This window comes from Equus przewalskii, chromosome 27, assembly GCF_037783145.1.
Source record: "Equus przewalskii isolate Varuska chromosome 27, EquPr2, whole genome shotgun sequence".
NCBI lineage: Eukaryota > Metazoa > Chordata > Mammalia > Perissodactyla > Equidae > Equus > Equus przewalskii.
The window spans coordinates 37,846,512-37,905,655 of NC_091857.1; the positions used below are offsets into that span (position 1 = coordinate 37,846,512).

Here is a 59,144-nt window from a genome sequence, read left to right on the forward strand (position 1 = left end):
ATACCTCACACTCCATTCTGCAGGGGCCTCTGCGTCCCAAGAGGTTTCCGCACACAATGCGGCTGAAAGATGTTTTATCGGGAGAGAAGATCTCTGCCGCTGTGGGCACAGGTACTGGGAGCCCCCTTGGAAGGCCGGGGGAGCAGAGCTCAATGTGAATCCTGCATTCATTTCTTCAGCAAATATTTATGGGCCATCTGCCATGATGCTCAGGCACCCAGACTCAGAGCAGATGGCAGAGGGGACAAAGCACTCAGCTGTTGTCTCAGGTGATGACAAACGCCAGGAAGAGATGAGGCTGGGGGAGGCCTGGAGAATGAAGGGACAGGGCGGTGGAGGAGGAAGACCTCCAGGAAGAAGTGACACTTTAGTCAAGACCATGATGATGGGATAAAGTGGGTCTTGTGAGCTAAGAGTGGAGGTTGTTCCAAAGGCCTGGAAAAGAAGATGAGCTGAAGGTGTTTGAGGACCCCAAGAAAGCCTATGTCCCTGGGGAGGCCGATGGGCAGATCACAGAGGGCCCAGGCCATTGGAAGGACTCTGGGTGGGTTTCCGCATGATAGAAAGCCACGGGGCAGCTGTGCAGGGCAAAGTTGGGATCTATGTGTGCGTACAGAGCATAGGGGCAGGATGGATGCACAGAGAGCTGAGAGGAGGCTACTGAAAACCTGCGCCACCACGGCCGCAACTTGTACCAGGGCGCTAGCGGCGCAGATGGAGATCGAGGCTGGATTTGGAGTTGATTTTGGAGACGAAGTTGGCAGGATTTGCCAATGGCAACAACAACTAAAGAGAGATATTGGGCCAATCGTGGTTTAATTCAGCCTTGTTTTCCTGCCTCCCACACCTGCCCTCGCACCTGTCAATGTCTCTTGGATGTGACACCAGCTATTCTTCAGACTCACACATGCCTGCTGCACGTCTCCCTAACCACTCCCTCCTGCCCCGGAACCAAGATTTGCCCTCAAAGACGGTGACAGCAAACTCAGAATCTGATTCTTTCTTTGCTCTTTTGAATTCCTCCAAGGAAAAAGATATTATTTAAAAATAAAATTAACTTACATTAAAAGGTGAAATATTGAAACCTTTTCCTCTGAGATGCAGAACAATCAAGGAGATGCACCGGGTAGATATAGACCACATCGAGTCAACGTTTGGAGCCCAAGCCAGCACAATAAACTGCTCCCCCCAAAAAAAGAGAAAGAGAGAAAAGAAAAAAGGAAGAAGGAGAAAAAGAAAGAGAAATAAATTTTGAAAGAAAAGAGTATGTACTGCTAAGAAAGAAATACAACTATCATTATTCACAGACAAAATTATTTTTGTTCACAGAATATCTTTAAAATTCTCAAGATAAGTTATTGGAACTAATAAGTAAGTCAAGATTTTTGGATGTAAGTTTAATGTAAAATAATATGAAATCAATAGTATTTTGATTTACCAATAACAAAAAGTACGAACATGAAATTTCAAAAAGATCTCATTTACAGTGGCATCAAAAGTGATCAAAAACCTCAGAACGACCTAATAAATACTGCAAGACCTCTACACAGAAAATTATGTAACAGAAGCGAAGGAAAATAAAGACCTGGCAACTCTAGGCCAGGAAATTTGACAACTTAGATAAAATGGTCAAATTCCTTGAAAAACAATTTAATAAAACAGATACAAGGAGAATACTCCTGTATCTGTTAAATAAATTAAATCTATAATTAAAAACTTCCCAACAAAGAAAATTCTAGATCCAGGTGACTTCATTGATAAATCTTTTCAAACGTTTAGGAAAGAAATTATACCAATCTTACAAAAACTCAGAGAATTGGGAGGCAAAGAATACTTCCCAACCCATTTATGAGGCCAGCATAGCGCTGACACTTAGGGTGACCAGCTGTCCTTGTTCGCCTGGGACTGGGGGATTCCTGGGGGGTTCCTGGGATGGGAACTTTCAGCACTAAGACCAGGAAAGTCAGAGGAAAGTCAGAATGAGTTAGTCACTCTGCTGACACCAAAAATCTGAAAAAGAAAATGAGAAGAAAGAGAAACAATCAGCCAAGCTCATTCACAAACAGGAATGCAAAAATTCTAAACAAAGTATTAACAAATTGAATCCAGCAATAGATAGAAAGGATAACATACTATGACCAGGGAGGTTTTACCTTAGAAAAACAAGGTTGATTTAACATTCAAAAGGCAATTGATGTGAGTTACCTCATTCACGAAGAAGGAAAACAATATGATCATCTCAATAGACGCAGAAAAAGATTCGATAAAGTTCAACATCCGTTAAACTAAGCGGAGTGAAGAGGAATTTCTTTAACCCGATGAAGGATATCTACCGAAAAGTCACTTTTATTCAACACGGCACTGGAAGTCTTTGCCAGAACAATATGGCAAAGAAGAGGAAATAAAATTTATAAATATTAGAAAGGGAGAAGAAAACGGTCATTATTTGAAGCTTGCATAACTATGTATATAGAAAATCCAAAAGAGTTTACAAAATATTAGAATTAATAAGTGATCTCAGCCAGATTATTGGATATGATGGCAATAGAGAAAAATCAATTGTATTTCTATACACTGGCAACAAACGAATGGAAATAGAAATTATTTTTAAACAACAGCATCAAAAACATACAACACGCCACAACTAGAAGGACCCACAATGAAGAATATAATACAACTATGTACCGGGGGGGCTTTGGGGAGAAAAAGGAAAAAAAAAAATCTAAAAAACAAAACAAAACAAAACAAAAAAAACATACAATACATAGGAATAAACTTAATGACAGTAGTACAAGAGCCTGGAAACTATGAAATGTCACTAAGAGAAATTAAATAAATAGGGAGATACACCGTATTCACGGAATGGAAGACTCAGTATTGTTGGAATTGCTCTGCAGAGTCAACATCATAATTCCAAAGTCACAGCAGGCCTTTCTTTGGTGGAAATTAGCATACCACTTTTTTATTGTTCTTGGTATTCCTTCCCTTTCCTTTTTTAAAGTCAATTTTATTGAGGTTTAATTTACACACTATCAAATGCACCCTTTCTAAGTGTTCAACTCGGTCAGTCTTGAAGATCTATACACCCATGTAGTCACCACCAAATCAGAGTGTAGGACATTTCCATCATGCCAGAAAGCTCCCTCCAACCCCAGCCTTGGGCAACTACTCATCTGCTTTCTGTCTTTATAGATCAATTTTACCTTTTTTAGAGTTTCATTTAAATAAAATCATACAGTATCTATGGTCTTGTGTCCGGCTTCTTTCAGTCAACAATGTTCTTTTAAATTCGTCCACGTTGTTTCATGAATCAGTGCTGTGTTCTTTTTTATTGATGAATGGTATCCCATTGATTGAATATACAGTCATGTGCTGCATAACGATGCTGCAGTCCACGATGGACCACATATACGATGGTGGTCCCATAAGATTAGTACCATATAGCCTAGGTATGTAGTAGGCTATACCATTTAGATTTGTATAAGTACAATTTACGATGTTTTCACAATGGCAAAATTGCCAAACGACACATTTCTCGGAAGATATCCCCATCATTTAGTGACACATGTCTGCACCATAATTTTTGCATCCATTCACCAGTCGATGGACATCTGGATTCTTTTCAGTTTGAGTCCACTCTGAATGAAGCCACCATGGACATTCGTACACAAGTCTTTGTGTGGTCATACATTTTCATTTCTCCCTGGTAGATAGCTAAGAATGGATTTATCATATAGTCAATGTGTCTAACTTAATAAGAAACTGTCAAAATGTTTTCCAAAGTGGTTGGACCATGTATGAGAGTTCCAATTATCCCACAGTCTGGTCAAAATTTGGTATTGTCAGTCTTTTCAATTTTAGCTCTTCTGGTAAGTGTATTGTGGTATCACATTGCGGTTTAATTTACATTCCCCTGATGACTAATGATGTTGAATATCTTTTCACGTCCTCAATTAGCCTTTCACCTATCTTGAACCATTTAACCCATTTTTTAACCAGATTGTTTGGTTTCTTATTATTGATTATAAGACTATACATACACAATAGATACACGTGTATTATATTATATTCTGTACATTCTGGATACAAGTCCTTTGTCAGGTATATATGGTGACATTTTCTCCCAGTCTGTGGCTTGCATTTTTATTTTCTTTATAGTGTTTTTCAAAGAGCAGAAGTTTTCAATTTTGATCAAGTCCAATTTATCAATTTTCTTCTTTCATGATTCATAATTTTTATGTCCTAATAAAGTTTTGCAAACTCCAGCATATCAAAGAGTTTTCTCCTAGGTTTTGTATTAGAGGTTTTATAGTTTTTGCTTTTACATTTAGGCCCATCATATATTTGAGTTAATCTTTGCACATAATGTGAAGGTGGAGACATATATTTTTCCCATATCCCTATGCAGTTTTCCAGTAGCATTTCTTGAAAATACTATCCTTTCCTCTAGTGAATGACATTGGTCCCTTTGTTGAGAATCAAATGACTACATATGTGGGTCTTTCTGCACTCTCCAGTGGCACGCTATGGCAACCTGATTTTTAAATGTATATGAAAAAGCTAAGGCATCGAGGAACCAAGGCAATCTTGAAGAGGAAGACAAAAATCATAGGACTTAACACAATAGTAATTTAAACCATGTAGTATGGGCACAAAAACGGACAAACCCAACAAGAGAACATAATAGAGTCAGAAACAGACTAATACATATGCAGTCACCTGATATATAACAAATGTTCTGCCGTATTCACCGGGCAAAGGACAGTCTTTTCATTGAATACACATATGGGGAAAGAAATGAATTTTTACCCCTAGCTCACACCATACACAGAGTTAATCCAAATGGATCGTAGAGCTAAGTGTGAACAGGAAAAGTAGTAAAGCTTCAAGAAGAAAACATAGGAGACTATCTCCATCCACGTTAGATTAAGTATTTCTTGAATGAGATGCAGAAAGTTCTAATTGTAAAAGAAAAGATTGATAGATTAATTTTCATTCAAATTAAGAAATTTGCTTTCACTCGAAGACATTATTAAGAGGTTAAAAGGCAAACCTGGGCAGCCTGGACGAAGTCATCATCATCAAATGCCTCCAACAAAAGACTTATCTCCAGAGTTCCCACAAATTGATAAGAAAAGGCAAATGACCCAATTTTTAAAAAGGCAGAAGCTTTGAATGGGCCCCTCCCCAAGAGGTTCTTCAAATGGCCAAGAGCCTGTCTCACGGTGCCCAGTGTCATTGCCATTCAGGGAAATGCAAATTAGAACACAGTGTGATGTCACTACACACGCCCAGATGGGCTAAACCTAAAAAGATAGGAGATATCAAGTGTGGACAAGGACGTAGAGCCGCCGAAACTCTCATCTACTGCCAGCGGGAGGGCAAATTGGAACAAATTCTTTGTAAGACTGCTTGGCAGTTTCTGACGAAGTATGCACGTATCCTATGACCCCCAAATCCCGCTCCTGGATGTGTACCTAACAGAAACGCATACATCGGGCACTGAAAGACACATCCGAGAACGTCCCCAGGAGGAGAACAACTGCAAGCCACCCAAATGTACACCATCAGAGAAATGAAGAAATAAATTATGGTGCATTTATCTGACAGACACCTACACAGCGATACAGTGAACGAACCGCGGCTACAAGCGATAATGCGGACAAATTTCACACGCATGACTTTGGACAAAAGAAACCAGACATGAAAGAGTACGTGTTATGTGGCTCTATTTATATAAGGTTCCAAAACAGGCAAAATTAACGTACAAGTGAGGACAGCGTTACCTTTTGCGGGAAGAGAGGAGATAACTGGGAAGCTGGGCAGGTGCTGGCGGCAAGCGTGCTTCCGGGGTTCTGGGGATGTTCTGGAGAAGAGCCTCTCACCCCTGACGCTGTCGACATTTGGGGCTGGATCTTTCTTTGCTCTCATGTGCACTGCAGTGTTCCTGGCCTCGACCCCCTGGATGCCAGTAGCAAACACCCCCTCCAGTGGTCACTAGGGATGGAGGCCAACATTCCCCTGGCTGAGGGCCACTGTTTAATTGTCAGTCCTGGGAGAGTGAGGCGTGTGTGCTCACTTTATGAAGATGCATTGAGCTGTACACATATGATTTGTCAACTTTTCTGCATGCACATTAAACTTAAAAGTTTTTAAAATCGAAAAAAAGTTAATGAATAACTAAAGGAACCAAAAATTTCAGAGCTAGCAGGGAAAATAGATACAGTGTCGTTTAATGTCTTGTTTGCAGGTAAGGAGACTGAGATCCCGGGTCACTTGGGGTTCTGTGGCCAGTGGGACCCAGTAGGGAACGCTCGCCCTCTGTTCCACTCTCCCCCGTCCTGCCCCCTCACTCTCCCTCTCACTTGCTCCCAAATGCAGCCCAAGTCAGCGCAACGGCAGATGCCACGCAGGGACGTGGCTGGACTCCGGAACCCAAACCCCGCTGTGGAAGCAGGGTTGGTGGATATTGCACCCCGGCACCCCACAGAGAAAATTTTGAAAACCAGTATCTCTGCAAACAGGATATTAGCTTTTGTTAGAAAGATCAAAAACGGCTTGAGGTTTCTCTTCACAGCCTCAGCCTCTCTTGCCTCCCCTCTGGCTTTATCTGCTCATTTCAGTCTGCAGGCAGGAAGAGATGGCAGCCGGGGAGACTCAGCTCTACGCTAAGGTCTCCAACAAGCTCAAGGGCCGCAGCACCCCCTCCCTCCTGGACTCCCTTCTGGGGATGGGCTTCCCCGCACATACCGTGTGAGTACTGCCCCGGCTGCGCGCGCCCCGAGACCCCAGACCTGGCTGGCCCTTCGGAGGGTGCGCTGTAAAGCTGCGAGCGGCTCAGAGCTCTCGCTTCCTGTCAAAGGGGTCCACCAGGACTAGATACTGTCTCAGAATAAGGCCCTTCTCTGCTTTTTATAAGTGGCAGGATCTTTGCCTTTCAAGGACAGAACTCGGCTGGCTGGCTGATGTGGGGGGACACTGAAATTGGTGAAAATTAAAGCCATGTGTTACCGCGGCAGCCCCATTTTTCAGGGTTTGGAGGAGCTGGAGGCCTGTAGTGACGCTGAGACGACCATTTCAAACTCTAATTTGAAAAGGTCCCAAAGCCCAGTGAATCTCTCCTGCTGGGACCTGTTGAAATGAAGCTGTGTTTCTGAACAGGGCAGGAAGCCCATGCGTCCTTAGGGAAAAAGCTCTTGAACGTCTGAAAATGAAACAAAATGATAAACTACCGGAAGAGTGTCAGCATGATCTCACTTACCCAAGGAAAGGGTCCACATGTAGAAAATTATGATCTTAGGCCTTACCCCTCCCAGGGAGGGAAGAAATCCCCCCAAAGCAGTGAGCTGTGATGCTGACCTCGGGTCCCAGCTTCCCTGGGAAACTGGTTCCCTAGTTCTGGTCCTTTTCACATGCTTATTCATATGGGAAAATACAGCAGAAGTCCCCTGAGGTGACCTTGGATTTGAGAGGGGGCAAACTGTCCTTAAACATTGTAACAAAATCCTGACCAAATTGGGTGAAATAACTTTGAAGCTAGACCCCTTCCTCCTCCAACCCAAATCAGGATTTTTGTCGTCACCACTGTGCTCATAACAATCCGGAGTCTGTGGAATGGGGAACAGAGCCAAGCCTGAGCAGAGGGCCTGTCGTGTGCTGGACCAGCCCTGGGCACCTTCCATCAGGTGCAGACGGGGACACTGAGGCCAGAGAGGGCACATAGTGGTCGGGCAGGACTGGAACCCCCTTCTCGGCGCCTCTGGAGCCCACGCTTTATTACACTAGTGAAGCTGCAGCGTGGACCCATCCTCAAAATTCCCTCTAGCTGAAACCTGGGCCATCTGTTGGGGGTGGAGAAGCCTGTTGAAACGTCTGCTCAGGCTGGAGCGCCCCAGGTGCCAAGGCCTCCCTGTTGAACCCCTCCAGGCGCCCGCATCCCATCAGGTCCCTCCCCAGCTCCAGCTGTTTCTGGGCTGACTTCCTGAAGGCAGCTCCTCAGCTACGCTCCATTCTGCTCAGTTTGGAGGCTCAGCTCAGTTCCATTCAATGTATCTACGTCCGGTTACAAGGATGAGTAAGATGCATTCAGGCCTCAGGGACCTCACGGTCTGGGAGAGGAAGCAAAAGGACTCAAGTTCGTCAAGACGAGAAGCGCGGTGACCACGAGTGTAGCCGGGAACACAGGAGCCCAGCACGTCCACCCTGCCTGGGCGGCGTGGGGAGGGCTTCCCGGAGGAGGGCGGTGTGAGCATCAGGGAAGAACCAGGACCACATCTCTAAGGGCAAGTCGGCACAGGGCCGAATTTTGGCGGGGGTGTGGGGCAGGGCGCCTCTGCAAGCTGGGATCTGACTCATCAGGGCCGACTTGAGGATCCATGAGCGGGCCTGCTTGGCTGTGGTGCAGGGCGAGTGGGGGAAGATGGAGGGGATAGGGTTCCAGGTTGGGAGCACCTCAGGGCACAAGCCCTTGGACTCGGTGCCAAGGACTGCAGGTGGGGAGCCCCAGAAGGAAAATGAGCAAGGGGCAGGGGGGATGTGAACAGGTCTGCATTTTCAAAACCGCAGCGATGCCCCTTGGAGGATGGAGGCCTGGACACTCAAGCTGCCGGCCGGGAAGTCTAGCAGCCCAGCCCCTTGTGGCGGGATCCCTGAAGGTCCGACAGGCTGTTAGGCCCCCCGCTTCTCTCAACCTCTCCCGGAGAATGGAAGGCAGGTTCTAAATACTCCTTGCATTCTGCTCTCCTACAGGCTAAAGGCATTGGCAGCTACTGGAAGAAAGACAGTGGAAGAGGCATCGGACTGGTGAGTGGGCTGGCTTTGCGGGCGTGGAGAGCATCTGGATGGAAACACCCCTGCTTTGAGGGCGTGCAGGGTGGACACTGGGAAGTGCCCAGTACACTCTGGGCGGGGTGGGGCGGCCACCTCCATGCCTCCCCATCTAGCACCAAGGGAAAGGAATAAAGAGCCTGCATTTAAAATGCAAAACAAAAGAGAAGGAACTATGAACCAGCTGTTCCTCACTTAAAAATCTGATTTAATCCAAACGTGACTGTCAAAGAAGGACAAAATTCGTGTGATTTGCTGTGTAAAGAGGGCAGAGCCATTCTTGCTGATGTAAGATAGAGATCGCCACTCTCTGGGGCTACATCTGATGGGGAGAGAATTTACTGGAGGTTGTGAATGTCCCCTAAGCCACGGTGCACAGTAACGGGGGTGGGGGTAGGGCTGCCGGGTGGCTGGGGGGGACCGGCTGAGGAGCTCAGGGTTCAGGGAGGCGCCGCCATCCGCCAGCAACGCGACTCTGCAAGCCACCCGCTGCTATGGGTTGCGGTTTTCTGCTTCAGGAATCAAAGAGAGGGCACCCCCGTTTCTAAACGTGGTCCCGCCTGAATGTGCCATGATGCCATGGTTCTGCTCACAGCTGGGAAGTTCCCCCACGCTCTGCCCCGGAAAAACCACAGTGAAAATCAAACAATAAAACCAGGTCCTGCCAGGCTGGGATGTCCTCCCCAGGGCACGGTGGCAAACAGTGATAGTGGGTCTCCGAGCGTCCCGTGTGTCCTCCTCCAGAAGCTCTAGGCGGAGGGTAAACTATGTGCCCTATCTACGGGACAGGGGGAGACGCCCAGGACCCTCTGGGCTAAGGAACTCTAAAGCCAGTTACCAAATTTGAATTAAAACCCGAACACACTGCTGTGAGGGCTGCAGTCGGTCCCTGCTGGTTACCCCTCAGCCAATAAGACTAGCAGACCAGCCAAGGAACAGGGAGACCTGGGGGTCCCCCAGACTCAGCCAAGAGTGGGCCGACCTCTCTGCCCACCAGGGAGGTGCAAGTTAACAAGTTAACGTGCTATTGAAAACAAAGGGCAGCTTCAAGTACCACAGAGGGGGAGGGGAGGGTGCATTCTCACTTTTGTGGTTACAATCTAGAGTGACGATCAACATTGAAACTGTGTGGAGCCACCTGCCCGGCAGTTCCAGGTCTAAGCACATTCTCTGCAGGAATACAAAGGGCCTAAAAAAATGTGCAAAGTTCTTGCTTACCGTGTTACAAAGTTTACAAGAAAGAAAACAGTTGAAATGTCCATCGATGGAGTGGATGAATGAAATATTGCATAGGTAGATGATGGAAGGTTACACAGCCCTTAGAATGTTCACTCTGGCAGACTTCACTACACGTATATGTGTGAACACAGGTCAATCGCAGAAACACATTGTGGAGTGAAAAATGCAAGTTGCAGAATAACGTAACAATAGCTTATGATTTATATAAAACGCGCACAAGGGCTATGTACAGATTTGTTACTTAAACGTCTAGAAGAAAATAAATCAGATCAACAACTGAGGTTGCCTCTAGAAAGGGCAAGAGAGCCAGGATGAAGAGCGGAGATCTTCCTCCATTGGGATTTTTTCATTACGAAGGAGAATGTGTTTGCGAACACCTAATGTTTTCCCAAGTGGTTGCATGGTGTTTTTCAAACTTAACATTACATCATACGCACTTCCCTGAGGCACTAAAATCATTCAAACCCCAAATTCCTAATGAATAGATGATAAATAAATTTACTAGCATTTATCTACTTTTTCCTTCTTTCCGATTATAAATAACTGCAATAAATATTCTATACGCACAGTTTTATCTATACTTTTTGCTTTTCCCTTCAGATAAATTTCTGGGAGCAGAATTATTAGTTCTGGCGGGATGGGCACTTCAGGGGTCCTCATGCACATTGGCAAATTGCTTTATCCAAAGGTTGCACAAATTCGTCCTTAAGTCTCACTGCACCTATGACACAATTGAGCACAACATTTGTCTTTTGAAAAGTGTTTCGTTAATTTGACAATGACAAAAATGGTGTCTCATGGTTGTCTTGATTTTCATTTTTATTATTAGTGAGAATGAACTTGTATTTTGGATTCGTATATCCTTTCTGCCTGTATTTAAAATAACTTTCTGAAACGAAAGAAAATAGAATGGCCACCTAAATTTTGTCTAGCTTTTTTGTGGTTTTGATTTTTACATTTAATTCGAAGTTGGAGATAAAATTAAAATGTGAATTTTTTCGACAAAATTTTCAACACTAAGGAGACGGCTGGACCACAGAGGTCATTTGAAGACCAGATTTTGAGTTTTACTGTCACTTTTCTCGGCCTTTGGCTTGGGAATCACACTGACCCGGGTCTGAGAGCTGGGCGGACACTGCCTTCTCCACAGCCCCTTGCTCCGTGTCTCACGCAGTTATTTTGGCCTGTTATTCTGAGTTGCTGTTGTTGCTGTCGTCTGTCCTCTGGGGAAAGAATCTTCGTCATGACACCGGGTGAAAGTGGCCCGTTTTCCGTTGCAGGCTGCACTGTCATTGCAATGACCCCTCTCTAGACGACCCCATCCCCCAGGAGTACGCTCTTTTCCTCTGTCCCACCGGGTCCCTGCTGGAAAAACTTCAGGAGTTCTGGAGAGAAAGCAAGCGTCAATGCACAAAGAACAGAGCTCACGAGGTCTTCCCTCACATAACGCTCTGTGACTTCTTCACGGTGAGTCAGCCCCTAAGTGCCTTTAATGCTCATGAACACAGCAGCTGACGTCACAGTCTGTGATAGCTAGCCACATGATTTATTTCCATGGGGTGGTCCACAACCATAGTATTGGCAGGCCTCTTTGTGTGAAATATCCTTTACTTTCCTCCTCACCTTCATCTGGTCAACTCCTATTCATACTTCAGAACCCAATTCATTTATCCTCTCCCTTTTTAAATTCTTCCTCAGCTCCCCGGGGAGAAGAGGCTGCTGCCCTCTGTGCTCCCACCAGCTTTTTATTTATATTTCTAGCAGTACTTTACGTGTTGGGTGACAATGACAATATGTCTGGTGCAGCTCTGCATCCTCACTGGACTGACCCCCTCAAGGGAAGGTAGATACTCTGCTCATCCTTGTAACCCCAGAGCTACCACAGCGCCCAAGACAGAGAAGGTGCTTTAGAAAGAAATGTGTAATGGACCAACTGAAGAACGGGAGATTGTTGACCTGTCACAAGGGCAGGCCTTTTCCCTGCCTTGGGGACCAACCCTCTGACTTAGAAACTGGTCGAATAGGCAGCTCCCTGGGGCCTGGGAAGGTGAGAGGGACCGGGGCTGCTCAAAAGACAAGGAGACGTGGGAATGAGGGAGGCAGGAGCAGACACGCCTTCCTCTGAGCTCCCCACCAGAGAAATGTGGGAGGGCACCCGGCCTGGCCTGCCTCTGCTGTCAGCGAACTCTAAGGGTTCCCCCTGTTTCAAGGGTCCCACCAGGGCCCAAGCAATCCCCCTATTCCAGTCTCCACAGCACGCAGGGGAAGGGGACGCAAACCCCCACAGGGAAGGTTTCCAGAAGATACGCCAGGGGAAGCAGCGCCTTCTGGAAGCTTTGATGAGCATGGCTGTCTGCTTCCGGCTGAGGCGCGGCATTGCGGGGGATGATTCCCAGGACACAGGACTTTGGTGCTAAAACCAGGAAAGTCCTGGGCAAACCAGGGTGAACTGGTCGCCCTCCTTTACAGGTGATGGCATTTCTCACAATCAGCCTTTCTGGCTTGTCCTCGGGGCTCGTCAGGGAAAGGAAAGGAGCCACACCCAGCAATGAACGTGACCTTAGAAATGACACGCTCGGTGACGGCAGAGAGAGCAGAACTGGGCCTCCACTCCTTCCCCCAACCCAGCACTCACCTCACAAATGGAAACACACACAGAGACATACCCACACAGAGACACAGATATGTACACACACAGAGACACACAGACATGTACCCACACAGAGACACAGATATGTACACACACAGAGATATACAGAAACACACACAGCACGCAGTTACACGCACAGTTAAAGAAGCAGATACACACACAGACACACACACCCCCCCACACACACAACCCCACAGATACACAGACACACACAGAGACACGCCCACACAGAGAGACACAGATATAAACACATATGGAGATACATATAAACACACACAGCATGCAGATACACACACAGTTAAAGAAACAGATGCACACCGACACATACACACACAACCCCACAGATACACAGACACACACAGATACATACACACACAACACACACAGATACATAAGATATATATACGCACACTGAGATACACAGAAACAGAAACATCCCAGAGACAGATGTGTACACATACACACATGCCACATCACACACACATCAAACAGATACACACACGTAGATACACTCACAAACACACATCACGCAGACACACACACAGATATATACACACCATATCACACCCACCACACACACACGCGCCACAGAGACACACACACACACACGCCACAGAGACACACACACACACCCTTCTCTCTCGTTGGCCGCCCGCTCACCCACACCCTCCCTCCGAGCCTGCCTTGTTGGCTGAAGGCCCCTTTCAGGCAGAAGAGCGTCCGAGGGGTTCACACTGCCTTGCATACTGTTGCATGAAAACGTTCACCCACCAAATGTGAGGTCAGTTCCCGCTGTTTATAGTACGACTCTGCTTCCAGATCACACAGCTGAGACGGAGAGTACCCTGTGGCAGACACTCACCCATCCAGCCTTCTGGTGTTGGGGGCCTTGCACACATCACAGGCTTCCGAGGCCCATGAGGGCTGCGAAGGGATGAACTTGGTGGGCTCCCAGACTAGAAGGGGGGCTGAAATGCACAATGAACACAACAGCACGGGTCATACTTCAGAGTGTAAAGAATACCGTGGGAAGTTCAGAGGGAGCCGCGGGCCGGAAGAGAAGGGAGTGGGTCAGTTTCCTGCTTGGGGACGTGTGTCTGGGTTCCACTGTGGTCCCACATGGCCACATGGAGTCTCCCACGTGGAGAAATGTCTTCAAGCCCAGGACATGGCTTGGGCAGTGTGAGCCCGGGAGCCGCGATGCGCTTGGCCGGGCGCCCGGAGTGGGGTGTGGGAGTGGGGAAGTGGAGCAGGGACAACGGCCGGCCCCATGGGCCTTGGCAGTCAGGCTGAGCATTAGACGGAACTCTCCAGGGGAAAGGGGAGCGCCTGCCATTTCGGGGTAGGGAGGGGCATGGCCAGGGTGTGGCTTTAGGAAGATGGTCAGAATTGTGTGTGGCAAACTGGGGGGCCCTGAGGGAACGAGTCAGAGTCTGTGTTGGTTCAGGGTCCTCCCAGAAGCAGAGCCCAAGGTGGAGTTATACGTGCAGGTGATTTATTCGGGAGAAACGCCTAGAAGGATAGAGAAGGAGAAAAGCTTGGGCAGGGGAGCCTTCAGACAGCGTGTGGGTCTGACTCCCGTGAAGGAGACGGGGAGGAGGACCAGAGGCAGAGCCTCGGCCCCAGAGTGGCCCAAGAAGGACGGCGGGGCTGACAGGGACCCTGAGTGCCAGGGCTGCCCCAGAGGAGCCCCATGGGGACAACGGCTGGCTCGGTCATTGTGAGAGCATGGCCCGCTCCTGGGTCTGAAGGGCAGCAGCCCCAGGCGTGGGCCACTACCCTCCTTGCTGCAGGTTCTGAGCAGTGCCCCACCCCCTCCCCCACACTGTGGTTGCCTCAGAGCCTAAAGGAAACTTCCAGAAGCCGACTAATGCTCTGTGAGCACAGATATGGAGGCGGAGACTGGCTCAGGATGCATGGCAGTCGTTGAGTCAACATGAGCCGGAGGGATGGGGCGTTGTTGAAGTGACAAAGCATTTCCAACCTGGGCATTTAAAGGGTATTCCATTCCAAAAAGAATTTTACCCAAAATCTCTAAGAAACTGAGGACCGAGTATAGAACAAATCCATAGCCCCAAGCACACAGACTAGATGAACTATGTTACAGGGTCGTAACCTGAAAAGAGGCTCGCTTGGCTGCATAATCTTTATTAATTAAATTAACGGATGACCTTCCAACAAAAGGGGAGAAGGCACATCCTCTGTCTCTCTTCCCTTAGTGTGAAGACCAGAAGGTGGAATGTCTGTACGAGGCTCTAAAGAGAGCTGGGGACAGGATCCTGGGCTCCTTCCCCTCCGTCGTCCCTCTGGTTCTCCACTCTTCCGTCAGCTACCTGGGCTTCTTCGTGAACGACAGCCCTGCAGACGTCATCCGGGAATTCGCCGCGACGTTCGCCACGGAAGCATCCGTCTTAGCAGGTAGGCAGCCGGCGAGTGGCACACATAGGGCCAGGTTAATGGGAAGGGATCCCGTTGTGTCTGGGGCTGTGCTTGCCACACGGGATGCAAGGGGTGGATCCCAGGGGAGCAGAGTGCGGGCTGTTCCCTGATGCAGCGGTGGTCAGACGGCTGGCTGGACTGGGCTCGGGGATGCAGGCGCCCCTGCCTGGGCCATGTCCACTCCCATCTCTCCCTTTTCAGTCAGCTACTCTGACACGGCCTTAACCCAAGGCTGAACGATTTAACTAGAGCCTCCCTAATGAGCCAGCATGTGCTTCAAAGGTAAGCAGAGAGATTCTGAGAACGGGCAGTCTTTTCTCTAAGGGAGAATAGCCTTGTTTGCATTGATGTGGTTTTTCAAACACCTGCCATATTCCAGCTGCCTGGGAAACTGTCCCGGGAGGAGACGTTGTGTGGCTCTGTGTTGACAGTGGATTGTAGGCTGGTGTGCATGCCGTGGGATCCGGGCCTCCCGCAGCCCCGTGCCCACCTGGGGCATCTCTCCTCCCTGGGTCAGTGCTGTGTGTAAAACACAAGTCCTAGTTGATTTATTTTAATTCTTTAGGTGTGAGCCTAGCCTTCTCACCTTGGCCTCTTGGGGGAAAAGATTATCTAGACTCACTCCGAGGATCAGGGAAATTCCCTTTTCTCCCCACACCAGCCCTGGTCTGGAGACTGAGGCTCCAGCTGGGGCTAGCAGGAGGAATTCCGGACTTGACCTCGGAAGATGTGAATTCTTCCGGTGCCCCTGGTTAGTGGGCTGACCTTGATCAAGTCATCTCAGCTCCCCGAGTCATGCTTCTTTCTCTGCAAAACGGCGAGGGCAAGGGCTCTGCGAACAACGCAGCCCGTTTTTGTGGAACTTCTGCCGTAGTTCCTGGCGCACGGAAGCTGCTCGATATTGTTGGATGTGCTGAGTCTGAAACTGGAAGAGGCAGCAGCGCTTGGTGGGAGGACCTTCCCTGCCCCTCCGCATGCATCCCATTTGCCCGCCCCATCCTTGGACCTGTGTGAACGCAGACCCCAGCCGCAGAAGTAAGTCCAGGAGTCCAAGATTTCCATTTGGAGGCTGGCTTGGCTAGGGACCATATTTGCCAAATAATTATAAACTTACCCTGTATCTTTGTGGATTAGTCTCCTTGATGTAAACGTGAGGTCAAAGGGACAGCTCTTCCTTGCCTCTCAAAGGACAACGAATGTGGTTCTTGTTGTACTGATGCGTCAGCCACTGGCCTCAGAGCAGGCACGCCACCCACTTACTCTTCACGTCCCCCCTAAAAGTGGATCTAATTGCCCAGTTTCAAAAACAGAGTGACGGAGGCCTGTGAAGCGTAAAGTCCTTGCCCAAGGTCACTCTCATGGGTTCAATGGAGTCCCCTAAAATTCAAGTCCACTCAGGACGTCGGAAAAGGACCGTCTTTGAAAATAGGGTCTTTGCAGATGTAATTAGTTAAGAGGAGGTCAGACTGGAGTTGGGTGGGTCCCTAAATCCAGGAACTGGTGTCATTGTAAGAAGAGGAGAGGACACACAGAGACACAGGGAGAAGCCACGTGAAGACAGAGGCAGAGACGGAAGCCAAGCGGCCACAAGCCGAGGAGCCCCAGGGGCCACAGATGCTGGAAGAGACAAGGATGGACCTTTCCCCGAGCCTTCATAGAGAGCATGGCCCTGCTCACACCTTGATTTTGACCCCCTATTCTCCAGAACTGAGAACAAATTTCTGTTGTTTTAACCCAATTTGCAGCAATTCATGACAACAGCCGCAGGCAACCAGCCACGTCCCCTAACCAGTGGGAGGTGGAACCGGAACTTGAGTCCAGCTCTGTCTTGCTCCACACCCCCAGGTTTCAAACTGACTGGCTCTGCGTCCTGAGAGAGCGGCCTTGACCTCCTGTCTGTCACCCAACCCTGAGCAGGCTCCACCCAGCCCTTCCGTGCCTGTGCCCTGGGCTGGACCCTGAGGGGTTAGGAGGGGCCAGTCACTGCTCTGGCATGTCCTGGGTCCCTCTCAGGGCAAGGGGGTCCCCTGGCAGTGAAATGTCCTCAGGGACATGAGGCCACGGAGAGAAGAAAGACAAGGGCCCATTCAGAAGTTGGGTGTGACTCAGTGATCACTCCGCTGACAACCAGCCATGGGTCTTTCCCAGGCCACGCTGACTCATGTGGCAAGGCCTCCTCGCCCACTCCTGAAACACCTGAGAAGAGGAATTTCCCCGACACCCACACGCTCTGCTTTAGACTTTGTCATCCCCACGGCTCAGGGCTCAGAGATCTGGACGGCTCCTCGTTTGGTACCAACGGCTCCGGCAGAGGCTGGAAGGCATGAAGGGGCCTCCAAGTCTGGGCTCCAGGAAGCGCGTGCGTCCTCCTTGACATTTTTCAGGGGGAGAACAGCTCCTGTTTGTTGACGTGTGTTGGCCGTGGGAGAGGCGGCAGGTAACTGATATTTCCTGAAAGAGACCACGAGTTAAGAGATTGGTTTCCATGGCAGCCCCAGCTGTCGGCTGTCACTATCCTCAAGTTGTTGCTGTGGAAATGGAAGCTGTGTCAGGCCAAGAAGCTCCTCAAGGTCACCCTGGCAAAAGGGACAGAATGGACTCTAAAGCCAGGTTTAGCTGATACCAAAGTCTGCACTTTTCCCGTCCATCACCGCCTCCCCAGGGCATGAACTACTCTGTGGCCCAGCTGAATTCAGATCCTGGCTGACCTGAGCGCCCCGGCCCGAGACCCAGGAGGACGGGGGCCGAGAGGGCAGAGGCTGCCCAAAAAGGCCAGGGGCCGGCCACTCACAGGGCTTCCTGCTTCGCTAAAGCCGTCCGCATGTGAGGGATGCTGTCATGTTTACAGAGTTGCGTTGCCCATGACGTTTTCTTCCCGAAACTGCAACTGAATAAAAAGGCGTTGACCTGGAGCGCGAGCCGACCAGGCCAGGCCAGGCCGCTGAGTAAGGTGCACACTCCAGGGAACAAAGGAGAGGCTATTTATTTCAGACATTCTAATCCATGTTTGGGCAGCTTGCTTGCAAATTGATAGGCCCCAAATGCTCCCCAAAACCCACATCTCTACACCCTCCTTTTTCCTACTTCCTCGTAAGATTTGCAGGTACCCAACCAACTCCTTTATAAGGTGAACTCTGAAATGGCACAGTCTGGGCCGAGTCCTTGCCATGCCAGGAAAGGCCCGGTACAGAGTGGGGAGGAGTGGGTAGAGGGGGCAGGCGCCGTGTATAAAGGGGTTTGCATTGCCCATCCCGGCCATGTAGTCGACCCAGGCAGGTAGTGCTGATGGTTTGGGTAAAGCTGCCGGCACCCCTGTGTTTACCCGATTTCGTAGACTGCACGGTGAAGCCTTGCACCAAGCAGCTGCACCTGACCCTGGCCCACAAGTTCTACCCCCACCACCAGAGGACGCTGGAGCAGCTGGCCAGAGCCATCCACCCGGGCCACAGCTGCCAGTGGACCGCAGCCCTGTACTCCCGAGACATGCGTTTTGTGCACTACCAGGTGAGCGAGCCACACCCTGAGCGAGCCACACCCGGAGGGGCCCTGGGCGGGTGGTAGGTGGATAGAGAGATAGACTCCTCCCCACGGGGAAAGGAGGAATGAACCACCGCCCACCTGACAGGGCACTCACCCCTGGGAGCCCTCCGCGCGAGGTATTCTAGCAGAAGGGAGGCTCTCTATTCTTTCTCTAAGATCATTGCCTTTTTTGTGCAAACTGGAACTCACATTTATATATGAGTTACAGACATACAGAAATTTGAAAAAAAAATGGAAGCATTTCTGATATTAAAAATGACTAATTTTACATTGACTAATGAATACATTCTGTTGCTTATTAATTTATTTAAATAATGATTTGGGTGAAGCCTTGTTCCGGGACTTCCTCCCCCTGAATTGAGTGGTTTAGATAGAAGGCAGGCTGTGCGCCTCCCAGACCCACGGAGTAAGCATGAAGGAACCCACTGTGTTCCACAGTGCATGAGAAGCTAGGAACAACCTCGTGCCAAGGAAGGTGGATGTGAAAGTCTGGTTATGCTTTAAGATCTTTATATTAGAAATAAGTAAATAAAGATAGATAGAGAGACAGATAAATGATAGATAGAAAGATAGATAGATATAGAGATAGAGATAGATAGATAGATATAGAGATAGATAGATAGATAGATAGATAGATAGATAGAGATGGATAGATATAGAGATAGAGATAGATAGATATAGAGATAGAGAGATAGATATAGAGATATCGAGATAGATATAGAGATAGATAGATAGATAGATATAGAGAGAGAGATAGATGTAGAGATAGATAGGTGTAGAGATAGATGTAGAAATAGATAGGTAGATAGATAGATCGATAGATAGACAGATACATAGAAAGATGGATAGATAGATGGATAGATATAGATAATAGATACATAGATACCAAAATTCATTTCTAAATCTATGCAAAGAATTCTGTGCTGCATTTTGTTATAATCTACATTATCTATCATCAGACAAAGGCCTGGAGAGTGTCCTGGAGACACAGAACCATCGGGGAGCCTGAAAGCAAGAGGCAGACGTAACAGGCCTCCCGGGGCCGTCTTTCCCAGCACGAGTCCTTGTGTGGGGTGTGAAAACACTTGCCTCTTTTCTAGACCCTGAAGGCCCTGTTCCAGTACAAACCGCAGAACGAGGACGAGCTGACGCTGAGTCCCGGTGACTATATCTTCGTGGACCCCACCCAGCAGGAGGAAGCCAGCGAGGGCTGGGTGATCGGCATCTCACATCGCACGGGCTGCCGGGGCTTCCTGCCAGAGAACTACACGGAGCGAGCCAGCGAGTGTGACACCTGGGTGAAGCACAGGTGGGTGTCGCCTCCGGCCTCTAGTGGCAGCCCACACACGTCTCTCTGAGTTGGCGTCTGACAGCGTCCCTCTGAAAACAGTGGTCGCAGTGTTTGTATGTTTCTAGAACCTTCCGCCATTGGTAAAAATTGCCTTCTCCTGGGGGCAACATTATCCCTACAGGTATACTGTAAATATCTTGGTTGATTTGTGGTTTTTCTGCTGATAATGTTCAGAAAACATGAATTACTCCATATGACTTTCCTGAGACAGTAATCCCAAAACAATTGCAAAATACCACTTCCTTAGTATGAACATAACAAATTATAGTCAGAGATCCTAAGCTTGGGTTTATTTAGCCTTCTGCTCAGCGTACAAACCGTAAAGTCCTGAGGTGCCTTATTAGTCGTCTGTTGCTATATAACAGACGACCATGAACTTGCTAGCTCAAAGAACAGACCTTCATTATCTCACAGTTTTCATGAGTCAGGAGTCTGGACTTAGCTGGGTCCTCTGCTCGGGGTCTCCCAAGGCTGTGATCAGGTTCTGGCTGGAGCTGGAGTCTTATCTGAGGCTGAGGGCAGTCTGCCAAGTTCACATGGTGGTTGGTTGAATTCGTCTCCTTGAAGCTGTAGCACTCCTGGTGCCTTGCTGCTTCACGTCCGGATGAAGAATCTCTTAATTTTAGCATCTTTAGCCTCCTCTGGAGAGGCTGAGAATTTTCGAAATCATCAGGTACTGGTTCCTTTGGTTTAATGTTTTTTCCCTCAATTTCCCTCTCTCTTCACACGCTTTACTATAAGCAACAAGAAGAACCTGGGCGATACTTTTAACGCTTTGATTGGAAATGTCCTTAGCTACATAACTAACTTCATTGCTCACAAGTTTTGTTTTCTGAGGACAATTTCATTAAACTTTTTGCCGCTATGTAATAAGGATCCCCCTTCCTCCTGTTGCCTATGACCCGTATCTCGCTCCCTCTGCGCCCTCACCAGTGACGCCTTTAACACCCAGACTTCTGTAACAGTCCGTCCAAGGTCACTTAGAGTTTCTTATCATGCTTCTCAAAATTCTTCCAGCCTCTACCCACTCCTCAGGCCCAAAGCCACTCCCACATTTTAGGTATTTGTTCCAGCAGCACCCAACTCCTGATACCAAATTATGTATCAGTAAAGGTTTAACCAGAGAAGCAGAACCAATAATTTTTATATTATATATATAAAATATAAATACATGTATAAAATATGTAATTTGTATTGTTATATTTAACATATAATTATTTATTAATAGTATAATCTATACATTTTCTGTTATTTATGTTATTGTAACATACACATCCATTGCACACATGTATCTAGGTACACGCACATAGAGGTATTACAGGGAGTTGCCTCATGTGACTGTTGGGGCTAGATAAGGCAAGAAGGGAAGGGGACCACAGCAGGCTGGAACCCACGCGTGAGCAGATGCTCATCGTCTACCGATGCTGATCAGGAAGGACCACCCAGGCAGATGGGAGAGAAATTGTGGACACAGCTGGTATCCGGAATCTCTGAACTCAGAGAAAACCAAGTATTTTTTAAAGATCTTCCAACTGAATAAGTCAGACCTGCCCTGGATAATCTCCCTTCTGATTAACTTAAAGTCAGCTGACCAGGGACTTGAATCAGATCTGCAAAATCTCTTCCTGGCAGCGCCTAGATTAGCATTTGATTGGGTAACTGGGAAAGGTGTGTGTCTGCTCAGAATGAGGGCTGCCTCCTGCGCTCCTCCAGCGCTGGGAGAACATCCCTGGCAGCCGCCTGACCAGACACAGGCTAGAAAGGGAGTCTGGAGACTGCCATTCGGTCGACTCGCCCCGAAGCCATGGCAAGGTGTTAAGATAGCTCTCTCGAGATCTCCTCCATGCTCTCCTCTCGGATGTGAAGCGTGACACAGCGGTGAGGGAACACGGGGTCAGGCAAGGGTAAGGCTGCACCATCCCTGGTATGCATGTCGGGGTGGGGCTCACAGTGGAAGATTTTGATGAGATGGATGGTTGGAACAACTTAATGATGAGAGTGGGAGGAGCAAGGGAAAAAGACACAGAAAACCCCTGTGTTGTGGTCCAGGGCTTCCTGGCGCCTTCAGAGCTGGACAAGAGAGCCCGGAAAAGCAGCGACGGGGCTGTCCCTCTGTTTCCAGCAGAGATGCCTTAAAACTGTTTCACTATTTCACTCACTTGCTTATTCTCTTCTAAAAATCTCCACAGCCTCCCCTAGATATTTTTCACCTGCAAAGGAACAAATCGTTACGTTGAACACAGCTGTATTACCGACCTGCTCCATCTACAAATTTTCAGATCCGTGCTAGACATTTACTGTGGACAAATATTTTCCAGCGTCTATATATCCAGAGAACTTTCTCCTGCTGGGGTTCATACACAAGGCAAAGCTATGAAAATCATGCCTTTTTATTTGAGTTGCCATTGGAAGCTCCTTAAAAATTGTCAGAGAATCTATGCTTAACTATAAGTATTAGCATTTTGAGTAGGTTAAGAATGCATTTTGAAGAGCTGAAATTAATGATTGCTGGTTGATCATTTTTACCCAAACCAAAAAAAGAAAAAAAAGAGTGGTTTAATAGTGCCTCATGGAAGTTCTTGGAAAAAGGACTAGATTTTGTAAGAAATAGTAGCCAAAAATTAGAAGTGTCTTCTGGAAATATTAATGAGAGATCAGGTGACCTTGGCTGGTTTCTTTAGGTATTGTGACCCTTACTGCTAATTGTTCATACACTGAAGTTTGTGTAACAAGTTGGGGACAGCGTTTGTGTCCCTGGGCTTCTCCACCAGCATAACGGCAACTCGACACTCAACAAGAATGGGTTCCAGCCAGAGCCTGGCAGCGTGACCCTCCGCGTTATCTTCACTTGAGGCCGTTTAACTTCTTACCCTAATTGATAAGCACTGAGGCCCATCCAGTATAAATTAGGAAGGGAAATGTAGCAGTCGTCACACGGTTTTACTTATTGGTGTGTCCACTCACTTAATTCAAACAATTTTAAGGCAGCTTAAGAGATGCATGATAGCTTGTAGCACTAACATGGCACTGGCCCTATGCCAGGCTCCGTTCCATGTATTTACCCTCATTAACTCGTTTAATCCTCTCAATAGCCCTGAGGTAGGTGCTATTATTGCTCCATTTTATAGTTGTTGAAACTGAGGCAGAGAGAGATCAAATAACTTTCCCAAGTTGACACAGCGGGTGAGTAGAGGAAGCAGGATTCGAACCCATCCTAATCTCAAGCTCAGGCTTTCAACCATTACCTAAACCGCCTCTAAAAGAGACAATTAAATTAAAAATAAGTCAGTGAAATAAATTACGAGGCATCCATCCAATAGAATACTTGAAGTTTTTAGAAAGGATCATGAGGACGTTATTCTGTGCATTGATGGGAAAGAAATCCAAGACGAGCGGCAGAACAGCGTGGGCCACACAGCCGTACTTGTGGGGAAAGGATGAAGCAAGCTGTCGTTGTCTGTACATATACACGCATGATAGGTATTTTATGCCTGTCTCTGCCTAAAAGCTCCCTGGAAGGGAGACTCTCTAGAAACTTCTAAGAGTCGTCCCCCGTGGGGGTTGGAGGTGGGAGATGGGAGAATGGAACAGAAGTGGGAGAGAGAACTTTCACTCTCCACCATTCCATCATTTTTAAATTTTTGGACCATATGAATGTATTACTTGTTCAACATTAATATATTCCTTAATCGATTTCAAATTTAAAGAAAACAATATAAGGAAATTGGGTCAAAGGGGGAATAAAGGGAGAGAGGTCAGACCAACCCAGGGCTGAGGTTTGCACACGTGGTGCGGGCTCCAAGCTTTCCCACCCCCACTGCGAAGGGGCCAGAGCCTCTACCACACGGTCACGGCCATCCCAGAGCGGGTAGACCAGTTGTTCAGGAGAAGCACACTTCTGTGGCTGCAGACCTGGCTGCTGGTCCCAGGGGCCACAACAGAATCACAGGATGTTGGCGCCACAGGTGCAGAGACACTTGTCGGTGCAGAGAAGATCAGATGCTTGCCTCCTCCTTGAGAGCTGAGAACACTCCGGCCCAGGGAGGTAGAGAGGCCGGATGATGTCACACCACTGTTTCCTTTTAGAACCTGCTCAGTCTGTCACCTCGTGCAGTGAATGTTTGGGGAGCAGCAGGAGAGGAGACGCTGGCTCCGCTCTAATGGACTGAGTTCCAGGAGGTGTGGGCTCCCCTACGGTCCCCTGTCCCCTGGCAGCTCCTCCACTCCCCACACAGGATGGGAGACCTTCACTGTCACCAGGCAATTGACAAACCTGGATGTTTCTAGAACTAAGCAGCGAAGACTCTGGAGAAGATGAGCTTGTGGCCACTACATTTTTCTCCTCCCAATTAACCTGTCAGTCACCTGTCACCTGCATAACCATTCTAGACGTTCAGCGTGACATTTCTGGGACTAATCTTCCTAAAAACAAGTTTCCCTTGGGGATTAAATGTTAGCAAGAATTGCAACCAAAGGAGAGAAAAATAAGTACTGGGCTAGGCTGTGGGGTGTGTACTGGGCATGTTTTAGAAGCACCCCATCTTCACTGGGGGAGCAGGGAGACAAGCTGTGACTGTGACATGTGACTGCGGCCAGAACAGAAATAACCAGTGCTGCTGTCTCACTCCATGGCCCTGGCTGAGTCTTGTAAAACTGCCTAAAGTGTACCTTACGAAACATAGACAGCCTTTTAAATCAGAAAACTGCCCTTGAGTGTCTTGACACATCACTAGTCTGTTAAGCACGGGGAGACGTGGTCAGAAGGCACTGTCCAAGGGCTCCCTTAGCCGTGGACAGACAGACAAAGACCTCCTACGGCGTCAGCAGCAGCGTCACGCTTGGCATGGGCAGCCCACGCAGCAAGAACGGCTGGCCTGACTGACAGTGCCCGAGGAGGGCTGGGCCAACGTCAGGAGGAGTCCCCGCCCTGCCACGGGGAGCACATTTCCAGGGAGGAGCTTGCAACTGTGGTGCTCATTACTTGGCAATTAATCCATCCGTCACCCATCCCCAATACATCAACGTCAGCCTTCATGCCGACAGTCCCAGGAGGCCTTGGGTCAGCAAGATCACGCTGCCATAGCTATCCGTTACTGTGAAGAAAAATAGTGGAGGCGATCAGAGCGATAGTGATGGAAGAGTGTGTTCCTGGATCCCAGCAGCTTTCAGCTTTCCGTGCAGAAGAATGTATATAGAAAATTGTGGAACAAGGAGCAGAGGGGCCGTGAGTGTTAGAGCCTGGAGAACATTTCGTCACCCTCTAGCCAAGATGAGAACGTTTCCAGCACTGAAGCCATACGTGCCCAGTAACTCTCCAAAACCACAGAACAGGTTGGTAGCAGGTGGTTCTGATGTAATAAGGAAACTGTTATGGGCTGAGTTGTGTCCCCCCCAAATTCGTATGTTGAAGCCGTGACCCCCAGCACCTCAGAATGTGATATGTTTGGAGATAGTCTTTCAAGAAGCGACTAAGGTGAAATGAGGTTATTGGGGTGGGCCCTACTCCAATCTGACTGGGGTCCTGATGAGAGGATATGAGGACACAGACACACACAGAGGGACGGCCATGTGAGGACACAGGGAGAAGACGCCGTCTACAAGCCAAGGAGAGCGGCCTCAGGAGGAACCAGCCCTGCCCACACCTGGATCTGGATCCAGACTGTGAGAGAACGAACGTCTGTTGTTCGAGCTGCTCAGCCTGTGGTACCTTGTTATGGCAGCCTGAGCAGATTAACATGGGGACATCATCCGTACAACCCCACAGACTGCAGCCATACCCCTTTTAAAAGCCAAGGAGTGGGGCCACCCTGGTGGCGTAGTGGTTAAGTCGGAATGTTCTGCTTCAGCGGCCTGGGGTTCACCGGTTCGGATCCCAGGTGTGGACCTACACACCACTTGTCAAGCCATGCTGTGGCAGTGTCCCACATATAAAGCAGAGGAAGAGGGGCACAGATGTTAGCTCAGGGCCAGTCTTCCTCAGCAAAAAAAAAAAAAGAAAAAAAAAAAATCCAGGGAGAATGTAAACACTCCTATTTCTATGCTATAATTTAACCTACATGGTTCTCTTAAATTCAAGAAGAATATAGAAATATTGAAATGCCACGCTCTTTCCTTTCTTTTCTCATCACCAAGTTCCTGTCATAATCTAGACTGTATTTCATTTGAAAGATCATAAAAAAAATTCAATTTTTCTCTCCAACTGTAAACTTCACAGATGTTATTTATAGATAACAGGGCCTTGCTATCTGCACCGTGAACCACAAATAGGGTGCGGGGGCCCCCGCCTCGTCTTCAGGAAGAGAAACCCAACCACCGTTTCCCGTGTCAGTGTGAGACACTATGAGTAGTGCCCCACTCCTGTGGGCGTGCTCATTTGAAGGGGAAAATGGCGATGTTCAAATATGAATACCAGTGTTCTTGGTCTACTTATGCTCAACCAAAGCCCCCATGTCATACGTGTTGGCATCTGACACTGTGCGAATATGTGAACAAGGTAAGTCTATTTGACTTGGATCCCGCCAATAAGAGTTCACAGCTCAAGACGGGAGAAGTAACAACACGAGAACAGAAGGTACAACTTGTAGACATTTTAAGAACTACGTTAACTAAATCAAACACCGCATGGGGAGTGAATGGTCCAGGGCGTCTGGCTGTGGCGGCAAAAGGCAGGCGACCTGAGGCTGTGGGCGGGTGAGATGCAGGGGAAATGATGCTGCTCCTGGCTCTGGACCTCGGTAGGGTCTCAGGCTGGAGGCTTGGGAGCTATCACTGGTTTTAGGAGAATTTGGGGACTTACGCCTCTCTGAGAGAAAAGCAAACATTTATGAGTGGACTGTAGTAGAAACACACCACGTTCATCACTGAGAAAAATTAATCGTGACTATATCAATTCCTCCAAACTAATTTCCAGGTTTAAAGAAATTCCGGGAAAAAATCTCAATGGGATCGTTTGTTGGAACTTATGATTGGAAAGCTTATCTGGAAGAATAAAGAAAAATAAAGAATAAAGAGAGAAGAGTTGAGAAAACTTTGAAAAAAAGAATAACGAGAGGAGACTGTTACTCTACCAGGTGTTGTAATGTTGTAAATGTATAACATGCTGCTGGCTCCCGGGAAAGAGAACAAACAGAGCAGGGAACAGAGAAGACGGCAGAGCAGGAGACTTGGCATACTGGGAAATTCACGTGTGACGGATGCATCAGAAATAGGGAAAGAAATGGGTATAAAATAAATGGTATTTTATATGAACTCACCTCATATACTGAAATGAATTCCTGACAAAGTCAAGAATTAAACAGAAAAAGAATATCATTTAAAAATAGAAGACAGTTTCGATGAACGTATCTCTGAGTTGTGAACTGGGGAGAGCTTTGAAAGCATAGAAGCTGTGGGAGGGCTCTTAAAGCGAGACTTAGATCCATCTTTAAGTTTTATTAAATGCTTAAAACTTAAGGTTTACATATGTTAAAGATCAAAAAGAATACTACAATCCAGAAAGCGAGATGAGAACAGTGCTTTTCAGAAAACAGTAATAAAGGTGATGCCACCCCACCAGTCACTCAGGTGAGCGGAGTACCTGCCAGCTTCTCTTCCACCATAAATCACCCCAACTGGAACACGGGTGCTCATGACGCAGCCCTCGGGCACTTCCCCCTGCCAGGTGATGTTGTCTGACTGACTCATTTAACCAGGAGCCCGTCTCCTGTTCTCTTAGTTCCTATCCACCATGACAGGTGAGCAGTCAGAAGAGGGTCATCCAGCTCTCGCCACCTTGCCTCCCACCTGCAGCCTGTGGAACCACGTGCCCTTCTCTCTCCATCAGACTGGAATGCTCAGTCCAAACTCCAGCCGAGGGCATCCACCGTGATGCCTTGCATCCCATCCCTCCTGGGCATCTCATCCCTCCTGGGCATCATGCCAGCATCATCAACCCATCCCCGGGCCCTCCCAATCATTCGCACCAGCAACTGAACATGCTTAACAACAAAATCAAGCACAATTTCTTTTTTCCCGTTTCCCTCTCCAGCTACCGCCCCATTTCTCTGCTTTGATTATGGATTGTTTTTAAAGGGAGTCCATAAAGATGCCCCTTCCTTTTATAAAATGAATTTCCCACTGGGGAACCCAGCCATCTGCTTGCTCTTGGAAGATGTGTGTGACCTTCGCTCTTTCTTCCTTACTCTCTCTCTTCCCCCGTTCCTTCCAGACACATTCTCAGGGTGCCCCACCGTCACCCCCTTGTGTTCTGGAGTTCTCACTACTCCGTTGTGCTGTGGTCTTTTCCCTCAGTCTGAGCACCTGCCCACCCCATGGCAACCTTTTTGATTCAGTGGCCAGGCAGCAGTTTCCTGATTGCCAGCAATTCCCCAGGCGCTGTTGTTACCCACCCGCCTGCTACACGCACCTGCCTTTTCCTGTGTGTCTCCTCAGCGCTTAATGTGTCTGCTCGCTGCTCATTTGTTCCTGCAGCCCAACACGTCTGTCTTCTCACCTTTAGCTATTTTAGAAGGTGAACCTAAGAGGATGGTGTACTGGTTTATCAGGGCTGCCACAACAAGAAGCCACAGACCGTGTGGCTTAAACAACCCAGAGATTTATTCTCTCACAGTCTGGAGGCTGGACGTCCAGGATCACGGTGTCAGCAGGGCTGGTTTCTTCTGAGGCATCTCTTCTTGGCCCGTAGATGGTGTCTTCTCCCTGTGTCCTCACACGGTCATCCCTCTGTGTGTGTCTGTGTCCTGATCTCCTCCTCCTATAAGGACATCAGTCAGATTAGATTAGGGCCACACAATGACCTCATGTAGCTTAATCACCTCTTTCAAGACCATCTCTAACAAAGTCACACTCTGAGGCGCTGGGGGTTAGGACTATAAACTTGGAAGGGAGATGGTTCAGCCCATAACAGGTGGTGACAGTGGGGATGAATATCCTCCTCAGGATTTATGACATGTGAGCTCTTTGAACTCACTGTTTTGTTTCATCCCCACAGTGACCTTACCTACCCGTCTTGTCGTGCACATTCTCGAGCTCATGAATGACCAGACGCAAACAGATGCTACCTAGCGTCTCATGACACAGCATCTCGTCTCTTCTCCCACAGGACGTACACCTTCAGCCTAGCCGTGGACCTGAACTCCAGAAAGGACGGCGCAGCCAGCAGCAAACGGAATGGGGAATTTCATCCTCCACAAACGTCAAGGAGCCTCAGCAGCGTGCAGGCTTTGCAGGTGGCACAATCCCTTTTGTTTTCAGTGAAACCACACTTTATCTTAAGTCCTTGGTAGACACGGCCTCCCCCTTGGGCCTCCAAGGATGGAGCTTCTGATCTTTCGAGTCGGGGCTGGGAGACGAGGAGGCTCGTGCTCAGCAACCTGGAGGGATGCTAGCCTCAGGACCAGGGTCTGGGGCACGGCAGGGGCACGTGAGCCCCGCCAACAGGTAAGGCACATCCAGGAGTGAAGGGTGCCAGCAGGTGACCCAAGGAGCAGGCAGCCCCTCCCCAAAGCCAAACAAGTGACACAGCATCCCCGACACTGTCTGGGCGGTCCCAATCCAGCCCTCTTGTCTGAAGCTTCAGGTCCTTCCTTACGGGGGAACCCCCGTGGGCCGGGCAGCACCTGCAGCTCACCCTTGGCTGGTCCCCACGTCAGTGGAAATGCCTCTCTGGCCTGTGTGGTTACTGAAACAGTCCCTCCGGTCCCCACCCTGTCACACACGTTACATTAGGACTTCATCCCAGCCCCCTCCACCCAGCAGGGGAGACATTCGTCCTTCCCCATCTCTGTTTTATAGATCTGAAGACTGAAGCTTATGGAGGCTGGGTAGCTTGGTGGGTAGCACGCAGACACCTAAGCACCCCCCACATTGGGTTGTTGTGAGGATTACATGAGACAGGGTGTCCAGTGTCCACGGCAGGCCAGGCTGTAGATGTTAAGAGACTGTTACCACCCAGAGGGCAGGCTGTGGCTATCTGGCTCGTTCCTGTGTTCCCAGAGCCTGGCTCAGGGCCCAGCCTGCAAATCTCAGTGGATGAACCATGGAACGACCTAACAAAGGCCCTGATCGGGACTTGTGGATCGCCCTAAATTCAAAGCTCACCCTCCCTCTCCAAGAACCCATAGGCCACCCAGAAGCTGCCGCCAGGCCAGGTGGGCTCCCTCCAGACAGGAGCTGAGCACAGGGCGCTGGACACTGGGAAGGCCATAGGGTGTCCCCTTTCGCCAGGTCTTCAGGTGGAGAGAGCATCCTTGGTGGAGGAGCCACAGACCGGGAGCCAGACACCTGCCAGCCACAGACAGACAAGAACGGGGCTCCCCGTATGGACCAGGGGAGAGGAGGCTGCCCAAGGCTGTGCCCCGCTTTCCAGACTGAACCACGGGGAGGAGCTGGAGCGAAAGTCTCAGGCCGTAGCTCGCCCTGTGTCTAAACCCGCTGGCGCCTTAGATGGATGCAAACCTCGCACAGGCCTCCCTATGAACCGAACGCGCCTCGGCTGGTCTGAGTTCACCCCCTCCACACAGTAAGAAAAGAAAACTGTGGCATCAGCTTTGGTAAAACGGACGTGCAGGAGGCTGAATAATGGCCCCAAAGAGAAGAGGTCGTGGTCCCTGGAAGCTGCGAATGTTACAAGGAACAAGGTTCTTTGCATATGGGACCGAGTTAAGGATCTTGATGGGGAGTTTGTCCCGGATTATCCGGTGGGCCCTAAATCTAGTCACAACTGTCCCTGTGAGATGGAAACAGAGGGGGATTTGCTGCCGTAGAAGAGGAGAAGACGCACGCACAAGGAGGAGGCCGTGTGACCACAGGGGCAGAGATTGGAGCGATGCGGCCACAGGCCAACAACTGTCAGAGCCACCCAGAGCTGGCAGAGGCAGGAAGGACCCTCCCCTAAAGCCTCTGAGGAGGCATGGCCTTGCTGACACCTTGATCTCAGACTTCCAGCCTTCAGGACTGGGAGAGGATACATTTCCTTTGTTTGAAGCCTCCTGGTTGGTGGCACTTTGTTACGGCAGCCCCAGGAAATGCACGCGGCATCTTATGTCTAAAGATGCAGTGCAGCCCTCTTGTTCTGCGGACCCCAGGGGTTAGTCCACTCCGTTCCCCCCACCCCCCGGAAGAAAATGCTCCGAATCCACAACCTCGACCCGACGCGCGTTGTCGTCTTTGGGATTGTCAGTAAGCAGACAGAGGCTGGGAGTCTGTCTGTGTCTTGCAAACTACTTGCAGATCAGCCCTTGACAGGGGAGGGGGACAGGGCACTTAGTATTCATTGTCACAGGGAAAAGACATCCTGGCGTGGGTAGAGGCAGAGCCTGCACAACCAGCCTTCAAAATTATGAGACAACAAGACAACCTTCCCCTCGGAGCTCTGCCCTAGGTCGGTGTTTGCATCCGAACTACACATCTGCACGCTGCATTAGGAGAGAATCATGATACTTGCTTTGCCCTGACCACATGTCCTTTTGAAGACTCGGCCCGAGTCTGAGAAACTGTGTATGGAGACTTTGAATGTTCCACGTTCCATAGGCTCACAAATACCACACTCACGCACCCAGCAGAATGTGGTCGGATCCACCGGGAACAGCCCAGTGCGTTAATCAGCTGGACAGCCTGCCTCGCCCAGATGGGTGTGGACTCCGTGAGGGGCTGGGAGGGTCTGGAGGAGATGCCCGTGGTGTTGGCCCCGAGAATGCCTGTGACGCAGGTGAAGTTTGCCCGAGACCCTGCTTTCTGGCGTCCCCTCCTCCTCAGCAATTGCAGCCACTTCCCAGCCTGTGGGGATGCTGCTGGGGGCCGTTCTTTCTCCTCACTGGTAAACTCAAAGAAGGGCTGGAGGAAGCAGCCGGATGTGCAGACCCCCCAGCCTCCACCCTGATCACAGAATCAAATCGGAAACGGGATGGTCAGTAGCACGGGCCACCTTCAAGGGGTTCCCTCTTTTTTCTGGGGCTCCTGGAGGAAGGTTTGTGCTCCACACAGCTGTCGTGGTGGCCTCATGTTGGCTTGGCCATCAGCAGTGTGCTTGTCGCTCCCCACCTCTCTGGCCGTCCTTGGGTCCCGCTCACTCTCTCCATCCCTTTCCCAGGAGGTGTGCTCAGCGTTCCCCTCAAGGTCAAGCCCGGCCTCCTACAAGCCCTCACAGATGTAAAAGAGAGAGGCGAGCCCTAGCTCCCCTGGGGACCAACACCCACACTTAGGAGCCCTTCCTAAAAGGCACTGCACATCATTGGGTTACTTCCCCCAAACACCAGCCTCCCCCAGAACAGAGGTGGATGCGCCCCGCAATTGTGAGGCTCCAGGGCCGTCGGAGGCCCTGCCCGAAGCCAAGGACGAGTGCCCCAGAGAGATCTGCTGTTTCCCTGGCTGGAAGCTGCTACCCCGTCAATGCCTTTCTCTTGCCAAAAATAAAGTAAAATAAAATTCTATTTCCCCCTAGCACTCAGCCAAGCAGAGAATGGCCAGCATGGGAAAGAAGCAAGAGGTGTGGGTGAGGAGCTTCTCCCCTGGGGGCTCAGAGGCTGAACACACACTGGAGTGGTCCTGGAGGGCCCCTCGGAAGAGGACCAGTGCCAGCAACAGAAGAGACTTGATAAATAATAGATAGATGGATAGACAGATAGATGAAAGATAGATATAAAATCTATATATATATGTATGTTTTACATGTAGATAATATATACTATCTATTATGATATAATGTATGATATATGTATAGATATGTTCTAAGAAGTCACTATGGGGGCCTCCCTGGTGGCGTAGTGGTTAAGTTCGCGCACTCTACTTCAGCGGCCTGGGGTTCACTGGTTCGGATCCTGGGCGTGGACCTATGCACCACTTATCAAGCCATGTTGTGGCAGGCATCCCACATATAAAGTAGAGGAAGATGAGCACGGATGTTAGCTCAGGGCCCATCTTCCTCGCCAAAAAAAAAAAAAGAGAAGAGGTCACTATGGAGGGATGTTATGGTCTGAATGTCTGTGCTCCCCCCAGATTCATATGTTGAAATCCTGTCCAGTGTAATGGTTTCTGGAGGCGGGGCCTTCAGGAGGTGCTTAGGTCATGAGGGTGGAGCCCCCAGGAAGGGGATTAGTGCCCTTGTAAAAGGGACCCCACAGAGCTCCCTGGCCCGTGCTGCCATATGAGGACACAGTGAGAAGTCAGCCGGGGAGAGGGCCCTCACCTGACCGAGCTGGCACCCCGATCTCTGGCACCTGAGATTTGGCCTCCAGAACTGTGAGGAATAAACGTCTGCTGTTTATGAGCCCGCAGTCTGTGGAATTGTGTTACAGCAGCCTGAAGGGCTGAAAAACAGAGACGCTGCTGTGCTGTGGTGGGAGCATGCCTGTTGCTTTTCATTTCCTGTATGATGTTACAATACCTGGGAAATAAAAAGTTGCAGGAATTTGAAGAGATTTCCACCTGCAATTCCTCCTCTTCTTTCTTTGTAATGACTTTGGTAAAATGGGCTGTAGCTACTAAACAAGGAAGGGATTCCGTTTCTGGGCCAGCTCTTGGATGACTAGGAGAGACACTGTTTGAAGTCTAGTAACGTGGGTGTTGAACTGCACACGCCTTTCTTTCCACCGTCGCAGGCCACAATAGTGAGGAAAAGCGTGTTGGTGGTGCGGCACGGGGAGAGAGTGGACCAGATATTCGGGAAGTCGTGGCTGCAGCAGTGTTCCACGCCTGACGGTAGGTAACGTCCCGGCAGAATCTAAAGCAGAAATGAGACAGATCTAACAAATGAGATCACCTTCTCGACTTTCCTAGCCAGATCCCCCACGGCCCCGTTCTTTAGAATGACTAGGTGCAGGTTGTTTGTGTGGGATGGATGCTTGTTCCAGCTTCCCCCACAGGCATTACATGTATGCCGTTGAGCGTGTATGTGGTCTACAAGCATCTTACCTCCAACACCTTGTAGACGGTGGAGGAATGGCTGTCGAGAGTAAGCCAGTCTGCCGGTGGGACACACGCACGGTCCTGTTTACTCTAGCAGCACACGTACGGTCTTTGATGAGTGCAGCCAGCATTGACTTGAGAGCGAGTCACCCTGACCTGTGGTCTCTGAACCCTCGGCTGCTGGCATGTACCCCATCTCACCATCTCATCACTCTATCTCTCCAAGCTAATCTTCAGTGGTCATTTGCCTACAATGCTTGGCTCTCCTGCTCAACTGGAGGACGTATTTTTAAATATGAGTCTTGCTTACCCCTACATGACCCCTCTGGATGCCAAGAACTAAGGACAGTGCTTATAAATACAGCATGGCCTCAGGCCGGTCTCTGCACTGATGACCCATATCTGTATCAAGGCACATCCCCAAATGGAAAGGCCAGCGTGTCACAATTTTTAAGCCAGAGATAATTATATAAATGAAGGTATTGAATGAACAGAGTGATAAAATTCAATCACAGTAGCTGGGCTAGCCGAGCCCTTTTGGGATCCCACCAGGAGCCCAGCAAGCCAAGAAAGGAGAAATGAATAGGGAAAACAATTGGCAGATGACCAGCACACCCCAGAAAATTCTGCACAAATCACATCATGACCAAACTTATCTCCAGGAACCCACAGAATAATGCTATGGTTGTCTCCACAATGCAAAATCAGGCAGAGATACAAAGGCTTGAGAAAGAAACAATGCGACAACAGGTGGCCGTGAGGATGAATTGACTTTCAAACACACACTTATAAGAAACTTTCTTGTAATAGAACAATTATTGAAACCACAGATCGAAATGGCACACCATGTCAGTGTGCGCCTGGTAATACGGTTCAAGAACGACTAGAAAACAACCAACACCAAAAACAGTCATTGCACTTCATGGAGACAGAAAGAATTTCGGTCATGTAGACAAAAGACCGAGTCAGCCCTACAGGGGAAAATATTTTAAAGGCACTGGAGAGTCCCAGCTGAAAGGAAACTCCTGGTGGATCGTTTTATAAGGTAGAGAAGCCCTTGACAAAGTGAGTAGTCGCAGTCTAATTTGTCTGAATTTTGCATATTACATTGTTTAATCAATTACGATGGGGTATCTCGGGTGCTGCTGGCCTCTCCTATGATTCCAGTTTTCCTCCTCGTTTCTGCTCACTTCTGGCCCAAGTCCCCCTCAAAGGGCTCCTAACCTCTCGGCAGTGCTGGCCCAGGGCACCCCCTATGATGTGCAGACTGTACTCCCGTGGGAACCTAACCCTACCCTGTATGCTCGTCTTCCTCTGAGCTCTGATCTCTGCCTCTTGCAGTGACCACTGATAGTGTCAAAAGACCTAAACGGAATCGGTTAACGCTTTGAGAATCACAGACGCCTTTGAGAATATGACACAATTGATGGAAGTTCTCTCTGAAAAATAAAGAAATACCAGCTTCCCCAGAGAACACAGCATATACTCCGGCATTTAATAAAGGCCTTTAGAACTGATAGTTTAAATAAAGTCTCTGCCCATGGAAATTCCAGGAGAGGAGCTTTCGGAAAAATCTTGCATGGAACCTAAAAAACAAGGCATGCAAAAATAGCCAGCTGTCTCCCCGTGAGGTCTAGCCGGTCTCAGGAAGGCGGCTTGGCTGCTGGAACCTGTTGGGGGCCGGGAGACGTGGGGGTCCGTTGGGAGGATGTGAGGGCTTGGTGTGGGGTAGTGGCCTCTGCAGGGGTAATCAATAATCTGATAATGAGATCGGACCTACCACTTCTCCACCACTTCCTCTGAGCCAGGCTCTGGGTTCTGGGCTTTATCTCACTGAGTCACTGCAGTATCTCCATCATTTCCCCCTTTTCACTGATAAGGGAGATTAAGGCAGTTGCCTCTAATCTCACAACTAGTAGTTGGTGGTGCCAGGATTTGCACAGACTGTCAGATCTTAGAGCTCAAGGTCAAACTCAGAGTGAACCATGGTTCTTTGCAGCCTCTGGATGGGTGGGTGGGGGATCCCAATGAATCCACCTGATTTCCAGTCCGGCCTCAAGCAATTGACTGAACAATGCACAACGCAGGAGCCGCTCTGGCCGTAAGTATTCCGGCCCCCTTGGCAACAGGACACGCTTAAACCTGGAGGAATGGCTCGAATTTCACATAATTAATTAACACCAACTGGAGATTCTTATCAAGTTAAACTAAATGAGTAATGGAGACGCTTGGTTCTTAATCGGGAAAATTGTATGTATGAATCTTTGTGAGGGGTTACGAGAGAACGAAGAGGACCTCGTGATTCCTGGGGGTGAAACCTGAGTTTTCTGTATTTGAGGAAACATATGCACAGCAGAGCACCAATTTCACCTCCAAGTGAATCCACATCACAGAGCACAGTCGGGAAGAAAACACAGTTGACAACAGTTTAAATAACAACCATGCTTCTAAGTGGGTCTTGATCTCGGGAGTTCTGTGAGACGAATGTGTGCGAACTCGATAGAACCCTGAACACCTGGTCCTTATTTCTGCTTCAGGGAAATACTACCGGCCAGACCTCAACTTCCCTTGCAGCCTGCCCAGACGGAGCAATGGCATCAAAGACTTTGAAAACGATCCACCGTTATCGTCTTGTGGAATTTTCCAGTCCAGAATGGCAGGTATGTTTGAGGATCATTCCGGCAGAAATTGTAACCATAATCATAACAATGATTCCCACTAACGTGCGTGGAGACCTTGCTACATGCCTGTTGAGGTCAGTGTTAGCATTATTCCTGCTCTACTGATGAGGAAGCTGGGGCACAGAGAGGTTAAGTAAGCTGCCCAAAGTCACACAGCTAGTAGATGGAAGGGCGGAGATTTTATCCAGGAATCGACGGTTGGGAAAGTCAGGAGGACTGAAAGACAGGCATGGAAAGAACCAGAGAGGGGAGGAAAACTCAACAACCACTGTGGGCACGAAGGACAGCATTTAAATATTTAAAAACCACATCTTCTCTTTGATTTTATTTCAAAATCTGTCACTTTGGGCTTTTGCTTTATGTCTGGGCTTCTGGTTCCACGTGATTGAATTTTTAGAACAGAAGAAGCTTCTGAGTTCATCTGGAGTTCATTTTGTGAATTAAGAAACTCAAATCAAGAACCAGAAGGCCCATGGGCTTCCCAAGTCACACAGCTGGTTAACTGAAGGGATGCTCTGGAACCCAGAGCTCCTGGCTCCTCACCCAGTGGTGTGGGGTAAATGCTTTGTCACTGGCTCTCTGGGCAGGCTGGAGAAGCCCTGATTTCCAGCATTTGCTGATGTCCGTGGTGTAAATACTGTGTTCATACCATGGCTGGTTTCAAGCCACTGATTCAAGGTCACTGAACGTGGAGTTGGGAGAGGTGACACGGTGGGCCCTCCCACAGTTAGATGTGACCTGCTCCACACGGGCCTTCCTGGGCTCCCTCCTCTGCAGTGCATCGTAGCCCACGTGTGCACACACGTGTGTGCACGCTGGTACGTGTGCCCCTTGGGTAACGTACCTCTGCAGCTCTGTGTTTCATGCCTGAATCCTCATCTAGATGTTGGCATAGCTCTGTGTGTGTGTTTGGGAGTATCTGTGAAAGGGTATCTGTCCGGGCAATTGTTGGCCCCTGTGTGCATTCCCTGTGGCTGCCATAGCAAAGGGCCATAGATGGAGTGGCTAAATTGAGAGAGATTCATTTCTCACGGTTCTAGAAGGCTGAAGTCTGAGATCAAGGTGCCAGCAGGGTTGTTCCTTCTGAGGGCTGTGAGGGAAGGCTCTGTTCTGGGCCTCTCTCTCTGGCTCATAGATGGCTGTCTTGTCCCTGTGTCTTCATGTCATCTTCCCTCTGTATTGTCTCTGGGTCCAAATTTCCCCTTTTGTAAGGACACCAGTCAGATTGGAGCAGAGCCCACCCTAATGACCTCATCTTAGCGTGGTCACCACTGTGAAGACCCTACATCCAGAGAAGGTCACACGCTGAGTTAGTGGGAGTTGGGGCTCCAACATATGAATTTGGGGGCACAATTCAGCCCGTGACAGCATCCACGAAATCCTCACTGGCTGTGGTACCGTGTCGACTTTGTGCTGAAGAGATGGCCTTCTTTCCCAAAGATCAGGCCCTCTGATTTTGCAAGAGGACATGTGCTTTACAGGCCTGTCCTTCCATGAGCCTCGGGTAGTCTTGAGTTTCCCATCGCTGCAGAGCAAATTGCCATGAGCTGAAACTGGCACCCGCTTGTGGGCTCACAGTCCTGTAGGTCAGAAACACAGCACGGCTGGCTGGGTTCGCCACTCGGCGTCTCAAAGCCTGAAATTAAGGTGTCAGCTGGGCTTAGTTCCCATCTGGAGCAGCTTGGAAGCGGTTTCGATTTCTCCCCAAGGCAGTTGGGGGAATTCAGTTGTTTGTGGTTGTAGGACTGAAGTCTTCCTTTCCTTGCTGGCTGTCAGCAAGGAGCTGTTCTCAGTTCTTAGAGACCACCCACCTCCCCTGCCATGTCATCCCCTCCATCTTTGAAGCCAGCAATGGAGAATTTCTTGCATGTCAAGTCCCTCTACCTTTGAACCTCTCTGCCTTCTTTTCTGCGATCAGCCGGAGAAAATCTCTGCTTTTAATGGGCTCAGCTGAATGGGCCAGGCTCCAATAATCTGCGATAATCTCCCTCCTGCCATGTAACATAACATAGTCACAGGGGTGCTATCCCACTCTATTTGCAGCTTCCACCCACACTCAAGGGGATTATACAGGGTGTGTACACCAGGGGGTGGGAATCTTGGGGCCACTCAAGGTCCTGCCTACCACAGGTAAGCCGCCCATCGGAGAGGCCACTGTGGGAGGCTACAGTTATGACAAGGCCTTTTCCACCTGCTGTTTTCCAGGGGAAGCGCTCCTGGACAGCGGCATCAGAATCACCTCGGTCTTCGCCTCCCCAGCCCTCCGCTGCATACAGACAGCCAAACACATCCTGGAAGGTGGGTGAGAACTGCTCAGAGCTTCTCATGTTGCCTTGATCTCACGGTTTGTCTCCAAGGGGAGAGAAGTGAGCGGAGGGGAGAATGGGATGAGTGACGATGAATGCCACCTAAGTCATAAGACGGTGAGGAACCAGCCATCCAAGAGCCGTCAGCCTGTTAACATGTCTGGGATGCCAGGGTTGTAACTGACTGCCAGGCGCCTGTCATCACACTTTACCCCTGGCCTGCTTCTGCCATGCGTTTGGTTGGTTTTTTTGAACATCTGGAGAGGGGCATTCAGAAACCCAAAGAGCTGGGAACTTCTGTGGTCCCATAAAGTCCAAAATGCCGATTTCCCAGGACAAGGGGATCAGCTACTGGGAGCTGTCCAGCACCATCAAAGGCTGATGTGCGCTAGGAAGCCGCTGGCAGACCTCCTGCAGCGTCCACCTGCCAGAGAAGGGTAGCCCGTTCTGGAGGCCTCGGTTCTGCTTCCCCCTCTGCACCCCCGCCCTGCCCTCCTCGGGTGGGGAGGAGGCCACGTGATGCAGTTCACAGTGCGGGAGCACAGGCAGGTCCTCCACAAGGATAGGACGGAGGGCAGAGTACATGGGCACGCATGCAGCAGGTGGGCAAAAGTGGAGGACGGGGCTCGCCCAATTTTCTCAGAGTCGTAGGAAGTCAGGTCACGCTGAAAGTGAGGGGGGTGGCCTGCTGGACATTTGAGGAGCGCCGAAGGGACGAAATGCTCCTCAGGGAGAGGGGCCAGGCCGTGGGAAATTATAGGATGGCTGCTGGGCCTCACAAAGAGCCCACTTGAGTCAGTAGCTGGGCTGGGGGCTTTCCTCCAGACGTGGAGCTGGAGCAGCAGGTGGAGACCTGGATAAACCATGGACAGGTTTGAGAAGTGAGGACAAGGAAGTTCAAGAGGGCGTGAGGAACCGAGAGTGCACACCAGAGGGCGACGATGATTGATGGCAGATTTTAAGCTGGGTAAACTGGGGAGTTAGAGCCTGGGGGAGGTGAATGATAGAGAAAAAGGAGTTTTTATTCAGTGCAGTAAAACCCTGGAGGGACGGCTGGATGGTTGGAGTTAGAGGATGAGAGAGAGGAAGCTGCAAAGAAAGGAGGTCTGGTTGGAGACAGAGTCTGATGCCAAGCTTAGAGAAGGGGTGCAGCTGCTGGTAATGACAAGATCAAGTGAAGGGAAGGTGCCAACGAGGCAGGGAGGGAGGCACACTGAGGAGGGGCACAAGGAGCCAAGAGACTATTGCTTGGTGAGCCATCCTGCAGATAAAGGTGTCACCAGGCATCGTACCCGGAGTAACATCAGAGAGAGGACAGAGAGTGGGCGCTGAAATCTTCATGGGAGGAGCTGTTGAAATGATGGTGGATCAACGCAGCACATGTGCCACGACCGGCCCCTGTGTCTTCTCCTGTCTCCTATACTTCTATCAGAGAAGCTCTGGCACGGTGTGCTTCCCGTCCGAGCGTGCAGACAGGAGTCCCTCCCAGGAAGGGAACTGGTCCGTGCTCTGGACCTGCGCAGGCACTTGACGCAATCCGTTCCTTTCCTGTGTTCTCATGAACTTGCTGTTTCGTGGTCCAGTCTCTAAGTCGTGAGGGACAGAAATCCATTTTATCAGCAAAGAGTGTCCACAGTCCACCTTCCACGTACTTAAAACTCAGAGGCGGTGTCTGGGTATCTGCAGCCCCCAGCCATCCCTCATTTGTCATTTCTCACCAGAGCGTGACAGCAGACCCCAAGCCCCGCTGCTTGGGGTTTCAGGTCTCTAAGACTTAGAAATGCGGATTTGTTTCAGCTCACTGTAGAGGGCTGCGTGTTGATTACTGCTCCTCTGGGCTCTCAACAGATTGAGCCACATGCAGGCTAAAGTACAACGTCAGCTTTCCAAACAAACCAGCTGAGGGCCCAGGAACCCCCAAATGTGTGACTTCTAGTGTGGCACGTTGAGAGAGGTGGCCTGGCCCTGAAGCCAAAACAAAGCTTCCTAACACATCTCGTCCCCTCCCCACCAACACACGCATGCACACACGCACACATACACTGTCAAACATACACACACTCACACACACATACACCCCTTGGGGTTTCATTCAGCCGCAGAGTCGTAGGCTCTAGTGTTGGAGAGAGACCAGGAGAAGGAGCCTGTCACCCTGCTGCTTTTTCGAAGCAGTCACCCCCACCTGGGAAACACGGTCCCCAGGACGTCAGACTCCCCGTTTCTGCGTTCAGATCTGTAGGTCACCCCACCCCTCTCCTTTCATTCAGGAAGGAATAGAAATGAGAAGTGCCAAGACTGCCTTTTGCCAGAGGAGGGTGGGGAGAGGGGAAATGGCAGCACGAAGGCACAGGGTTCCCCTAATAACTGGGTAATCCCTTCCTGGCTGTGTTTGTTCTAAACTTTCCAATTTGAGGATAATTCTTAATAAATATAATGGAATAAAGCAAAATAGATCCGAAGGAATCTCATGCCTGGATTGCTTAGCACCAACGCATTTATAATTAATCAGATGTGAGCAAAGCAAGAACGCGTGGAAATATGGGATAGAAGGTGACCCACTGGCCCCTGACTTTCCCGTCTCCCCCGCTGCCTCAGCCCTTTATGGGGAACATTTAATGAGCTCACTGTGTTCTAACCCACCCTGAGGATGCTCCTTTTCCACTGACCTTCAAAACCACTAATTTCCATCTTTGGCTGGCTGCCTGCTGATGAGCTGGTGTGAAACCTTGTGGACCGCCTGTGTCCAGCCAGGTCAGCACTTGAATGTGGACGATCAAGTCGACATTCGAACCCAAGTTGAGGGTTCTTTTCTAAGGATGATCTTAATCTTCCTTTCCTACCCAACCTGTCTCACCATGGTATCAACACATGAATAAGAAGATAAGGAATATTCTTTTGGCCAGGCTTCCTAATAAAAGAATATGATTGAGAGCTTCAAAAACATTTTTTCATAACTTTATCCCTTTTTTGTCATCACTCATGTTTCTTCATTTTAACATTTTTGTTCCGATTTTTCGTAAATTTTTTGACTTTTATTATTTGAGTCCCTTGCATGAAAAATAAAAAGTTCTCCAAAATGTTTTGTGTTTTCTGACAATGATAATGTCAGTGTCTTTAACATGATCTCTCATTGACTTTTACTCTATATGCAGATGATGTTGATGATGATGATGAAGTCTGTTTAAAGAGCACAAATTTATAAATCCTGTGTTTATCCAGAAAAACAAGGATTCCCAGCCTTCTTCATAAGTCCTCAAACCTGACCCGCCCATTCTTCAGACTAACGTCTGAGACGCTAATAGGCTAACCTCTATCTCAATACCGTGTCAATGAATGTCCAGATGGACCATTTCCCAAAGTGTGACCCACACAACAGTGGCCACACGATGTCCTCAAAGGAAGAATGGCCAACCCCATTTGGGAAGCTCTCCAGCTGTTCCTTCACAGGACATGAGCCCTTCACAGGCTCTGGGGAGAGCTCAGGAGCCTGGTTAGCCCAGTTTAACTCTCTTTTCTAGACTTGCTTGTTAAAGGACCCCACCGTCTGGACCCAGAATACACTTGGGGAACTGGCTGTATTTCCAGCATTTGAGTTTGACTGTACTTTCTCCATTTCAGATAAAAACATTAAGATTTTTCCTCCCACTCTAAAAGAGATGGCCTTAGATTTTGGGTCTTTTAGTCAAGGTATGAAAGGCTTGGGAAGGGTGAGTTGTGAGGAGTTAGAATGTCCCAGAAGATGGCCCCCTTCCAGCCTTCTCCTTTTGCTCAGTCTGGTACCAGTGTTTATCAGAATGGCGCTTCAGTGCGACCAACACGCTCCTCGATTGGCTGCATCTTTCCCACGGATCACTGGATCAGCCAGGTCTTTTTACGAGCGCTCGCCTTCTTGACCCGAGGCTGAGCCCCCAGCGTTTTTGTCTCGGAAATAGCATAATTGTGCTTAATCACAGAACAGTATTTGCCAAGAAAAAAAAATCACATTTTTTGAAAGATACTATTTAGACCTAGGGAGAGGTTTATTTACATAAAGCCAAAATGGCCTGAAGATGATAAACGCTTGTATTCTGTTGTTGAATCCAGAACTCAAACTGGAGAAGAGAATTAAAATAAGAGTGGAACCCGGAATCTTCGAATGGACGAAGTGGGAGGCCGGCAAAGCAGCCCCGACCCTCATGAGCCTGGAGGAGCTGAGAGAGGCGAATTTCAACGTCAGCATGGATTACAGGTATGCCGCCTCACGTCGTCTCCTGCTGGGGCTAAGTTCTCGTTCAGGAAAAATTATTTCGACACTTGTTAAAGATGGTAAGAACGACTTTATCCAGGAAGGAGCACTGCAGTGGGGGTTTGCAGTAGGGGAGAGAGAAAGGACTCGGCTCCACATATAATAGGGACCAGTGGGGATTTTTAGCGGAGGAGCAGGGTTGGGGTGGGAGGATGGAAAAGTCCTAAGAGAGAAGGGTAATTCTTGCTGGACTGACCTAACAGGATTCTTGCTGAAGGCAGGCCGAGGTGGCCAGACATCCCCAGCCGGTGGGGGAGGATGCAGAGTTTACTCAGCTATTGAGGGCGTAGAGTTCTAGCTAAACCGACTTAGCAGGATTCTTACAAAAACTGACTCTACGAGGCCGGACGCTGAAGCCCAAAGGTCGGGCTAGATGAGAAGAGGGTTCGGGGGAGCCTGGCTAGAGTTTGGTCAAGGAGAGAATCTTTGTCATTCTCGCTCCATGGCTGACTCTTGGCCATCACAAAACCCGTCCGGTGTTCAGTAAGAATGCACGCTGGAGATTGAACGTCAGCCCTTTGCCAGTGTTGAGCACAAAACTGGAGCCTCGCTGTGGAGGCCTGGAGGCAGAGCCATCTTGGAGAATGTTCCCTTCTCCAGATGACCACAGGTGAGCAGTTGAACATTCCCCTCTCTCTCCCTTTAGGCCTGTGTTGCCCCTCGCCTCCCTCATGCCGGCCGAGAGCTATGATGAGTATGTTGACAGATGTGCCATGAGCATGGAACGGATAGTCAGCATCTGTCCAGAGGACGGTAAGTGCCTCCACTGTCCTCGGGTGTGAGCAGCCCCCGGGGCTGGGATCTTACCTTTGGGATGGAAACTGGCCGATCTTGCAAACCTAGTGATGCCTCAACCTCCCCCACCCACACTCCCCAGCCAACAGAGTGTTTGATGACTGCCTGTATGGTAGCGAGGCACATAGACACACACTCCCCCACTGTCCAGGTCCTGGCCCCCACTCCTCGGACTGAGAGCCGATGGGACCCAGGACAACAGGGTCAACACAAACCACCTGAACTGCTTCCTGAAAAAAAAAGAAAAATGTCTGTTCATATTTTCTGCCCATTTTTTGATCAGTTTGGTTTTTTGTTGTTGAGTTGTATGAGTTCTTTATGTATTTTGGAAATTGACCACTTGTCAGATACATGATTTGCAAATATTTCTCCCAGTTGGTCGGTTGTCTTTTCCTTTTGTGGATGATTTCCTTTGCTGTGCAGAAGCTTTCTAGTCTGGTGTAGATGTGAACAGACGTTTTTCCAAAGAAAATCTACAGATGGCCAACGGACACCTGAAAAGTCATCACTAATTATTGGGGAAATGCAAATCAAAACTACAATGAGATATCCTCTCACACCTGTCAGAATGGCTATAATTAATAAGACAAGAAGTAACAAGTGTGAGAGAAGATGTGGAAAAAGGGAAGCCCTCACAGACTGCTGGTGGGAATGTAGCCTCTACGGAAAATGGTATGAAGATTTCTCAAAAAATTAAAAATGGAAATACCATATGATCCAGTTATACCACTACTGGGTATTTATCCAGAGAACATGAAACCAATAATTCAAAAAGATATATGCACCCCTATGTTCATTGTAGCATTATTCACAATAGCCAAGACTTGGAAGCAGCTCAAGTGCCCATCAACAGATGAATGGATAAAGAAGATGTGGTATATATACACAATGGAATACTACTCAGCCAGAAAAAAAACAAAATTGTACCATTTGCAACAAGATGGATGGACCTTGAGGGTATTATGCTGAGTGAAATAAGTCAGATAGAGAAAGACAAATATCGTATAATTTCACTCATATGTGGAAGATAAACAAACACATAGATACAGAGAACAGATTGGTGATTACCAGAAGGGAAGGGGATGGGGGAAAGGCGACAGGGATAAAGGGGCATACATGTGGGTAACATATAAAAACTAGACTATTAGTGGTGAACACGATGCAGTCTATGCAGAAGCTGAAATGTAATAACGTACACACGAAACTACACAATGTTATAAGCAAATAAAATTTGTCAAAACTCAAAAAAAAAATAAGAGACCAAGAACAGAACAACCAAACACCACGTCATGTTTGAATGAAAATGGGAATAAAACATCGATATAAGTAGATGGTTGAGACCACTTGAGAAATCTGGATAAGGAATTTAAATATGGAATCTGAATGTGGAAATATGTAAGGAACTTGGTTACTTTTCTTAGTGTGATAATGGCATGGTGGTTTTCTAAGGAAGAAAAGTCCTTCCTCTTTGGAGACGCAAACTGAGGACTATTCTGTGAGCGGGCGTGATGTTGAGATACACTTTAGAATAACACTGCAGGCAGAGGGGGCTGGGCAGGGGAGAGATGCTGCCCGATGGGCGGAGCTCGAGATGGGTCCACGGGGATCATCAGACCCTTCTTGGTGTGTATTTGAAAATGTCCTGTAAAACGTTCAAATCAAGCCTATAAAAATTTAAGCTAGCAAGTGTGTATTGAACGTCAGTGATGTGTCAAGCACCAAATAAAACACCACGGGAAAACCTAAGTGAAGAAGACACACGCTGTACCCTCAAGGAGTCTGAATATTGTTGGAGGAAACGGCACAGACGTCTGGAATATTAGAAGTATTTAATAAGACAGAGCAGAGTCTCAAAGAGTTGATTAGAGACCCCCAGGCCCGCTGCCCCCATCTGTGTTCTTTCCATCTCTCATCCTGGAGAGGCTCGAGGATGGAGAACTCTGCACGGGAGGAACTTGGGGAGGAGCTGAGCATCAGGGGGACACGCTCCAAGACATCCTCCAGGAAGAGACCCCAAACCTTGCCATATCCAGCGCCCCAAACAAAACCGGCCACCCGGCTGGTTTACATGGCTGGTTTTGACTGACGGGCGCCCTGAGGAGCGTACTTTTGGAAACCATGCCTCAGTGGCGTCTGATTAATTACCAGACTGACATTACTCACGGTTATTGCCACAGGATGTCAGAGAACAGAAAGTGAAATTAGAGCCTTCGCTGCTCTTTCGGGGCCCCACCCCAGCCTGCCCCTCTCTGGAATATCCCATTTCAGGCATCCACCTTGGGCTGAATATCAGCGTCCATGGATGATCCTCCCTTCCAAGGACCTCTCCCCGGTCCCCAGGTCTCCCAGAACGTGGGTGTAGACCATTGCTTCATTGATGCTGTTGTGCACACCGTCTCATGCCTCTCACTGCAGGGAACGCTGGTCGGCCATCCGTGGTTGTGGTGCACGTGGCTGAGCTCTCGGGATGCAGCACTTGACCTGTAGAATGAGTCCTATTTGGAAGGCAAAGGATTCCCCAGGAGGAGGAGACCATGAGCAGGCAGGAAGGCCAGACATGTGACAACAGTGAAAAATCCGAAATACCCCTGGGCAGGAGGGTAACAGCTAACACCTCCCGCTCCCCCAACTTGGGTGGGCCCTTCACACACTTTGTGAAATCCTCACCTTCCTGCAATGGCTGAAATATCACCTCCATTTATACCGTGTGAGTTTGAAGCTCAGAGGGGCTCAGAGGCCTCTGTGCCCAGGTCACCCCACTCAAGAGCACAGGCCCAGAACAGCATCCTGGCAACTGCACCAGGATTTTGGAAGCCAAAGCTATGAGTATGAAATGAACAGGAACTAACACAGGGAAAGTGGATCAAGACTGAGGTCCAGGCGTCACATTGGAGAATTGATGGTCACGTTAGGAGGAGCATGAATGGATGCTCTGTGTCGGCCGTAGCTTTCAAAGGAAGCTCTCTGTTCTGATTCTCTCCTCCAGGAAGAGTGGGTGGGTCCCGTCCCAGGCACCTTCCTGACTCGCCAGTGGGTCTAACTCCCCCCAGTTCTGCTTCGTCCCGGTCTTGGCTCCCGGGTCATGTCACCTGAGGGAGACTCACTCAGCCCGGACTCTGGATCTCTCAGGTGACATGAGAGCCATCAGCAGGCTCATCGTGATCAACTGGCTGATAAGCTAATGGATGAGGCTTGGGTGGCAGCCACCACAGCATCCCATAGTAGGGCGGTGGCTCTGATCACAGCTGGCGGCTCAGGTCACCGCCCAGCCCCATCTCTGAAGTTCGCGGGCAGGTGCTGCCACCCCCAGACCCTGCATGGGATGTGATGGGCTCTGAAGAGTGACATACAGATGAGAGGGGGAACTGTGAGTCTTAGTAAGCTGGTACCCACCACACCTGCTTCCCGCCCCCACCCCGGCTCTCTTGAGGCGATGGGGCACCACAGTGTGGTTCTAGCGATGACTTTGGGGACCCCCGGCCTAATAAAAGGCACTCTCTGTACCTGCGTTGACCTGAGTTTCTTTTTCCTGCCGTAGGTGTCATCCTAATCGTGGGCCACGGCTCGGCACTGGACTCCTGCACGCGCCCGCTCCTGGGGCTGCCCCCGCGGGACTGCGGAGACTTCGCACAGCTGGTGAGGAAGGTACGTGCCCGCCCCTTTCTCTAGGACCACAAAGTCAAGCACCCCAAGGATGCAGGGTCATCGCACGCCCTTCTCAGAACAAAAACAAGTGTCCAGCCGACCCAGGACAGCAGGGACCCACCTGTCCCCTGAGAACGTGCCACCTGCTCGTGAGCAAAGGGCAGCCTTGGGCTGGGGGCTAATGGGAGAAGTTTGTCATCCTCATTATCATTATGGCAACGTTGGCCATTTGTTGCCAAGATAACATAAAAAACAAGACATGGGGCTTTTTTACAATCAGCTCACACAATTCCTTACAACTCCAGTAGTTACACAAACGGTCCATAAGCGATTTGCGGAAGAAGAGAAAGGACAAGTGCTGGGCTGGCCAGCTCTGGGGCCCTAGGGGGGTTAGGATTAGAAACAACTGTCCTCTCCAAAGTGCCCCCAAGGTGGTATTTCCCAATTATGGCCCAGATGTTCCCGAGCACGCTGCGTTCCTGGGCCACCAGTGGACCATCATCCAAACACGTGGCTCAAGCCCCTACAGGTCACCCTGGGAAATGTCCATATAGATTTCTGGGGGGACTCTCCTCGTCGGCCCCAGTGCCACCTGCTCCCTAAGCGTTCTCCTCCTGCACCTGTCACCATGTCTCCTGTCCCTGCACCCCTTCCCACACCCCCGGGCTCTGCGGGGGGACCCCATCACCCACACAGACAGCAGCGCTGCACACGCCAGACGCTGACTGAGAACTGCACGTTGAATCCTGCTCTTGGTGACCGAACCCCCACCCCTGCCCAACGCTTCACCTCCTCTCTCGAGATGCCAGCCTCGAACTTCCTTGAACCAAGGAATTTCTAGACATTAAAAAGAGAGAGCTGAAAAGGAAAGCAGACCACGTTTAAAAAAAAAAAAGCCTTAAAAGCAAAGATCTACTCCAACACATTCATTTTACAGCTGAAGGAATTGGGGTCTAAAGTTTCACTCTGTACTTTTTTCTTGGGTCTGAAAACTCAATCCCTGTGATTCTTTTGTGATGCTAAATTCGAGAATGGAAGCCGCTCTGCGGGCAGCAGGGCAGACGCTGACGTTTGGGCAGGAGAAGTCTTTGCAGTGGGGCCAACTACCCTTCGGACCTAGCACCCCCAGTTGTGACAAACAATAACGTGCAGACATTTCCCGTTGTCCCAAGGACGGGGGAAGCCGTCCCCACTGAGAATTGCTGTGTCAGGTGTTAGGGCTACGATGCCAGTGTGGGCACATTGTGCACACCTCCAAGACATAGGAACACCTGTCGGTTGGCTTTATAACGAGACTGCAATCTGACTGACCTGCTATATAATACTAATGAGGGATTTGACTCTGTTCCAGATCCCTTCTCTGGGTATGTGCTTCTGCGAAGAAAATAAAGAGGAAGGAAAATGGGAGTTGGTGAACCCTCCCGTGAAGACGCTGACCCATGGCTCAAACTCAGCGTTTAACTGGAGGAACTGGATCCTGGGCAACTGAGAGCCCCTGTATGTTTTCATAATTTCATGACGAAGTTATGAAACCCTCCGCAGAGGCCGTAAGACACCGTCACTTTGAAGGTATCTTCGTCTCGCCTGATATGATCTGTAGAAGCACAAAATGCACTTTCAGATTCCAGAACGTTTGCCATCGATTTCGTCTTTGTAACTGCGGATTCTTGCCCTGCAAGCTCAGCTGCGAGGATGCCACCTTGGAACATGTGTATCTGCCACGTGGCTTGCAGGGGAGTGAAGAGCTGTGACTCTAATTTCCAGGAATTAAAGACCCACCATATACACACCAAAAGAATACATGCACTTTATTTTCTATGTTCTTATTGTCACGTTCCCAACCGTTTTTCCTTTTTCTGTTTCAATCACTCTTTGGCTATGTCCACACAGGCCAAAAGAAGTGGAATATTCCATAGAATGGAACCAGAAAACCATCTACCAGATAGAAACCGGGGAACCACTCCTTGGTGTCCACAGCCCGGGTGTTAGTGTCCTGTTGGTCTGTAACAGATGACCATAAACAGAGTGGCCATTAAAAACCACACAAAACGTAAACACACTCACACAAATTTGTTCTGTTGCAGTTCTGGAGTCAGAAGTTCTAAAATGGGTCAGCTTCCTTCCGGAAGCCTGGGGAGCATCCTTTTCCTTGCCTTTTCCAGCTTTTAGACGCACCCGCATTCCTTGCCTTGTAGCATCTTCCTCCATCTTCAAAGACAGCCATGTCTCATCTTCAAATCTCTCTGTCCCTCTGCTTCCACCTTCGTGTGGCCTTCTGCTTCTGAGCCTCCTGTTTCCCTTTTCTAAAGACCCCGTGATGACACTGGGCCTACCCGATAATCCAGGATAACCACCCCATCTGAAGATCCTTAACTTAACCCGTCTGCAAAGCCCTTTTATCGTGTCGAGGAACGTATTCTCCGTCTAAGGATTAGGATGTGGCCGTCTCGGGGGCCACTCTTCAGCCCACCACGTCCCCACACATCAGAGCTGATTAAACAGTCGCCCCAGGGGAGGATTTGAGACATCCCCTTGGTGCGGGTCCTTTTTAGCTTCTCCTTTTCTTCCTTTTGATCAAATGGAGGGGGAGGTGGGCTTTGCAAATGGGGTGGGGGGGGAGTGGCTCCTGCCCTGACCAAGAGGAGAGAGAAACCAGAGAGGAACCCGAAGCTCAGTGAAGTCGGCCCGAGATGGTGTAAATCCCGTGCCGCCTCTGACTTTAAGAAGTCGGTCCCAGTGGTGGATGGAGGGCTCCCCAATGGCGTCCTCCCACCCCTACGGCCACACCTGTTCCCACGGCCAATGCGGTCACTGCCTTACACTGAAGCCCACCACGGCGCGGTAGGACTTGTCTGGCCTCTCTTCTTTCCCACCCCCGTTCCAGTTCCCATATTGTGCCACTCTCACAGCTCGGGACGGGGGCTGATCTGTAACCGGCCTTTTACAGAGCAATCACAGAGGCTGGCAGACAGTCCCAGCACTTCCCCTCAGTGTCCTGGGAGCAAAGGATCGAGGGGACTCTTGTGGAACAGAGATGGTGGACCCGGAACCCTGAGAGAGGACCAACCACGTCATTGAAAACACACCACGAGGCCATGCCTGACAAAAGGCACCTCACTTTATCGGTCCAACTCCATCTCCTGAGAGAAACAGAAATGTGTCTGTCCTTGTTGTCCTGTGCTCATGACATAGTCTTTCTCTCTCCAAATATAAAGAGGTTTAAAGCTGACACAGCAACCGAGAGAGAGCACAGCCCACCCACAGCCTCTTCCTACATCGGTCTATGTCACAATGAAATCTTTAGGGAGGTAATCCTGCATGCATCCCGACAGGCACTCACCAGAAAACAACCATCCAGTGGGACTGGGGACGGCAGCACCTCCCACGGGCACAGCGCCCTGCCCCTGAGCAAGCAGACGACTTCTTCTTTCTCTTCAGCAAAGATGTGGTCAGTAGGGGACCTCCCTCTTTTTTCTCTCCTGGATAGCCTGGTGCCACACCGACCTTATTAACTGTGAGGATGATGAAAAACTTGACAAATCCAGCAAATGGAGTTTAAGGAGTGGTCACCTCTTTGGGGTAGTCCACCAGAAGTCCGGATTCACCCTCTAGGGGTGAGGCTTCTGGGTCTGATGCCCCTGGGTAGTGAGGAGACAGATAAGGACCCTCCTCCTTGCTAGGCTACTGATGGAGGTCTGCAAGGGACCACGAGATAGATCTGAGTCTCAGATCTCGAGAGCAAGTGTGTAAGAGACACCATTTTCCTTATATTCTATGATTCTTGTTCTGGCCAGACCCCCATGCAGCTGCAATGGCAGAAATGCCCAGTTCACTCATTTTGAGCTTCTTTAATGAACCTCGTTACAAGGACAGCATCCCGGGGAACAGAATTGTGCTGGAGAAGGGCAGAGATGGAAACACCTTACGGAAGATTATCGTTATTTACTGTAAGTTTTCAACTCTGTGAACTAATAAGAAACCAATAAAGAAGGAAAGAAAGATCCCCGAGGAAACTCCTCACTCCTCTTTCCTGTTCCTGTGCAGATCCTGGGGCATTTATAAGCCTAGGCTGACCCCTGCTGACGTCATCCTGAAGTGGATGTCCAGGTACCACGGGCTCCCACCGCCAGCTGGCCACCCACATCTTCTCTTTGATTTCCTCACCTGTGGGTTTGAAAAAATAAACCTGCAAAGGAACGCTCCCCCGTGTTTTGCTTGCCTCCCCCTGACATGGCGGACGTCAATGTTGCTTATGAGCCTGTGGCAGGATGACTGCCTCGCATTCTTCCCACCCTGTACTTAGCTCTTTCTGAAGCTGGAAGGTGGTAAAAAGGAGGAGGAGGAGAGGGTCTCCAGGCTGGGCAGCAAAGGAACTGAGGAGCCTGAGTGGCGCCTGGTCTCAGACCACAGCCTCTGACGGGGAAGGCTTGGTGACAGGTTTGGGGCCACTGATCCCTGGCAAAGACTCTGCTCTGTTTATCTGGGAAGAAAGAGCCGTCGCAGTTGTCCACTGAAGCAAATCTTATTTTAGAACCAAATTTGAGGTATTTTGGGTATGGGTCATGTTGGTGAATTTTATGGGCTGAACTGTGTCCCCCCCAAAATTCATACACTGGAGTCCTGACGCCCAGCACCCCAGGATGTGGCCTTATTTGGAGATAGTCTTTAAAGAGATGATCAAGGTGAAATGAGGTCCTTAGGGTGGGTCCTACTCCAGTCTGACTGGTGTCCTTATAAGAAGAGGAGATGAGGACACAGACACACACAGAGGGACGGCCAGATGAGGACGCAGGGAGAAGACAGCGTCTACACTCCAAGGAGAGAGGCCTCGGAGGAACCAAACCCGCCGACAGCTGGATCTCGGACTTCTGGCCTCCAGGCTTTGAGAGAATAAATTTCTGTTGATTACGTCACCCAGTCTGTGGTACCTTGGCACGGCAGCCACAGGACACCAAGACAGTGCATGACAAACACTGATATAAACACCAAGAAATGTACCCCTTTGAAGGGCTGAATATTGGCCAGGTCGTGCAGCTCAGCACAAGACACCTAATAAATGTCGCCATCAACTGAGCCTGTTAAAAGTGCCCACATCCACACACTACCTCTCCTGACATTTTTCTTTACTTGTTTTCAAACAGTAAACGTGAAACTCAGACTCTCCGCATGCAGGTTTGTGTGAGGAGTACAGGCAAGAACCAGGGGCCCAGACATCCTTCAGCTCCCAGCCCTGAGGAAGAAAGAGGGCTGCTGACAGGTGCCGCCAGACTCCCCAGCTCCTATCTCCCGCCCCCAGGTATATCCGGGAGTCCCTGGGGGAGCTCACAGGTGCTGAAGAAGGAGTCTGTCGGCACAGCTGCCAAGCTTCCTCGCTGAGCCCACTGCCCTTCTCTGTCCCTCGCTGGAGAGGCCTCAGGTGGCTTTGCCAACCTGCCATCTGGAGGAAGGCCAGGCACCCACCTGGGGTCACCACCCAGTGCTCCCATCGCCTCTAGTGCTCCCAACACAGAGCAAGGGTGGGGCGTCTTCTCCACTCTGAGCCACCTTGTCACCTGGTCTCGGGGGCTCACAAAGTCCTGCACACAGCCATAACTGCTCCCTCCTCCTTCAGGCCCCAGATCAGTCCGAGGAGCTGTGGAGGGCGGAGGTGGGGAACACAGGCACCCATTTCCACCCGCACTCAGAGCCCCTCTGCCTCCAGCCCCCCCCCACTGAAAGCCTGTCGTCAGCATTTGCACACGCCGAGACCACAATCAGGAATCCCAAGAAGATCAACCAAAATCCTAGTACACAAGAAGGGAATTCAGCAAGGTGGCTGAGCTCAAAGACAAAGTTCTGCCGTCAGTAGCTTTTGTTTCTGCCGACACCACTGAGATGTGATGGGGGAAATGTCCCCTTTATAGGACAATGGCAACAAAGCACAAAACATCTCGGAAGACACTTACAAGAACCTTCCTATACCATCAAGGGGCACAGAAAGAGGCTGGAATGGGTGGAAAGGCGAGCCCTGGCCTTGAATGGAAACAGTCAACGGCACACGGATGCCAGTCTCCCTAAATTAGTCCGCAGAGGGATCACGATCTCATTAAAATCACAAAAAGGATATTTCAGGGAGACATGAATGGATTCTAACATTCATGTGGAAAAACAAACATTCAGGAGTGACTAACAAAATCCTAAAAGAGCAATGGGATTATAACCTGTTAGAGAGCCGCAGTCATGCAACCAGCCAGGTGGTACCACTGGATTTCAGACAGGGATCGAAGATGTAAACGGTAAGGCCAGTCTGGCCCTGAAACATCTGGGCATTGACGCATGGGAAAAGTGGAGGATGGGATGACTGGGAGAGTCGGAGGATTATGGCAATGGTGTGGGGACACCATCTGGGGAAAAAAAGGTTGGAATCATTGCACACACACACAAAAAGGAATCAAAGATGTAAACATGAAAAATGAAATTATGAAACTACTAGAAGACGCCATGTGAGAATTTCAATTGTCTTAGAGTGGGGGTAAGGCCTTTGTAAGTGTGACACAAAAATCCAGACCTATAAATGGAAAAACAGATAAATTCAACTAAAAATGTCAGTTTTTTAAAAGCATCATAAAGAAAATTAAAAAGTAAAAGTTAAGCTGGAAAAGCTATGTGCCACTCCTTCCCCCAGTCCAGCCTGCCTCCTCCAGGAAGCTCTCCTGGCTGGCTGTCCAGCCCCCCGAGGCTGATTCCCCCTGAACTCCCAGGGCAGGCGTGTCTGCAGGACCCCGGTGCTGTTAGTCATGCGCTGCCTTGTTCTGCCATTTGCTGTCACTTGTTTGTGTAGACATTGCTTCTTTCAATGGGTTGCAGCAGTGACCATGTGCCAAGGTCACTGGAAGCCCCGGGAGCTGGGCAGGAAGTGGCACTGGGTAAGATCTGTTATGGTGATTCCCCTGTGAACCTGCTCCATTCTGTGGTCCAGGGTTTCTCAACCACGGCATTCTTGACATTTGGGGGTGGGTAATACTTTGCTGGGGGGGGCTGTCCTGTGCATTGTGGGACATTTAGCAGCATCCTTGGCCTGGACCCAAGATGCCAGCAGTTTCCCTCCTTGACAGTAATAATAACCAAAATGTCTCCAGACACTGCCAAGTGTGCCTGGGAAGTCTCCTCCGGGCCCCATTGCCTCAACCACACTAGAAAGACACACACTTCCACCAAAGGAGACACAGCCAGCACACTCTGCGCACTGAGAGTAAAGTTCGCAGCGGGAAGAGGGAGTCAAACTGTCAAGCTGAACTTGATTTGTAGAAATGTAACGGGTTTTACAGGACGCTCCATCGCAGAGCGTAATAGGCATCCAGCTGTGTCGAAAGGTCTTGGCAAGTTGCCGCAGAAAATTTTGCAGAATCATGAGCTTTTCATCCCTGTTTGGTTCCAAGTAAATGCCACTTCCAGCTGTTGAGTACCATTTGATCCTGGGACTGGAGCCCACAAAAATAAACAAAGAATCAGCACACACACACAATCTTCTTAGTGAAGCCTGCAAGCAAAGAGGTTCTCCATGAAGTCCTTCAGAAAGGAAAATCTTGGGGCCGGACCCGTGGCCGAGTGGTTAAGTTCTCGCCCTCGGCTTCGGCAGCCCAGGGTTTCACTGGTTCGGATCCTGGGTGTGGACCCAGCACCACTCATCAGGCCATGCTTAGGCGGCGTCCCATATAGCAGAACCAGAAGGACCTACAGCTAGAATATACAACTATGTACTGGGGGGCTTTGGGGAGAAGAAGAAGAAGAAGGGAAAAAAAGAAGATTGGCAACAGATGTTAGCTCAGGTGCCAATCTTTAAAATAAAGATAATCTGGAAATGTCTGATTTCTCCTTCTCCAAAAGTGTATTTCTTTCAACTGTTAACTCACTGTGTTTCGTCGTGTCCCATCCGTAATGAGATGAAAATCTGTTAACATGACAAGCCAAAGTATTTTCCAAAGAAGGTACAGCACAAAAGCAACGTCAATCCCAGAGGAGAAACGCCCGTGCGCGTGCGCGAGCCGGCGGCCCTCAGACCCTCCCCCAGGACGCCTCCCAGAAGGCAGCAGGGTTTATTTCAGAGATTTAGTTTTGGAAAATTACAGGTTTTATTTTCCCTCCGTGATCCGTTGGACCACTTTCCTCCCCTTGCTCTAGGTCCTGGTAGAAAGGGCTGACTCTGTGCCCCGGCTCACTGCAGCATTATCAAAAATCAGGGGAACCCAGAGCTTGTTATCTGGAGAAACGTAACCAGCCTTTGGGGAAAGGCAGGGAAACCCGAAGAAGTCACTTACCATCTTGCTCCTCAAACGTGTGGCCCGATGGGCATCTCCTGGGAGCTTATAAGAAATGCGGAGTCTTGGGCTCCTCCCCAACTTGCTGGGTCAGAAACTGCATTTTAGCACAGCTCGCGGGGGATTTGCATGCACATGAACACGGAGAAGGGCCAGTGGCCTTGAAGTAAATATATAAAGCCATGTGCACAAGGAGACGCAGAAGAACAAAGCAGAGAGGGAACAGTGATGATGAGGACACCGTTTTGTTTTAGAAATTTGCTGGCATCCCCAGACCCTGACCTCGGAGATCATAGCTGCTGTCTCTAACATCTGCCCAACTCTTCCCCTTGCGTCATTTATTCCTTAAGATAAGTGAACTCGTATTTTTACCACGAGAGGGAAATTGTTCCTCAGCCCTAAGACCTCACGGGAAGCCCCAGGGTTTATGTGAAACAAAGACGGGGCGTCTTCTACATGAGCGGCCCTGCCCACCGCCCAGGAGGTAGAAACTCAGACTGGGGCCCTGCCCTGGAGAAGGTCCCGCTGTGTGCAGACGAATGGGACGGTGAGTGATGAGACACACTGGGGCAGGCGGGGGTCTAGGGAGCCCCGAAGAGACCCCCTCACCCAATCAAGGCTGGCTTTCATCTCCCACCCCTGCTGGCTGTTACGTGAATGTCACCCCAGTTGCGTCCTCCAACACTGCAGCCCAGCCCCACGGAGAGGGAGGCCCAAGCAGGTACAGGAAGATAACCAATGACAAGACCTGGGAGAAAACACTCACTCGGTCATGAGCCAGCGATCAAAGGAACCTCAAAAAGAGAGTCCCCCCAAACAACTCCAGTGGACTGGGTACAGCTGGTACATCCTGGGGGGTTCTTAAGAAAGAAAAAGCTGCCAACTATTCCTTGTTCAGACCAGACTGGTCCTCTGCTCGGGTTGCAAATCCCACCTGGTCCTGGGCCCAGCTGGGTGGATGCATCCACATGCCAGGAGCAGTGGGGACCATTTGTGGTACCCGACAATCGCCTTCTTGGGCTAACAAGGCCTGTAGAGGCTAATTAAGAACATGCTGGAAATTGTGAGCTAGGTGGGTGGATGAACTGGGCCACGGCTGCTCAGAGGCTGGATCACTCACCCCAGGCTCTCATCCCATGATGATCCGTGTCACCAATCCTCCTGCCCAGGCAGGCCCAGAGGAGGAAGGGAGAAAGGCAGAGCCGGGCCAGTCGGGCTGTGAACTCGGCTGGTGAGTACCTAAGTGGTTTTGCTATCTTGATGCTTCTCTATTTTCCATTGCATCTGGCACACATAGAACACAGACCAGGACACGGTGTCGGGGAAACCTCTGTGGGCTATGTGTAGTCATGATTAGGGTGGGTGACGCACCTGCCTAAGGGGGCCTTCAAACCACCTGAAGTAGCCAGATCGGGTCATTGTGGTCATCGAGGTGAAGAGTTGCTAAAAAGAGCACATGTTTTAAAGTCAGAAAACTCTGAGTTAAGCCCAGACTCTAACACTCACCTGCTTTGTGACCTGGGCTAACTGTTCTAATTCTCTAAACCTCTGTTTTCTCGTCTATAAAACAGACGTACATTTGTACCTTTTTCACGGGATTTTTGGTAAGGTGAGGCTTAGCCAACACTGTTTATGTAAAGTCTGTAAAGTGCCTAGAACACAGTAATCTCAGTTTGGGTTGGCAGCTCTGCCATTCTTTATGTCCTAGCTTGGATTACCAAGAAAATCAGCCAAGTTTTTTCTAGACTCTCCCCCCCACCTCGGCCCCTGTGAGCACAGACGGGAAGGCTTCAGTAGACATCTCCATGGAGTATTACTTCCTGTGAAGGGAGAAGGCGACAGGACCCGGAACTTGAGAAAATCAATTAAAATCAATTTTTCTATGCACTTGGATGTAAAAGAGTTAGATACAAAAAGGTAGAATAGTAATTTTGTTGTAATCACAAATTCAGAGTACTTTAGAAGAGAAAAGCAATTCAAAAAATGGTTCCTGAGAGGAGCCAGATGCCAAATAATAGTAGCTTTTACAGAATGCTTTATTATTTTCTCAATTCATTTTCTACTCTTTCATCCTATCCCTTAACACTTCCCGAGATAGGAAGAACAGGTAACAGCAGCTCAGTATTACACACGGAGTAAGTGAGAAGACGCGGCCCCCTGCGGCACGCACCTTCTAAGTGATGGAGTCCAGGTGGGGAGAGGTGGGCTTGGTTTCAGAGGAGAAAATATAAACCTGTGTCAAAAGTGAAATTGGATCCTAGAAGTAACTGTTAGGGGACTTGTCTTCTCGCCATACACAACTAGAAAACTGCATAAAAATACATGAAACAAAGCTTTTTGAGACATTGGACAAGAGGCAACCCAAGACTGTGATATTGAAAGAAAGAAACAAATGAAATGAGCCATGAGTGTTGCAACTTTCTACCTAGAAGTAATTTCCAGCCACAGCGCAGGGAGAAGAAACATAAAGAGTCTGGAGATCTTGCGAGTTGAGGAGACAAAAATTGAAGTTTGTGGAGAGTGAGGCAGCTGAAAATTGCAGGATGGGGTCCCCAAGAGGAGTCATGAAGACAGAGAGGTTTAGAAATCTGCAGGAAGGGTCCCTTGAGAATCCAGCTGAGTAGCATGAAACTCCTGCAGACCAGGTGAAGAATGGCCACAGAGCTGCGAGCAGAACACTCCCCAGGACTTCACACATGCCATGAAGCATTTAAGTTCCCATCAGCCGGAGTGGGGAGATCTCACTGGAGAAATAAGGTGTTCAATAGAGATGGAGAAAAACCGAGAAGGTATCAGCTACAGTCCAATCAGGAGACACAAACCACCCAGTAATTTGAACAGCAAAGTTTAATATAAAGAATTATTAACTATAGCAGGTGGGTAACTATCAAGACGTGAAGAGGACTCTTGGTGGCTGAGGGAGAATACCCAAGAGGGGATAGTCTTGGAAAGAGGGCTTCCTCCCCACAGCTGGGATTCAGACCTCATTGGAGGTGATATTTGCAGACCACGGGATGGCAAAGAATGTCACTGGGTGGGGCACGCCAGAGCTGGTCCACAGTAACCATGGAAACAGGGGACATCCAGGTGCACCCACCCCTTCCTCTTCAATCCCACTTCCACACATTTCCCTTCCCTCTGTGCTTTCGGGTTATTTCCGCAGCACATATGTTCGCCGGAACGTTGGA

General features: G+C 49.4%; 1 protein-coding gene across 2 annotated transcripts; it reads left to right on the top strand.

Annotated features, from left to right (window-relative positions):
- The first annotated feature begins 6,580 nt into the window (after positions 1–6,580).
- UBASH3A (ubiquitin associated and SH3 domain containing A) lies at positions 6,581–49,454 on the top strand. Of its 2 annotated transcripts, XM_008535292.2 has the most exons (14): positions 6,581–6,753; positions 8,749–8,802; positions 11,346–11,532; positions 14,935–15,133; positions 18,489–18,658; positions 19,795–20,003; positions 29,146–29,272; positions 33,641–33,740; positions 36,485–36,607; positions 38,834–38,926; positions 43,018–43,162; positions 43,866–43,972; positions 47,553–47,659; positions 49,011–49,454. In XM_008535292.2, the coding sequence occupies exons 1-14, from the start codon at positions 6,641–6,643 to the stop codon at positions 49,146–49,148; spliced, it is 1,872 nt and encodes a 623-aa protein (XP_008533514.2). In that variant the 5' UTR covers positions 6,581–6,640; the 3' UTR covers positions 49,149–49,454. The 2 variants fall into 2 exon arrangements, with proteins under 2 accessions (XP_008533514.2, XP_008533515.2); XM_008535293.2 differs by lacking the exons at positions 43,866–43,972; positions 47,553–47,659 and having other exon boundaries at positions 6,595–6,753; positions 49,011–49,222.
- The last annotated feature ends 9,690 nt before the right edge of the window (positions 49,455–59,144 follow it).

Coding starts and splice junctions, on each gene's coding strand:
- UBASH3A (XM_008535292.2), top strand. CDS start 6,641: ATGGCAGCCGGGGAGACTCAGCTCTACGCTAAGGTCTCCAACAAGCTC. Junction 33,741..36,484: donor GCAGTGTTCCACGCCTGACG/GTAGGTAACGTC, acceptor TTTCTGCTTCAG/GGAAATACTACCGGCCAGAC. Junction 38,927..43,017: donor AGCCAAACACATCCTGGAAG/GTGGGTGAGAAC, acceptor TGTTGAATCCAG/AACTCAAACTGGAGAAGAGA.